Source organism: Microtus pennsylvanicus, chromosome 2, assembly GCF_037038515.1.
Source record: "Microtus pennsylvanicus isolate mMicPen1 chromosome 2, mMicPen1.hap1, whole genome shotgun sequence".
Lineage (NCBI taxonomy): Eukaryota > Metazoa > Chordata > Mammalia > Rodentia > Cricetidae > Microtus > Microtus pennsylvanicus.
In genome coordinates, this window is record NC_134580.1 from 67,138,240 (window position 1) to 67,210,328 (window position 72,089).

The window sequence follows — 72,089 nt, forward strand, 5'->3', positions numbered from 1 at the left end:
GTCTTTGATCATGGCTAAATGCAGGCCATCCACAGGAAAAAAAAACCCAAATGCGATCTGTATAGAGGTTTAGCAATGGTTCAGTGGCAACTAGCACTTGCTACTCTTGTGAAAAGATCCAGGTTCCATCACAGCACCCACGCTATCTGTAACTCCAGTTGCAGGGGATCTGATGTCCTCGTCTGACCTCTGGGGTTATGTAGTGCATATACATACATGTAAGCAAAAACATTCACACAAAAGATGCATGAACAATTACATAATACCATTCAAAAGTCAGGCATGGTGGCTCATGCCTATAATTCCAGCACTCAAGAGGCTGAGACAGGAGGACTGCCACAAGTTCAAGGTAAAACTGGGCTACATTGTGAGACCTTCCTTCAAAAACAACAACAAAAATCACGAGGAATAAGGAGCAGAAAAATATGCTGAAAAACACTGTAACTTATTTCATCGTTAAACATGTTTAAGAAAAATGAAGAGGACATGAAGGAACGATAGAGTTAGAAAAGTTTGGAAAATTAATAAAATTCATGAAGTTGATGAAAAAGAAAACTCGTTTCAGAAGAAAAAGCCCAACACAAAACAGAATGCCTTGAGTTAAATAAGAAAAATAATAAATCAAAAAAATATTAATCAAAATTGGGAAAAAAAATACACAACCAAAAATAAAGGTCAAGAGGAACTTGCAAGGAAAAAAATGAAAGCATCGGAGCTGACCGAATGCTATGCATCATGTAATTCAAGAGTTTCTGAAAACACACGGTCCATACAGGAAAAATACACTGAATATGTGCAAATATCAAGACCGTCACACACACACATGCAAACTCTAATAAATGAGTAGACCAGGAAGCAAGTGGGGGGGGCAGGCAGGGAGGGACAGACTGACAGGAGAGCACTAATGGTCTGGCTCTGGCTTCAGAATGACCATGAAGAAGAACGCTGCATACTAGAGTCATTAGCAATGAGCCCCATACCCCCTCCACTTCTTTAGTCTATGTTCAGTAAGTGGCTTTAAGGCTAAGATATATCTTCCTAACAAGATTTTAATCAGAAAAGAATGGAGGCAATGATTTGATTTCTTTTGTTGTATCTATCCGTTTCCTTTGAGTTCCGCCATGAGCCCGTTCCTGAGATACAGAATCTCTGTGTGCGTTTAAATTGGAGTATCTTGACTCAAGGAATAAAAACAGTCATCATAAAGCTATGGCAAGTTCACCAACCTAAGGCATTTTTGAGGGGTTCTGATGTTTCCTACTAAGATATGAACCACTTACCATACTTGTGGCTTCTTCTGCCACACCCTCCTAGGCTTGGCTTTAATATCCTAGCTACTATACTTTCATCTACCAAGCTTTTCAAGTGACTGCCGGGATTGACTTGCCACCTGCACCATTCTGGACCCCATGGATTCTATCCTAATGGAGGCGCCATCATCCTACCTGTGCAGCTTGCTCTTCCTGTTTCTGCCTGAGCTGAGTCTGCAAAGTACTAACGACTTCTTCCTTTTCTTGAAGCTGCTGCTTCATCCAGACAATCTCCTCCATCGCAGTCGATTTCTTATTCAACGGAAGGGGATAATATTTAGTTAAGCAATGGGATTGGCAACTTTTAGTTCTTTTGACTTTCTCATTTGCCTTGAATACCTACCCTATTTTTTTCTAATTTCCACTTTAATAATGCAAAAAGAATTTTACTTGCTAATTTATAAAGTATCATTGAATTGCCAAAACTTTTCAGAAGAAGACAGAAGCAACAGCAATACGCTTTTCAATTTCTTTGAAAGCTAACATAGCAAAGAGACAGACCAAATAGACAGTGAGCAGAAAAACATGGAAAACAGTAACAATATGTAAAATCTATCCTAAAAACCTTGCACTAAACAAGTTAAGGGCAAACAATAAAAATTGGGATTTTCTTGGCATTAGAGACTATAAAATAATAATGATAAAAAAAAAAGACAGCAATAGAGCTACATCTGATGTTCCTGTGGAATAGGGAAAAATCCAAGGTAACCAAGAAGAATTTGTAGGAATAGGTGGCAGCTAGTATTAGAAGAGATGCAACACTTCCCGGTCTTTGTTCATGGCTAAATGCAGGCCATCCACAGGAAAAAAAAAACCCAAATGCGATCTGTATAGAGGTTTAGCAATGGTTCAGTGGCAACTAGCACTTGCTACTCTTGTGAAAAGATCCAGGTTCCATCACAGCACCCACGCTATCTGTAACTCCAGTTGCAGGGGATCTGATGTCCTCGTCTGAACTCTGGGGTTATGTAGTGCATATACATACATGTAAGCAAAAACATTCACACAAAAGATGCATGAACAATTACATAATACCATTCAAAAGTCAGGCATGGTGGCTCATGCCTATAATTCCAGCACTCAAGAGGCTGAGACAGGAGGACTGCCACAAGTTCAAGGTAAAACTGGGCTACATTGTGAGACCTTCCTTCAAAAACAACAACAAAAATCACGAGGAATAAGGAGCAGAAAAATATGCTGAAAAACACTGTAACTTATTTCATCGTTAAACATGTTTAAGAAAAATGAAGAGGACATGAAGGAACGATAGAGTTAGAAAAGTTTGGAAAATTAATAAAATTCATGAAGTTGATGAAAAAGAAAACTCGTTTCAGAAGAAAAAGCCCAACACAAAACAGAATGCCTTGAGTTAAATAAGAAAAATAATAAATCAAAAAAATATTAATCAAAATTGGGAAAAAAAATACACAACCAAAAATAAAGGTCAAGAGGAACTTGCAAGGAAAAAAATGAAAGCATCGGAGCTGACCGAATGCTATGCATCATGTAATTCAAGAGTTTCTGAAAACACACGGTCCATACAGGAAAAATACACTGAATATGTGCAAATATCAAGACCGTCACACACACACATGCAAACTCTAATAAATGAGTAGACCAGGAAGCAAGTGGGGGGGGGGGCAGGCAGGGAGGGACAGACTGACAGGAGAGCACTAATGGTCTGGCTCTGGCTTCAGAATGACCATGAAGAAGAACGCTGCATACTAGAGTCATTAGCAATGAGCCTCATACCCTCTCCACTTCTTTAGTCTATGTTCAGTAAGTGGCTTTAAGGCTAAGATATATCTTCCTAACAAGATTTTAATCAGAAAAGAATGGAGGCAATGATTTGATTTCTTTTGTTGTATCTATCCGTTTCCTTTGAGTTCCGCCATGAGCCCGTTCCTGAGATACAGAATCTCTGTGTGCGTTTAAATTGGAGTATCTTGACTCAAGGAATAAAAACAGTCATCATAAAGCTATGGCAAGTTCACCAACCTAAGGCATTTTTGAGGGGTTCTGATGTTTCCTACTAAGATATGAACCACTTACCATACTTGTGGCTTCTTCTGCCACACCCTCCTAGGCTTGGCTTTAATATCCTAGCTACTATACTTTCATCTACCAAGCTTTTCAAGTGACTGCCGGGATTGACTTGCCACCTGCACCATTCTGGACCCCATGGATTCTATCCTAATGGAGGCGCCATCATCCTACCTGTGCAGCTTGCTCTTCCTGTTTCTGCCTGAGCTCAGTCTGCAAAGTACTAACGACTTCTTCCTTTTCTTGAAGCTGCTGCTTCATCAAGACAATCTCCTCCATCGCAGTCGATTTCTTATTCAACGGAAGGGGATAATATTTAGTTAAGCAATGGGATTGGCAACTTTTAGTTCTTTTGACTTTCTCATTTGCCTTGAATACCTACCCTATTTTTTTCTAATTTCCACTTTAATAATGCAAAAAGAATTTTACTTGCTAATTTATAAAGTATCATTGAATTGCCAAAACTTTTCAGAAGAAGACAGAAGCAACAGCAATACGCTTTTCAATTTCTTTGAAAGCTAACATAGCAAAGAGACAGACCAAATAGACAGTGAGCAGAAAAACATGGAAAACAGTAACAATATGTAAAATCTATCCTAAAAACCTTGCACTAAACAAGTTAAGGGCAAACAATAAAAATTGGGATTTTCTTGGCATTAGAGACTATAAAATAATAATGATAAAAAAAAAGACAGCAATAGAGCTACATCTGATGTTCCTGTGGAATAGGGAAAAATCCAAGGTAACCAAGAAGAATTTGTAGGAATAGGTGGCAGCTAGTATTAGAAGAGATGCAACACTTCCCGGTCTTTGTTCATGGCTAAATGCAGGCCATCCACAGGAAAAAAAAACCCAAATGCGATCTGTATAGAGGTTTAGCAATGGTTCAGTGGCAACTAGCACTTGCTACTCTTGTGAAAAGATCCAGATTCCATCACAGCACCCACGCTATCTGTAACTCCAGTTGCAGGGGATCTGATGTCCTCGTCTGAACTCTGGGGTTATGTAGTGCATATACATACATGTAAGCAAAAACATTCACACAAAAGATGCATGAACAATTACATAATACCATTCAAAAGTCAGGCATGGTGGCTCATGCCTATAATTCCAGCACTCAAGAGGCTGAGACAGGAGGACTGCCACAAGTTCAAGGTAAAACTGGGCTACATTGTGAGACCTTCCTTCAAAAACAACAACAAAAATCACGAGGAATAAGGAGCAGAAAAATATGCTGAAAAACACTGTAACTTATTTCATCGTTAAACATGTTTAAGAAAAATGAAGAGGACATGAAGGAACGATAGAGTTAGAAAAGTTTGGAAAATTAATAAAATTCATGAAGTTGATGAAAAAGAAAACTCGTTTCAGAAGAAAAAGCCCAACACAAAACAGAATGCCTTGAGTTAAATAAGAAAAATAATAAATCAAAAAAATATTAATCAAAATTGGGAAAAAAAATACACAACCAAAAATAAAGGTCAAGAGAAACTTGCAAGGAAAAAAATGAAAGCATCGGAGCTGACCGAATGCTATGCATCATGTAATTCAAGAGTTTCTGAAAACACACGCTCCATACAGGAAAAATACACTGAATATGTGCAAATATCAAGACCATCACACACACACATGCAAACTCTAATAAATGAGTAGACCAGGAAGCGAGTGGGGGGGGGCAGGCAGGGAGGGACAGACTGACAGGAGAGCACTAATGGTCTGGCTCTGGCTTCAGAATGACCATGAAGAAGAACGCTGCATACTAGAGTCATTAGCAATGAGCCTCATACCCTCTCAACTTCTTTAGTCCATGTTCAGTAAGTGGCTTTAAGGCTAAGATATATCTTCCTAACAAGATTTTAATCAGAAAAGAATGGAGGCAATGATTTGATTTCTTTTGTTGTATCTATCCGTTTCCTTTGAGTTCCGCCATGAGCCCGTTCCTGAGATACAGAATCTCTGTGTGCGTTTAAATTGGAGTATCTTGACTCAAGGAATAAAAACAGTCATCATAAAGCTATGGCATGTTCACCAACCTAAGGCATTTTTGAGGGGTTCTGATGTTTCCTACTAAGATATGAACCACTTACCATACTTGTGGCTTCTTCTGCCACACCCTCCTAGGCTTGGCTTTAATATCCTAGCTACTATACTTTCATCTACCAAGCTTTTCAAGTGACTGCCGGGATTGACTTGCCACCTGCACCATTCTGGACCCCATGGATTCTATCCTAATGGAGGCGCCATCATCCTACCTGTGCAGCTTGCTCTTCCTGTTTCTGCCTGAGCTCAGTCTGCAAAGTACTAACGACTTCTTCCTTTTCTTGAAGCTGCTGCTTCATCAAGACAATCTCCTCCATCGCAGTCGATTTCTTATTCAACGGAAGGGGATAATATTTAGTTAAGCAATGGGATTGGCAACTTTTAGTTCTTTTGACTTTCTCATTTGCCTTGAATACCTACCCTATTTTTTTCTAATTTCCACTTTAATAATGCAAAAAGAATTTTACTTGCTAATTTATAAAGTATCATTGAATTGCCAAAACTTTTCAGAAGAAGACAGAAGCAACAGCAATACGCTTTTCAATTTCTTTGAAAGCTAACATAGCAAAGAGACAGACCAAATAGACAGTGAGCAGAAAAACATGGAAAACAGTAACAATATGTAAAATCTATCCTAAAAACCTTGCACTAAACAAGTTAAGGGCAAACAATAAAAATTGGGATTTTCTTGGCATTAGAGACTATAAAATAATAATGATAAAAAAAAAGACAGCAATAGAGCTACATCTGATGTTCCTGTGGAATAGGGAAAAATCCAAGGTAACCAAGAAGAATTTGTAGGAATAGGTGGCAGCTAGTATTAGAAGAGATGCAACACTTCCCGGTCTTTGATCATGGCTAAATGCAGGCCATCCACAGGAAAAAAAAACCCAAATGCGATCTGTATAGAGGTTTAGCAATGGTTCAGTGGCAACTAGCACTTGCTACTCTTGTGAAAAGATCCAGGTTCCATCACAGCACCCACGCTATCTGTAACTCCAGTTGCAGGGGATCTGATGTCCTCGTCTGACCTCTGGGGTTATGTAGTGCATATACATACATGTAAGCAAAAACATTCACACAAAAGATGCATGAACAATTACATAATACCATTCAAAAGTCAGGCATGGTGGCTCATGCCTATAATTCCAGCACTCAAGAGGCTGAGACAGGAGGACTGCCACAAGTTCAAGGTAAAACTGGGCTACATTGTGAGACCTTCCTTCAAAAACAACAACAAAAATCACGAGGAATAAGGAGCAGAAAAATATGCTGAAAAACACTGTAACTTATTTCATCGTTAAACATGTTTAAGAAAAATGAAGAGGACATGAAGGAACGATAGAGTTAGAAAAGTTTGGAAAATTAATAAAATTCATGAAGTTGATGAAAAAGAAAACTCGTTTCAGAAGAAAAAGCCCAACACAAAACAGAATGCCTTGAGTTAAATAAGAAAAATAATAAATCAAAAAAATATTAATCAAAATTGGGAAAAAAAATACACAACCAAAAATAAAGGTCAAGAGGAACTTGCAAGGAAAAAAATGAAAGCATCGGAGCTGACCGAATGCTATGCATCATGTAATTCAAGAGTTTCTGAAAACACACGGTCCATACAGGAAAAATACACTGAATATGTGCAAATATCAAGACCGTCACACACACACATGCAAACTCTAATAAATGAGTAGACCAGGAAGCAAGTGGGGGGGGCAGGCAGGGAGGGACAGACTGACAGGAGAGCACTAATGGTCTGGCTCTGGCTTCAGAATGACCATGAAGAAGAACGCTGCATACTAGAGTCATTAGCAATGAGCCCCATACCCTCTCCACTTCTTTAGTCTATGTTCAGTAAGTGGCTTTAAGGCTAAGATATATCTTCCTAACAAGATTTTAATCAGAAAAGAATGGAGGCAATGATTTGATTTCTTTTGTTGTATCTATCCGTTTCCTTTGAGTTCCGCCATGAGCCCGTTCCTGAGATACAGAATCTCTGTGTGCGTTTAAATTGGAGTATCTTGACTCAAGGAATAAAAACAGTCATCATAAAGCTATGGCAAGTTCACCAACCTAAGGCATTTTTGAGGGGTTCTGATGTTTCCTACTAAGATATGAACCACTTACCATACTTGTGGCTTCTTCTGCCACACCCTCCTAGGCTTGGCTTTAATATCCTAGCTACTATACTTTCATCTACCAAGCTTTTCAAGTGACTGCCGGGATTGACTTGCCACCTGCACCATTCTGGACCCCATTAATTCTATCCTAATGGAGGCGCCATCATCCTACCTGTGCAGCTTGCTCTTCCTGTTTCTGCCTGAGCTCAGTCTGCAAAGTACTAACGACTTCTTCCTTTTCTTGAAGCTGCTGCTTCATCAAGACAATCTCCTCCATCGCAGTCGATTTCTTATTCAACGGAAGGGGATAATATTTAGTTAAGCAATGGGATTGGCAACTTTTAGTTCTTTTGACTTTCTCATTTGCCTTGAATACCTACCCTATTTTTTTCTAATTTCCACTTTAATAATGCAAAAAGAATTTTACTTGCTAATTTATAAAGTATCATTGAATTGCCAAAACTTTTCAGAAGAAGACAGAAGCAATAGCAATACGCTTTTCAATTTCTTTGAAAGCTAACATAGCAAAGAGACAGACCAAATAGACAGTGAGCAGAAAAACATGGAAAACAGTAACAATATGTAAAATCTATCCTAAAAACCTTGCACTAAACAAGTTAAGGGCAAACAATAAAAATTGGGATTTTCTTGGCATTAGAGACTATAAAATAATAATGATAAAAAAAAAGACAGCAATAGAGCTACATCTGATGTTCCTGTGGAATAGGGAAAAATCCAAGGTAACCAAGAAGAATTTGTAGGAATAGGTGGCAGCTAGTATTAGAAGAGATGCAACACTTCCCGGTCTTTGATCATGGCTAAATGCAGGCCATCCACAGGAAAAAAAAACCCAAATGCGATCTGTATAGAGGTTTAGCAATGGTTCAGTGGCAACTAGCACTTGCTACTCTTGTGAAAAGATGCAGGTTCCATCACAGCACCCACGCTATCTGTAACTCCAGTTGCAGGGGATCTGATGTCCTCGTCTGACCTCTGGGGTTATGTAGTGCATATACATACATGTAAGCAAAAACATTCACACAAAAGATGCATGAACAATTACATAATACCATTCAAAAGTCAGGCATGGTGGCTCATGCCTATAATTCCAGCACTCAAGAGGCTGAGACAGGAGGACTGCCACAAGTTCAAGGTAAAACTGGGCTACATTGTGAGACCTTCCTTCAAAAACAACAACAAAAATCACGAGGAATAAGGAGCAGAAAAATATGCTGAAAAACACTGTAACTTATTTCATCGTTAAACATGTTTAAGAAAAATGAAGAGGACATGAAGGAACGATAGAGTTAGAAAAGTTTGGAAAATTAATAAAATTCATGAAGTTGATGAAAAAGAAAACTCGTTTCAGAAGAAAAAGCCCAACACAAAACAGAATGCCTTGAGTTAAATAAGAAAAATAATAAATCAAAAAAATATTAATCAAAATTGGGAAAAAAAATACACAACCAAAAATAAAGGTCAAGAGAAACTTGCAGGGAAAAAAATGAAAGCATCGGAGCTAACCGAATGCTATGCATCATGTAATTCAAGAGTTTCTGAAAACACACGGTCCATACAGGAAAAATACACTGAATATGTGCAAATATCAAGACCGTCACACACACACATGAAAACTCTAATAAATGAGTAGACCAGGAAGCAAGTGGGGGGGGCAGGAAGGGAGGGACAGACTGACAGGAGAGCACTAATGGTCTGGCTCTGGCTTCAGAATGACCATGAAGAAGAACGCTGCATACTAGAGTCATTAGCAATGAGCCTCATACCCTCTCACTTCTTTAGTCTATGTTCAGTAAGTGGCTTTAAGGCTAAGATATATCTTCCTAACAAGATTTTAATCAGAAAAGAATGGAGGCAATGATTTGATTTCTTTTGTTGTATCTATCCGTTTCCTTTGAGTTCCGCCATGAGCCCGTTCCTGAGATACAGAATCTCTGTGTGCGTTTAAATTGGAGTATCTTGACTCAAGGAATAAAAACAGTCATCATAAAGCTATGGCATGTTCACCAACCTAAGGCATTTTTGAGGGGTTCTGATGTTTCCTACTAAGATATGAACCACTTACCATACTTGTGGCTTCTTCTGCCACACCCTCCTAGGCTTGGCTTTAATATCCTAGGTACCATACTTTCATCTACCAAGCTTTTCAAGTGACTGCCGGGATTGACTTGCCACCTGCACCATTCTGGACCCCATGGATTCTATCCTAATGGAGGCGCCATCATCCTACCTGTGCAGCTTGCTCTTCCTGTTTCTGCCTGAGCTCAGTCTGCAAAGTACTAACGACTTCTTCCTTTTCTTGAAGCTGCTGCTTCATCAAGACAATCTCCTCCATCGCAGTCGATTTCTTATTCAACGGAAGGGGAAAATATTTAGTTAAGCAATGGGATTGGCAACTTTTAGTTCTTTTGACTTTCTCATTTGCCTTGAATACCTACCCTATTTTTTTCTAATTTCCACTTTAATAATGCAAAAAGAATTTTACTTGCTAATTTATAAAGTATCATTGACTCGCCAAAACTTTTCAGAAGAAGACAGAAGCAACAGCAATACGCTTTTCAATTTCTTTGAAAGCTAACATAGCAAAGAGACAGACCAAATAGACAGTGAGCAGAAAAACATGGAAAACAGTAACAATATGTAAAATCTATCCTAAAAACCTTGCACTAAACAAGTTAAGGGCAAACAATAAAAATTGGGATTTTCTTGGCATTAGAGACTATAAAATAATAATGATAAAAAAAAAGACAGCAATAGAGCTACATCTGATGTTCCTGTGGAATAGGGAAAAATCCAAGGTAACCAAGAAGAATTTGTAGGAATAGGTGGCAGCTAGTATTAGAAGAGATGCAACACTTCCCGGTCTTTGATCATGGCTAAATGCAGGCCATCCACAGGAAAAAAAAACCCAAATGCGATCTGTATAGAGGTTTAGCAATGGTTCAGTGGCAACTAGCACTTGCTACTCTTGTGAAAAGATCCAGGTTCCATCACAGCACCCACGCTATCTGTAACTCCAGTTGCAGGGGATCTGATGTCCTTGTCTGACCTCTGGGGTTATGTAGTGCATATACATACATGTAAGCAAAAACATTCACACAAAAGATGCATGAACAATTACATAATACCATTCAAAAGTCAGGCATGGTGGCTCATGCCTATAATTCCAGCACTCAAGAGGCTGAGACAGGAGGACTGCCACAAGTTCAAGGTAAAACTGGGCTACATTGTGAGACCTTCCTTCAAAAACAACAACAAAAATCACGAGGAATAAGGAGCAGAAAAATATGCTGAAAAACACTGTAACTTATTTCATCGTTAAACATGTTTAAGAAAAATGAAGAGGACATGAAGGAACGATAGAGTTAGAAAAGTTTGGAAAATTAATAAAATTCATGAAGTTGATGAAAAAGAAAACTCGTTTCAGAAGAAAAAGCCCAACACAAAACAGAATGCCTTGAGTTAAATAAGAAAAATAAAAAATCAAAAAAAATATTAATCAAAATTGGGAAAAAAATTACACAACCTAAAATAAAGGTTAACAGAAACCTGCAAGGAAAAAAATGAAAGCATCGGAGCTGACCGAATGCTATGCATCATGTAATTCAAGAGTTTCTGAAAACACACGCTCCATACATGAAGAATACACTGAGTATGAGCAAATAACAACCTAGAATGCCACACACACACACACCCAGACACACACACACACACACATGCAGACTCTAATAAATGAGTAGACCAGGAAGCAAATGAGTGGGGGGGCAGGCAGGGAGGGACAGACTGACAGGAGAGCACTAATGGTCTGGCTCTGGCTTCAGAATGACCATGAACAATAACGCTGCATACTAGAGTCATTAGCAATGAGCCTCATACCCTCTCCACTTCTTTAGTCTATGTTCAGTAAGTGGCTTTAAGGCTAAGATATATCTTCCTAACAAGATTTTAATCAGAAAAGAATGGAGGCAATGATTTGATTTCTTTTGTTGTATATATCCTTTTCCTTTGAGTTCCGCCATGAGCCCGTTCCTGAGATACAGAATCTCTGTGCGTTTAAATTGGAGTATCTTGACTCAAGGAATAAAAACAGTCATCATAAAGCTATGGCAAGTTCACCAACCTAAGGCATTTTTGAGGGGTTCTGATGTTTCCTACTAAGATATGAACCACTTACCATACTTGTGGCTTCTTCTGCCACACCCTCCTAGGCTTGGCTTTAATATCCTAGCTACCATACTATCATCTACCAAGCTTTTCAAGTGTCTGCCGGGATTGACTTGCCACCTGCAACATTCTGGACCCCATGGATACTGTCCTAATGGAGGCGCCATCATCGTACCTGCGCAGCTTGCTCTTCCTGTTTCCTCCTGAGCTCAGTCAGCAAAATACTAATGAGTTCTTTATTTTCTTGAAGCTGCTGCTTCATCAAGACACACTCCTCCATCGCAGCCGATTTCTCCTGCAACTGAAGGGGAAAAATATTTACTTAAGCAATGTGATTGGCAACTTTTAGTTCTTTTGACTTTCTCATTTGCCTTGAATACCTACCCTATTATTTCTAATTTCCACTTTAATAATGCAAAAAGAATTTTATTTGCTAATTTATAAAGTATCATTGACTCGCCAAAACTTTTCAGAAGAAGACAGAAGCAATAGCAATACGCTTTTCAATTTCTTTGAAAGCTAACATAGCAAAGAGACAGACCAAATAGACAGTGAGCAGAAAAACATGGAAAACAGTAACAATATGTAAAAACTATCCTAAAAACCTTGCACTAAACAAGTTAAGGGCAAACAATAAAAATTGGGATTTTCTTGGCATTAGAGACTATAAAATAATAATGATAAAAAAAAAAGACAGCAATAGAGCTACATCTGATGTTCCTGTGAAATAGGGAAAAATCCAAGGTAACCAAGAAGTATTTGCAGGAATAGGTGGCAACTAGTATTAGAAGAGATGCAACACTTCCCGTTCTTTGATCATGGGTAAATGCAGGCCATCCACAGGAAAAAACCCCAAATGCAATCTGTATAGAGGCTTAGCAATGGTTCAGTGGCAACTAGCACTTGCTACTCTTGTGAAAAGATCCAGGTTCCATCACAGCACCCACACTATCTGTAACTCCAGTTCCAGGGGATCTGATGTCCTCGTCTCACCTCTTGGGGTATGTAGTGCATATACATACATGTAAGCAAAAACATTCACACAAAAGATGCATGAACAATTACATAATAGCATTCAAAAGTCAGGCATGGTGGCTCATGCCTATAATTCCAGCACAAAGAGGCTGAGACAGGAGGACTGCCACAAGTTCAAGGTAAAACTGGGCTACATTGTGAGACCTTCCTTCAAAAACAACAACAAAAATCACGAAGAATACAAAGCAGAACAATATGCTGATAGACACTGTAACTTATTTCATAGTTAACCATGATTAACAAAAATGACGAGGACATGAAAGGAACATAAGCATTAGAATAGTTTTAAAAAGTAATAAAATTCATGAGGTTGATAGAAAAGAAAACTCGTTTCAGAAGAGGAAGCCAAACACAAAACAGAATGCCTTGAGTTAAATAAGAAAACGGATAAATCAAAAAAATATTAATCAAAATTGGGAAAAAAATTACACAACCAAAAATAAAGGTCAAGAGAAACTTGCAAGGAAAAATATGAAAGCATCGGAGCTGACCGAATGCTATGCATCATGTAATTCAAGAGTTTCTGAAAACACACGATCCATACACGAAAAATACACTGAATATGTGCAAATATCAAGACCGTCACACACACACATACAAACTCTAATAAATGAGTAACCAGTAAGCAAGGGAGAGCGGGAGGGGCAGGCAGGGTGGGACAGACTGAAAAGAGCACTACTGATCTGGCTCTGGCTTCAGAATGACCATGAAGAAGAAGGCTGCATACTAGAGTCATTAGCAATGAGCCTCATACCCTCCAATTCTTTAGCCTATGTTCAGTAAGTAGCTTTAAGGCTAAGATATATCTTCCTAACAAGATTTTAATCAGAAAAGAATGGAGGCAATGATTTGATTTCTTTTGTTGTATCTATCCATTTCCTTTGAGTTCCGCCATGAGCCCTTTCCTGAGCTACAGAATCTCTGTGTGCTATTAAAATGGAGTATCTTGACCTAAGGAATTAAAACAGCCACCATAAAGCTATGGCAAGTTCACCAACCTTAATGGCATTTTTGAGGGGTTCTGATGTTTCATACTAAGATACGAACCACTTACCATACTTGTGGCTTCTTCTGCCACACCCTCCTAGGCTTGGCTTTAATATCCTAGCTACCATACTTTCATCTCCCAAGCTTTTCAAGGGACTGCCGGGATTGACTTGCCACCTGCACCATTCTTGACCCCATGTATACTATCCTAATGGAGGCGACATCATCCTACCTGCGCAGCTTGCTCTTCCTGTTTCCTCCTGAGCTCAGTCAGCAAAATACTAATGAGTTCTTTATTTTCTTGAAGCTGCTGCTTCATCAAGACAAACTCATCCATCGTAGCCGATTTCTCATGCAACTGAAGGGGAAAAATATTTAGTTAAGCAATGTGATTGGCAACTTTTAGTTTTTTTGACTTTCTCATTTGCCTTGAATACCTACCCTATTTTTTTCTAATTTCCACTTTAATAATGCAAAAAGAATTTTACTTGCTAATTTATAAAGTATCATTGAATTGCCAAAACTTTTCAGAAGAAGACAGAAGCAATAGCAATACGCTTTTCAATTTCTTTGAAAGCTAACATAGCAAAGAGACAGACCAAATAGACAGTGAGCAGAAAAACATGGAAAACAGTAACAATATGTAAAATCTATCCTAAAAACCGTGCACTAAACAAGTTAAGGGCAAACAATAAAAATTGGGATTTTCTTGGCATTAGAGACTATAAAATAATAATGATGAAAAAAAGACAGCAATAGAGCTACATCTGATGTTCCTGTGGAATAGGGAAAAATCCAAGGTAACCAAGAAGAATTTGCAGGAATAGGTGGCAACTAGTATTAGAAGAGATGCAACACTTCCCGGTCTTTGATCATGGCTAAATGCAGGCCATCCACAGGAAAAAAAAAACCCAAATACGATTTGTATAGAGGTTTAGCAATGGTTCAGTGGCAACTAGCACTTGCTACTCTTGTGAAAAGATCCAGGTTCCATCACAGCACCCACGCTATCTGTAACTCCAGTTGCAGGGGATCTGATGTCCTCGTCTGACCTCTGGGGTTATGTAGTGCATATACATACATGTAAGCAAAAACATTCACACAAAAGATGCATGAACAATTACATAATACCATTCAAAAGTCAGGCATGGTGGCTCATGCCTATAATTCCAGCACGCAAGAGGCTGAGACAGGAGGACTGCCACAAGTTCAAGGTAAAACTGGGCTACCTTGTGAGACCTTCCTTCAAAAACAACAACAAAAATCACGAAGAATACAAAGCAGAACAATATGCTGAAAGACACTGTAACTTATTTCATAGTTAACCATGATTAACAAAAATGAAGAGGACATGAAAGGAACATAAGCATTAGAATAGTTTTAAAAAGTAATAAAATTCATGAGGTTGATAGAAAAGAAAACTCCTTTCAGAAGAGGAAGCCAAAAACAAAACAGAATGCCTTGAGTTAAATAAGAAAACGGATAAATCAAAAAAATATTAATCAAAATAGGGAAAAAAAATACACAACCAAACATAAAGGTTATCAGAAACCTGCAAGGAAAAAAATGAAAGCATCGGAGCTGACCGATCATGTAATTCAAGAGTTTCTGAAAACACACGACCCATACAGGAAAAATACATTGAATATGTGCAAATATCAAGACCGTCACACACACACATGCAAACTCTAATAAATGAGTAGACCAGGAAGCAAGGGAGAGCGGGATGGGCAGGCAGGGAGTGACAGACTGACAGGAGAGCACTAATGGTCTGGCTCTGGCTTCAGAATGACCATGAAGAAGAAAGCTGCATACTAGAGTCATTAGCAATGAGCCTCATACCCTCCACTTCTTTAGTCTATGTTCAGTAAGTAGCTTTAAGGCTAAGATATATCTTCCTAACAAGATTTTAATCAGAAAAGAATGGAGGTAATGATTTGATTTCTTTTGTTGTATCTATCCGTTTCCTTTGAGTTCCGCCACGAGCCCGTTCCTGAGATACAGAATCTCTGTGTGCTATTAAAATGGAGTATCTTGACCTAAGGAATAAAAGCAGCCACCATAAAGCTATGGCAAGTTCACCAACCTTAATGGCATTTTTGAGGGGTTCTGGTGTTTCCTACTGACATATGAACCACTTACCATACTTGTAGCTTCTTCTGCCACACCCTCCTAAGCTTGGCTTTAATATCCTAGGTACCATACTTTCATCTACCATGCTTTTCAAGTGACTGCCGGGAATGACTTGCCACCTGAACATTGTGGGCCTCATGGATTCTATCCTAATGGAGGCGCCATCATCCTACCTGTGCAGCTTGCTCTTCCTGTTTCTGCCTGAGCTCAGTCCGCAAAGTGCAAATGAGTTCTTTATTTTCTTGAAGCTGCTGCTTCATCAAGACAAACTCCTCCATTACAGCTGATTTCTCATCCAACTGAAGGAGAAAATATTTAGTTAAGCAATGGGATTGGCAACTTTTAGTTGTTTTGACTTTCTCATTTACCTTGAATATCTACCCTATTTTTTTCTAATTTCCACTTTAATAATGCAACAAGAATTTTACTTGCTAATTTATAAAGTATCATTGAATCGCCAAAACTTTTCAGAAGAAGACAGAAGCAATAGCAATACGCTTTTCAATTTCTTTGAAAGCTAACATAGCAAAGAGACAGACCAAATAGACAGTGAGCAGAAAAACATGGAAAACAGTAACAATATGTAAAAACTATCCTAAAAACCTTGCACTAAACAAGTAAAGGGCAAACAATAAAAATTGGGATTTTCTTGGCATTAGAGACTATAAAATAATAATGATGAAAAAAAGACAGCAACAGAGCTACATCTGATGTTCCTTTGGAATAGGGAAAAATCCAAGGTAACCAAGAAGAATTTGCAGGAATAGGTGGCAACTAGTATTAGAAGAGATGCAACACTTCCCGTTCTTTGATCATGGCTAAATGCAGGCCATCCACAGGAAAAAAAAACCCAAATGCGATCTGTATAGAGGTTTAGCAATGGTTCAGTGGCAACTAGCACTTGCTGCTCTTGTGAAAAGATCCAGGTTCCATCACAGCACCCACGCTATCTGTAACTCCAGTTGCAGGGGATCTGATGTCCTCGTCTGACCTCTTGGGGTTACGTAGTGCATATACATACATGTAAGCAAAAACATTCACACAAAAGATGCATAAACAATTACATAATACCATTCAAAAGTCAGGCATGGTGGCTCATGCCTATAATTCCAGCACTCAAGAGGCTGAGACAGGAGGACTGCCACAAGTTCAAGGTAAAACTGGGCTACATTGTGAGACCTTCCTTCAAAAACAACAACAAAAATCACGAAGAATAAAAAGCAGAACAATATGCTGAAAGACACTGTAACTTATTTCATAGTTAACCATGATTAACAAAAATGAAGAGGACATGAAAGGAACATAAGAATTAGAATAGTTTTAAAAAGTAATAAAATTTAATGAGGTTGATATAAAAGAAAACTCGTTTCAGAAGAGGAAGCCAAACACAAAACAGAATGCCTTGAGTTAAATAAGAAAACGGATAAATCAAAAAAATATTAATCAAAATTGGGAAAAAAAATTACACAACGAAAAATAAAGGTTAACAGAAACCTGCAAGGAAAAAAAATGAAAGCATCGGAGCTGACCGAATGCTATGCATCATGTAATTCAAGAGTTTCTGAAAACACACGGTCCATACAGGAAAAATACACTGAATATGTGCAAATATCAAGACTGTCACAAACACACATGCAAACTCTAATAAATGAGTAGACCAGGAAGCAAAGGAGAGCGGGAGGGGCAGGCAGGGAAGGACAGACTGACAGGAGAGCACTACTGCTCTGGCTCTGGCTTCAGAATGACCATGAAGAAGAATGCTGCATACTAGAGTCATTAGCAATGAGCCTCATACCCTCCACTTCTTTAGTCTATGTTCAGTAAGTAGCTTTAAGCCTATGATATATCTTCCTAACAAGATTTTAATCAGAAAAGAATGGAGGTAATGATTTGATTTTTTTTGTTGTATCTATCCATTTCCTTTGAGTTCAGCCATGAGCCCTTTCCTGAGATACAGAATCTCTGTGCTATTAAAATGGAGTATCTTGACCTAAGGAATAAAAACAGCCACCATAAAGCTATGGCAAGTTCACCAACCTTAATGGCATTTTTGAGGGGTTCTGGTGTTTCCTACTGAAATATGAACCACTTACCATACTTGTAGCTTCTTCTGCCACACCCGCCTAAGCTTGGCTTTAATATCCTAGGTACCATACTTTCATCTACCATGCTTTTCAAGTGACTGCCGGGATTGACTTGCCCCTTGCACCATTGAGGGCCTCATGGATTCTATCCTAATGGAGGCGCCATCATCCTACCTGTGCAGCTTGCTCTTCCTCTTTCTGCCTGAGCTCAGTCCGCAAAGTGCAAATGAGTTCTTTATTTTCTTGAAGCTGCTGCTTCATCAATACAAACTCCTCCATCGCAGCCGATTCCTCATCCAACTGAAGGAGAAAATATTTACTTAAGCAATGGGATTGGCAACTTTTAGTTCTTTTGACTTTCTCATTTGCCTTGAATACCTACCCTATTTTTTTGTAATTTCAACTTTAATGGACAACGAATTTTATTTGCTAATTTATAAAATATCATTCAATTGCCAAAACTTTTCAGAAGAAGACAGAAGCAATAGCAATACGCTTTTCAATTTCTTTGAAAGCTAACGCAGCAAAGAGGCAGACCATTCAGATACTGAGCAGAAAAACATGGACAACAGTAACAATATGTAGGTATCTATTCTACAAACCGTGGACTAAAGAAGCTAAGGGCAAACCATGAAAATTGGGATTTTCTTGGCATTAGAGACTGTAAAGTAATGATAAAAAAGACAGCAATAGAGCTACATCTGATGTTCCTTTGGAATAGGGAAAAAATCCAAGGTAACCAAGAGGTATTTGCAGGAATAGGTGGCAGCTAGTATTAGAAGAGATGCAACCCTTCCTGTTCTTTGATCAAGGGTAAATGCAGGCCATCCACAGGAAAAAAATCCCATATGCGATCTGTATAGATAGAGGCTTAGCAATGTTTCAGTCGCTACTAGCACTTGCTGCTCACATGAAAAGATCCAGGTTCCGTACCAGCACCCACGCTATCTGTAACTCCAATTCCAGGGGATCTGATGTCTTCGTCTGACCTCTGGGGGTATGTAGTGCATATACATACATGTAAGCAAAAATCTTCACACAAAAGATGCATGAACAATTACATAATATCATTCAAAAGTCAGGCATGGTGGCTCATGCCTATAATTCCAGCACTCAAAATGCTGAGACAGGAGGACTGCCACAAGTTCAAGGTAAAACTGGGCTACATTGTGAGACCTTCCTTCAAAATCAACAACAAAAATCACAAAGAATAAGGAGCAGAACAATATGCTGAAAGACAATGTAAGAAGAGGACATGAAAGGAAAATTAGAGTTAGAAAATTTGAAAAATTAATAAAATTCATGAAGTTGATATAAAAGAAAGCTCGTTTCAGAAGAGAAAGCCAAACACAAAACAGAATGCCTTGAGTTAAATGAGAGAAAGGAGAAATCTAAAAAATATTAATCAAAATTGGTTAAAAAAAATACTCAACCAAAAATAAAGGTTAACAGAAACCTGCAAGGAGAAAATGAAAGCATCGGAGCTGACCGAATGCTATGAATCATGTAATTCACGAGTTTCTCAGAACACACGATCCATATATGAAGAATACACTGAATATGTGCAAATACCAACCGAGAATGCCATACACGTTTGCACACTCTAATAAATTAGTAGATGTGGAAGTAAGCGAGAGATTGAGGTCAGGCAGGAAGCTACCATCTGATACAAGATTGCTACTGATTGTCTTACAAGAGGCATTTGTTGTGGATATCCGTTGGCTGGTAATGATTTGTTAAGATAATAATACCGAGGTGACTCACTCCTACCTTCACGGCTTGTTCTGACTGTGCCTGGTGAAGCTGGGCTTGCAAATGTGTAATCAATTCCTCCTTCTCCTTGACTTGTTTTAGTTCTTTCAGCTCCTTTGAGTTCTTATAATGCTGAAAATTGCAACAGATTGAAGTCACTTACTTAAGAGTTACAATCAATATATATTTTATCTTTTTTACACTGTTTGCCTTTTAGAGACATTGAATTACAGCTTCATTAAAGTGATAGAAGCACTCAGGAGCGAGAAGCAGGAAGATCTCTCTTAGAAGCCATCCTGGTTTAGAGTCCCAGAACAGTCAGAAAGACCCTGTATCAAACAAACAAACAAAAACCAATAAAACCAACCAACCAACCACCACAACAAAATCAAACAGCAACGACAGAATCAAGAAAAAAAATTAACACAAAGGGATAAATTTTGGGCTGGGAAGATAGCTGAGTTTAAGAAAGCTTGTCCTACAACAATGGTGACTAGGGTTTGTATCCTAGAAGCCACAAATACCTGTTATTCCATCTTCAAAAGATCTGACACACCCTCATCTTGTCTCTGATACTCTTTTCTGTTACTGTCCTCCATGTCCCCAGGCACACACATGCACACATGCACGCTGCACTAAGCACACCATGGCACACCGTGGTTACAGGGCTGCTGTGACTGACAGCTGGAGCGGACTGGGACGGCTGGACACCATTTATTGAACACGGAAAGGAAATGATGATATAAGATGCTGGCATGTTTAAGGCCTGAGGGCAAAGTAGTAAGCCTGAGTGAAATGCAGAGTATAAAATGGAAAAAATAAAAAAATCTAACAATATGACTCATGGAAAGTCTGAAAGCTTCAACATGAAAAGGAAAAGGTTAGTGCCTGCCACCATAGCCAGGGGAAGAGAGTTGCCATAGGAACCATAGAGGATGAAAAGAATTCAAACAAAGAAATTACTTGCCTTTAAAACCAACTTTGAGATGTTAAACAACCCTATTAGATTCCCCTCCTTTTCGTGGCCCTGCTGTAGGAGGGGCTAAACCTAGGGCCTTATCCACACTGCATAGGTGCTCTTCTCCTGAGCCACATCCCCAGTGCAGTCAAGGGACAGCAATGTCCCTGAAAGGCAAGGCTAAGCAGGGCACTGGGAGGTAACAAGTGCCCTCAAGGGCTGTGGCTCAGAACTTGAAAAACTCCTCTCAGAAGGAACACTTCTGACAATATAATACAGGGGGCAGGGGGAGTCGAGGCTGACTTACAACCACTGTGAGCCACAGGGGCACAGCAACATCAGGGTAAACTGCACACGCCCCCAATACCTGACGGTTCCTGTTCGTTCTCTACAGCGATACCCAACACTCAGAAGGCAGAGGCTGAGAGATCAGGACTCCAAGGTCATTCTTTGGCTAGCTACAGAGCAAGTTGGAGACCAGCCTGGAATACACGAGACCCTGTCTCAAACAAATTAAATTAAATTAAAATAATTTATCAAAAATTACTTAAACAAAACAAAAGCCCTCAACTCTTTGGCTTGCCACTTGTCTTTGAAAAAGTTCATGGACATCTTTTGAATCCTCAAGGGTTGGAAAATACAATGCAAACTATAAGAAAGGCAGACAAATTTACAGAAATAAACAGAGGTTTATAAACAAATACAGTGCTCCAGTCCAATTTACTCTTTACACTTTTCTTGTGGAACAAGAGTTATGTCCCTAAGGAGGAGGAAAGGGGGGATAGGGAGGAGGAAGGGGAGGATAGGGAGGAGGAAGGGGAGAAGGAAGATGTTAACAATAACTTTTTTGTATCTCCCCCCCCCCCCTCTCTCTCTCTTTTTTTTTTCTTTTTTTTTTGGATTTTCGAGACAAGGTTTCCTCCATAGCTTTTGGCTCCTGTCCTGGAACTAGCTCTAGTAGACCAGGCCGGCCTCGAACTCACAGAGATCCACTTGCCTCTGCCTTTCGAGTGCTGAGTTTAAAGGCGTGCGCCACAACCGCTGGTTAACAATAACTTCTTAAGACAGTTTGATACTAAACTGTCTAAGTAGATAGCAGAGTAGATAGCTCATCTACACTTGGTTTCTTTCCCCACAGCTCTCGGACTAACAGGATCATTTACAGAGTGGCAGTGGTTTTCTTAAACATCACTTCTACTGCACGAGGGAGGCTGCTCACATCCCTCTAGCTTAAGTTATTCTCCTCAGAAGAACACACAACGGAGGTCTTGTTAATCTGGATCTGGACAAAGTTACTCACAGCTTCCAAACGATCTTTCATCTCTTGCTCGGCATTATAGCCCGACAATTCATGTAAAACTGCATTTCCTATGCCATAAAATAGCCTCAGCATCTCTGCAAGAGAAATAGAAAGAAAGCGCAACAATCAGTAAAAACAGATAGAGGCTGCTGGGGAGTAAGTAAAGCAGATGGGTGCAGCTAGACATTAGTACCCATATCATCTGTGTGAGAGAAGGGACTGTCACTGGATTCTGGGTGCAGCCAGCTGTGTGCCACACCCTGTCCTGCTCAGGTGCCTTATTGCACGCACCATCACTAGGATCAGTTTGAATAATAAAATGCAAGAACACAATCTTTAAATGCAAGGACATCATTGTCAAGGATGTCTTAAGGGCTGCCTTTTAATACCCTATGTTTTTTCATTGATAAACAAAAATCTTAAGTTTTCCTTCTCCCACATTGATCCTTTTCTGATTTTCGATAAAACCCCAAGACTCATCAAAATTTCCCTTCTCATGTGTTCCCGAAGCCCGTTCTTTCATGTAGTTTCCCTGACAAACCATGTGGTGTCAGTGGAGAGTCACTATTCAATGTGGAGTATAGACATTTACAGTAGTAAATGACTGAAATCAGTATCCGCTTGTTCTGAGCAGAATTAGAAAACAAAAGGCAACACAAGCAGAGAGCAGGAGACAAAGTCCAGAGCAGAAATCAGTGAACAGAAAATTAAACCCATAAAGAAAAGGCTGTGCTCAGAAAAGCTACACCCCCAAAGCCCCTATGCTGAGGATTCAGGGCCTGCGCATGCTGTGTAGACACTCAATCGCTAATCCACACCCCAACCATTGAAGATTAATTTTAATAAAGGAAATGAACACCATCAGTAATCTTTCATAGAGATCTGTATAAATCTTCTAAAGAAATTCATACTAGAATATAACTTATCAGATGATTATTCTGTCTTTAAATTTTACATGCCGCTCTTGGGAATAAGCAAACAACCAACTGATGGACTCAGAAGATGGCAATAGGCAGGGAAGAAGGAACATGTGTGTGCTTCTTAGATCCCCAGATAAGAGCAAAGCAAGTAGAGGAACAGCAAAGACCTGTGGGCAACCTGAGCAGAACAAACAGCGCCCCCCAACAACAGAAAAGTCCCTGCACAATCAAGTTTCCTGTCAACCCCCAGGTTAACGTAGCACAACAGTCAAAATCAACGACCACCACCAAATCTGGCTTCAGCAGTGTCCGTTCAAGAGGAAACAGATGGTAGCCACGGGTGTGCAACAAACCAAGCAAAGGGCAGAGCCAATTGGCGTTTGTTAACTAATCAGTGTGTCGAGCACACTGATGAGGGAATGGCTCACAGACTGCCAGGTCTGGCAGCACACTTGGAATCCTAGAACCAAAAATGTGAAGGCAAGACCTCGAGACTCCCTGGACAGCCATCCTCACTTATCTGACCAGCACAGGTCCCAGGGAGACCCTGTCTCAAAAGGGCAAGGGTGGAGGACTCCTAAGGGCACCCAGGGGTGACCTCTAGCCTGCACGCACACACGCACGCACATACACACACACACACAAACATGAACGCACACACAAGTGTGCACTATCTTCCCATGAAATTATTCAGAAAAAAAAAACAACTATTCTAACATTTTCAGGCCCTGATCAAGGTATCTAGATACCGATCAGTCAATAGCTGATAAAGTAAAGTCCAGACATTATGAACTTCCCAAAGAAAGAAGATAACCACCTTCTAGAGTCTTGTCAAAGCATGGAAACTCAGGCCACCCATCCTGCTACATCTGCAGGAAACGCAGAGGACAGAGGAACACACTGAACCACATAAGCCATGTGCACTCCTGCGGAGTGTCCAACTCCACAGCCGCAGGACCCATGTCTCTCTACACACCGTTGTAAGCAAAAGATGGAAGACGTAGCAAGTGAAAAGGGCAAGATTCCCAAAAGGATAATAAAACTAAAAGGAAAGCATAAAGAAGGGCTTCTAGAATGGACAACCAAGTTATATCTGTTACAGTAACTATATGTTTTATAGTGTGCCTTTCTATATCTGTGTTTTATCAATGAGAAGTGGTTTTCTAAAGAAAAATGAACAGAAACTGTTAAATAATTATGTTTAGAGACACCCATAGGAAACTTAAGTTCTTATTTTTATTGACACATATCTGTACATTCCATAAGGTATATGATGTTGAGATTCAGGCATATAGTGTGTGGTTTTCCACTGAGGGTGATTAGCATATTTATAAAGGAGTCTCTAGACTTAAAGCCAGGCTTTGTCACACACCCCACCTAGAAACACGCAGGACTGGCCGGCTCGCCCACCTCTGAGCCTCTCCCAAGGAGAAAGGACCCTGCTGGCCACCAGGGTGTCTAAATGCTCCTGGGCCTCATAGGGCTGCAGCAACTGGGCTGCCACCTAGGATGGGCAGGTGACAGAGGCGGAGCTGCGAGGGGCGGGGCGGCCGGCTGAGCTCCAGTGTCCCCTGGCCAGCGGTGCACTGTGGGCCTATGCGGGGCTCCCAGCGAGGCCTGCCCACCAGACTCACCTGCAGGTGGGTGGCACCGGCAAAGCCGGGCTCCCCCCCGCTCGACCTAAGCCAAGTCAACTCAGGAATACCGCTCGACCTAAGCCACGTCAACTCTGGAATCCCAAACTCAGCGCCTCCGCCTCCACGTCCCTGAAACACGACCACTCTCCCTGGGTCGGAAGACGAGACTGAGGCTTCTGCCTTTGGAACTGTGAAAGCGCCATTACCCTGGCGACCAGGCAGGCCTTGTTTGTTACCTATCGCATCACAATGACAGACACCAATTGATGCCCTACAACCTTCCACTTCCACAAAGACACAACCAAGGGGTTCTAAGGGGGAGAGGCATGGCAGATGATTATGTGTTGGGGTGTGACCCAGGAGAAGATCCAAGAAGGCGGGGCTATGGAGAGAGGATGGGTATTCTGAAAACATCAGGTGTTTGCTGCATAGTTTGGGAGTTCAGGTTTACCCTAATTTCTTACCTACTGCTGTTTGTGCTAGAGACTATGGGCCAGGCTTTTGAGGAGATTTTGGACTAGGGGCACCAGCTGCTAGTATTGGGTTCTGTGTGAGAACCCACCCGGAGTAGAGCCTGAAACTTGGTTTAGTATGGCTTTTTAACTTTGCGATGAAAAAAGGAGAACCAGAGACGAGGCTAGTAAAAGACAACAGCAATTTAGCAAGGGTCGGACTACAACCTGACCTCACAAGGCATCCTTTGTTGGGATCGCTCAGGATGTGATCTAAGAGACAGTCAAGAGTTGGAAAGTGGTGCTTCAGCTGGGATAAGCAGACAGAGATCAAAGGGCTCAGGCTCTGGGAAGAGTCAGTGAGGAGCTCCAACAAGAGACAGAGAGCACTCATCAAGTGCTCCTTCTCCCCAAAAGGCCGGCTGGCAGAGGGTGCAGAAATCTAGCCAACTCCTAATGATTTCAGACATTCTTCGTAAGAATGTTACTATGAATTTATGGAATCTCGTTGTACACCAAGCACTCAGCTAGCCCACTGTATTTGCAGTCTCATCCTAGTGACCACACAATCCCGAGGCTCAAATAGTAGCTCAGTGAGGCATCTCTCAGCTGCTTATTTAAAGTTGTGTATTTACTATATCTATTTTGCCACCTAACGTAACTATCTTATTGCCTTATCACACTTTATTATAAGAAGTCTCTTTTGATCTCAGTTGTATGTCCACGTCCCTTGAAGCAGTATTATGTGTAATATCTTTAATTTAAATGCAATATAATAAACTTAAATTATTTAGCTTATAAAATAGGTTTATAAAAAATAAAACCCCGAAGGTGCAAATTAGGAAAGACTGTTGGCAGACTCTTAATGACTTCCAAAGATTGCTAGGGGACATTTTCCTTCTATGGCACACTATTGGAATAAAACCTGACGACCTGATTAATTTAAACAAAACCTTAGCTGGTGACAATGACTTAAACAGACCCAGGGTATTGTCAACTGGAAGAGAGAATTGGCTTTGATTAAGAGAAATTACAGAAGGCACATGTGGATCATGTAGATCTGAGTCTTGCCTGCATTTTGGTCATGTTATCCCCCTAACATTCCACTACAGGAATTTTAATGTAGAGAGAAGATATTATCTCAGAATGAATCTTTTACCACATAAACTGAGTATAAAATCAAAAATTTATGTGAAAAGGGTCTCAGTTATGTGGAAGGACACTTAAAAGAAATCCCACACTAGCTCAGAACTAACAAATAGACGGTTATTTATTTAGGGGTCACACAAAATCAGAATCCTCTGCTGGAACAGACATCTTCCTTACCTTTAGGACTCCACAGATTTCAGTGCTGTTCGCAATAGGGACCCTCCAGTTGCCTCGGTCCTAGTGTCCTCTTGCAGCAATTGAAAAGTAACTGAGACAGTGAGCAGAACAGCCTTACTGGAAGAAGTGTGTCACTGGGGCAGGCTTCGAGATTAAAATCCTCCTGACAGTCCCCACTAGTTCTCTCAGCTTCATGATTATGGTTTAAGATTTGAGCTCTCAGCTTCCTGTTCCTGCTTTTTGTCACCTTGCTGTACCCACCATTATATATCCTAACCTTGTGGAACCCTAAGTCCAAATAAACTCTTTCTTCTATCAGTCGCTTTGGTCTTGGTGTTTTATCATAGCAACAAGAAAGGAACTAAGATAGCATTTTTTTTAGTTAATTTTTTAAAACTTAATTAACATTTTTTCCATTTATTTTACATATCAATTACAGTTTTCCCTCCCTCCTCTCCTTCTGTCCTGTGCATCAAGTCCCTTCCTCCTCCCATCCCCCCTTCCCCATCCACTCCTCCTCTGCCTCCATTCAGAAAAGTGCAGGCCCCCATGGGCTTGAACAAAGCAGGGCACATCAAGTTGAGGCAGGACTGAGCTCCTCCATCTGCATCATGGCTGGTTGAAGAAATCCAGCATGGGAAACAGATTCCCAAAAGCCATCTAAGCATCAAGGACAGGTCCTGGTCTCACTGCTAGGAGCTTTACAAACAGACCAAGGAACTAGGACATTTAGGGGTCTGGAGCTTGAGTTCTTACCTTACTTTTATGCTGCGGGAAAAAGGCAGTGAGGCACAGCCATCTTCCCTGATGAAGAGAGCCTGCACAAAATCAGAGGGTCAGATTTCCCTGAAGGGAGCTGACATAGGGAACTTACTCTGAAAGTACATCATCAGAGAGAGTCTATACCTCACATATCCGTGGGGTCAGCCCAACAGAAGCCTGGATGACAGAAAAAGAAAAACATTACTGTTCACTCTGGGCAATGCCCCTGCCCTCCTCTTACCCCCAAACACCCGGGATCCTGGACCCCCCCAAACACAGAGGAGGGGTGTGTGGGCTTAGTGCTAGCTAGCCACTATAGAAGGACGTATAAAACTTGAGGCTGGCACTATCAAGAGACACAGATGAGAGGCAGATTATTACCATAAATAGATAGGAGAAGCTGGCAAACTTAGACATGTGCTTTCCTGCAATGAACTTTATCATTTTCCACCACTAATGTGGTCTCTTCTAGATCCCTACTGTGTCTAGATCCCTAGATACAGAAGCACACACAAACACCCTCTGCAAAACTGCAAAAATCCAAAGAAGTAGGTATTTCCTCTATCTCATAACCAGAGGCTTAAGGTTTTATCCCTTTTGACCTAGTAGGATTTTTTTTTCTTAATTTCAAATGTCTGAAACCACACTAACCACAGACAAAGGGAACAGTGAGCTGTACCCAGAGAAGTGGGCTATTTTTTCAGATTGTTTCTATACAATGTTATTTGTCAACAAGTGCTCAGGTCATCTCACTAGCATACTTCTATATCTTCTAGGTTTGTTTGTTTGTTTTGTTTTGTTTTTTCGAGACAGGGTTTCTGGAGCCTGTCCTGGAACTAGCTCTTGTAAACCAGGCTAGCCTCAAATTCACAGAGATCCACTTGTCTCCACCTTCAGAGTGCTGGGATTAAAGGCTTGCACCACCACTGCCTGGCTAGAAAGGGTATTCTTTTTTTTTTTTTTAGTTGTTGCAAAAAAAAAAAAATCCCATTTCCCTCCCCCTCCTCGCACACATTACCCCTTCCCCCACTCCCCTCCCCCTCTCCCCACTCCTCTTTCCCTCCCAACACTCCATTTCCCCCTCCCTCTTGAGAATGAAGAGCAGTCTAGATTCCCTGCCCTGCTGGAAGTTCAAGGTCCTCCCACTTCTATCCAGGACCAGGAAGGTGAGCATCCAAACAGGCTAGGCTCCCACAAAGCCACTTCACATATTAGGATCGAAACCTAGTGCCCTCGTCCTTGGCTTCTCATCAGCCTTCATTGTCCGCCACGTTCTGAAAATCCGGTTTCATCCCATGCTTATTCAGTCCCAGTCTAGCTGGCCTTGGTGAGCTCCCAATAGATCAGTTCCACTGTCACAGTGGGTGGGTGCACCCCCCGTGGTCCTGACTAAGGGTATTCTTAAGGAATGCTATCCCCTTAATTTTATTTTTATTGCTGTTGTCTGTTTTGAGACAGAGTCTCAGTGTGTATCCCTGGATGGCCTGGAATCAAAGATTTGCCTTGCCTCTACTACCTTCAAAGATTAAAGGGATTAAAGGCATGTGCCACCATACCTGGCATTATCCCCTCAATTTTCTGTGATTAAAAACAACTTGCATTATACTCTACATTTTTAAAAGCCCCCAGCAAAGCTACATCTCTTGCTTTCTTCTAATACACATAGCTTTGAAAGCTGAACACGGCATTCTTATCCCTGTATAGCACTAAAATGCAGTCCAGGTTTAACCCCAGTCAAATTGTGAAGCTTTATGTGATGAACCTGGAAGTAATACATATATCCAGTGGGATCAACAAGGACTCATTGTCAAAGGGAATCATGAAAGTCTAGTTTTTCAAAGTTTCACAAAGAGAGACTAATTATACAAACTTTACTGTTCAGGTAAACTAGTAAAATGCCATTGTTAAGTATAGGAGAGGGTCACACGCATGCCTTTAATCCCTTTAATATTGATTATGGAGGTCATGCTCCATATCACAGTGGTAAGGACAATGTAAGATACAGGTTTGTTGTGACATTAGGAAGATAGTTCATTCCAGTGCTAACACTTACTGGAGTCCCCAGCATGGTATATGTCTTCCCAGAGCCCGTCTGCCCATAGGCAAAGAGGCATATGTTGTAACCTTGGGCAGCTCCAGACAGTACTTCAGTACCCAAGTCCTGGAACACCTGTAACAACAAAAGTAGAAAGCTTATTGATCCATCTTCCCACAGCACATTGAAAAAATACATTAAACCTAAAAAAAAAATAAAATTAAAATATTGGGGCTAGAGAGATAGTTCAGCAGTTAAGAACACTGGACCTCAGGTTCAATTTCCAGTACCCACATGGCAGCTCACACCTGAACTGGTCATTTGTAAGAATCACTTCAGCTTCACAAGAAAAGATTTTAAGGGAAAATTCAAATTGCTCAAATATTCTTAGGTACCTACTGAGTACTAGCCTCATTTTTTGTTTGTTTTAAAATACGTTTCCTAGTCCTTTTTCTTTTCTTTTTTTCCCCAAGACAGGGTTTCACTGTGTAGCTCTGGCTGTCTTGGAACTTGATTTGTAGACCACTGCCCAGGGCTAGTCCTTTTAAAAAGGATTTATTTTCATCATCTGCATGTAGGTGCATGTAGTATGTGGAGTATGTGCACACGTGTGTGAGTGCCTGGTGAAACCAGAAGAGAGCATCAGAGTCCATGGAACATAAGCTACAGGCAGTTATGACTACTTGGTACAGGCACTAGAAACCAAACTTAGGTCATCTAAAAGAGCAGTAAGTATCTCAAATGGCTGAGCAGTATCTCAGCCCCAGTGTTCTGTAGTCTAACACAAAAGAGCCTAAGGCAGGACAAAGATAAAAAGGCAAAAACCTGCTCCTCCTGATACACAGAGAAATGTTCACTAAGGCTAATGAGGTGGTTACAGTGAAACACTGCTCAAGAAGGTGACTCATGGTCTGAAGACCCCACAGGACCAGCTAGAAGTTAGAGAGAGCTGTCCCTGACAGTCGCTCCTCTGACTGCTCCTGATAGCTGGTAGGTTCTGCTGGACAATCGCTTCATCTGTGGTCAGATTTTGTGACTAATTCAGAAACCACCAGTAATCCTCATGTGGCAACTGCACTTTAAGTTTCTAGGTTTCCTGAAATTTCAACTGAACTCTGCCAGGCAGCATCCTAACACTCTTGACCACCGATGCTGGTCTTGGTGGGAAGCAGAACCCAGTTTTCCACCTCGGAGCCCTTTCACTTGCTGGCAGCTGGAACAATGACACACACAAGGAGGCTGCCAAGCAGGTAGACAGTCCCATTTGACTTCCCGAAGAAAGACACAAAAGCAGAACAGCAGATGACAAGTTCTCCAGGAGTGCCCAGCACAGCGGCGGAAGTGTCAACTATGGCGCTCGTGCCAGCCTACTCTGTGTGGCACTGCCTGCGATTCCTGCTGCCGCGGGGGCCCCAGTGCTTTCCTGATTATTTTATTGACTTCCCTTTCAATTCTGTGAAACATCTAGTATGGTTCCAGATTGTGGTGTGCACCTAGTCTTGTGCTTCAAAGTTGGTGATCCTAGGCAAGTTCCTTGCATTTTGTAAACTCCAGTTTCTCCAGCTGTAAGATGTCTATCACACAGACTGCTGTCACAGGCGAAACTGGGGGCAACCAGGTAAAGACAGGAGCTAAGTCAAGACTACATCGTCTCGTATTCCAGCAGCTCCACTTAGGCTTCTTGGCCGTTATTACTTCTGTTTGCTTTTTAATGTGTCCATGGTCTAGGCAAAAGGCCAAAAGAACTCAGGGTGCTGTGAAGACTTGAGCTCTGTTCAAGAGAGATCCTTCCCATGGTCTCTCTTGTAGCTCTCTCTAGTCACACAAACTATGTTAACAAAGTTAAAAATTGGGAGAGGTCTTGCTTGCCTCCTAAAGTCTGGCCAGGTGACATTCCTTGAGTCTGAAGAAGCAATATATTTTGCTGCATTAGATTAGATGAATTGACTACCATTCATTCACTATTTGAAATATCCTCCACACACTCCAGCTTCCTGGGGCAGGAGGTGAGAACAGAGGTGGAAACAGCGAAGGGCCACACCTAAATCTAAACTTTATTTCTGCCCTGTTGCAGAATTGTTCATACTACCACTCTGCTGTGGCAATAAGGTTTACCTTGTATTCGAGGCCAGAGCTAGCTAATAGCTGACCAAAATTAGCCATAGAGGTTTTGGAGGACTGAGGATATATAGAGAGACATGGGAAGTAGTAGAGAGATGCTTAGAAAGATGTGTGTTCTTTGGATTAAGGAAGGAGACAGAAAGGAGGTCACTAGTTACTTCTCTGCCCCTGATCAATCTGGTTCTAACCCCATATCTGACTCGGGAGTTTTTATTAATAATAGAATAATTTAGGTAATCGTTACTACCCACAGTTTATGCTCAGCTGAGCAGAGTAAAGAGAGAGAAAAAAACCAAAGATTGTTACTTCGTTCATGTCCTTATCCAAATGCCTATGTGTTCTCTGAAAGTATCACTGAAGAAAGCACTATAGCTGATGATAGAAGAATATCAACAGGATCAGGGCTCCAGTCAAGAATGATGGAGACTAAGACACAGTACCACAGCTGGGCGGTGTTGGCACACACCTTTAATCCCAGCACTTGGGAGAGAGAGGTAGGCAGATCCCTGTGAGTTCAAAGCCAGCCTGGTCTACAAGCGCTAGTTCCAGGACAGGCTCCAAAGCTACAGAGAAACCCTATCTAGAAAAACCAACAAAAAGATACAGTACCCACTCCTCAAGAGCTGGTAGGCTTAGCTCATCAGAAGATCCTGGAAAAGCCACAACCTTAGAAAGAGGAAAACAGGGAGATAAGACATGTTCCACTCCACCCATGTTAACACAATGAGACATAAGCCATGTCAGGGGAGCAGCGGGTGACAATTGGGGTTCGAGGTGTCAGCCCATCAGTAGGAGACTCTCTGGTGGGTGAGGCAAGGCCCTGAGACTACAGACTCCAGGATGTCTTTTGATTCTCTTGTGCCTTTACATGTTGCTGTTGCTATCTTTCTCTGGTGTGAATCGGGTGTGGGGAGATGCCCTACTGCCTGTAATGTAATGTGTTTATCTCATGGAAACATCCTGCTCACTGGACATTTTTTACCTGTAGACTATAATAAAAAATGACTTCTCTCTAACAGATACTGTTTAATTGATAATAATAATGTTACATTATACAATATATTATATAATAATATTAAAAATACAGAGTTGTGATAAATAAAAGTAACTACAAGGAAACGTCACACAACAGGGGTCTATGTAAGGGGTCACTTAAGGAGCTGCCTAGATCATAGCTCAAGTTAATGATTAAGAGAAACAGTTGAGTCCCAGGAACCAGGCTGGCTCAAAATCCTTTAATCTTAGAGCTGAAAGACTCTAATGCCAAAAGACATAGTCACGGGTCTCGGTGTGCATCATTAGCTGAAACAAAGCGTTTTTACCTGTACTCTGTAAGAAATTTAACACAGTCACTGTATGGGGTAGATATATTGGATTGAACAGCCGTATTTCAGAAGTACCTTCATCTTGAAGAATCCTTGTAGAAAACAGTGAATGTTTTGCCAAAGGGTCCTGTGGCCATCCTATGACTTTGGTCACAAGACACCTCAGGTACACTTGAGGCTCTTGTATTATTGTGTATTGCACACAATGCATAGTGAATGACTAGAATCATGGAGGCATGTGATGGTCTTCAGTAAGATGTGCAAATTTAGATTAGGGACCTTGGTATGAGGAAATACTGTATAACAATCAATAAATACGTCTTTGTATGGCTGTTTGGGGTCCAGTCCAAGCCCAGTCCATTCCAGTTCAGTCTATCAGAAGAGGCTGGACCTTTCTGCTGCTACATGGGCCTTAAAAAATACAGAAGAATAAAGAAGGAAAGCATCAAGAGATTGAGTGAGTGTCTTTTTCCTTAACACCCTCAGACAGAAAAGTCTAATGTTGTGAATTGCCCTTTGAACCCTGTGCTGCTTGGAGGCTGGTCCCCCAGGCAGCAATACTATAGTGGCATTTCATTTGTATTTTAATAAATAAATGTTTGCCAGAAGATTAGAGAGTAAAACAGCCTCACTGTTCAGCCTTACACACACCTTTAATCTCAGTAGCCACACTAGTTGCAATAGAAACTGGGTGGTGCATGTCTTTAATCCCAGTGGTGCATGCTCTTAATCCCGGCCCTAGGGAGGATTATAAAGTGGGAGGAGACAGCTCTCAGACACAGTCTCATTCTGAGATTCCTGGAGGCAGGATCGCCATTTTTGGATGGAGGTCAAAGTAAGAGCCAGTAGCTGGCTGTTTTGCTTTTTGGGTCTTCAGGTTGAACCCCAATTTCTCTGAGTTTTTATTAATTGTGCCTCACAATATGACATCATAGTCTAAGAGTTAAGATAAATCACTGAACTACAGTCTGCCGCAGACACTAATTAAGAATAGATAGGTGACTTCCTTTATTTATTTTTTAAGAATTCAAGTAATGGAACATATATAATGCACAGCACTATAGACCTTGTTCTTTTTTCCTCTCCCTCTCTCTCCCTCCCTCTCTCTCTCCCTTCCTCCCTCCCCCGCTCCCCCCCTCTTTCTTTCTTTCTTTCTTTCTTTCTTTCTTTCTTTCTTTCTTTCTTTCTTCCTTTCTTCCTTTCTTTCTTCCTTTCTTCCTTTCTCTCTTTCCTTTTTATTTTGTTGTTCTAAATAGGGTTTCTCTGTGTAACAGTCCTGGCTGTCCTGGAACTCACTCTGTAGATCAGGCTGGTCTCAAACTCAGAGAACCTGCCTGCCTCTGCCTTCAGAGTGCTGGGACTAAAGGTGTGTGTCACCAGGCCCGGCTCAGACATCCCTTTCTCAAATCCAACCAGAATCAACAACACTGCTGACAATTTCCTAACAATGGTTCATCCAAGCATAGGGGCGGCCTACATATTCCTAGAGGGATTTGTCACTGATAAGTTGCTTTGGTTTGTATGGGTTTTTATTCTGTTAGCTATTATGTTCTCTAACCAAGTGGACTCATAGCAAAAGTAATTGTAAAAAGTGCATATGGACCCAGCAGTGTTAGTGCACGTCTTTAATCCCAGCACTCAGGCAGATCTCGGCGAGGTTGAGGCCAGTCTGGACAGCAAAGGCTGTTACACAGAGAAAGCCTATCCTAAAAACAAAAACAACAACAAAAAAAACCATATAGTTCCTGGATAGCTTTGTGTCATCTTAACACAAGCTGGAGTCATTTGAAAAGAGGGACTCTCAACTGAAAACAGTGCCTCCATAAGAGCTGCCTGCAGGCAAGTCTATAGTGTATTTTCTAAACTATTAATTGGCATGGGTGGTGGCATCCTTGGGCTGGTGATCTTGGGTGCTACAAGAATGCAAACTGGGCAAGCCATGAGGAGCAATCCAGTAAGCAGCCAGCAAGCAGCCAGCACTCCTCCATGACCTGCATCAGCTCCTGACTCCAGGTTTCTGCCTTGCTTGAGTTCCTGCCCTGACTTCTCTCAGTGATGAACTGTTATTTGTATTTTAATAAATAAAGCTTGCCCGAAGGTCAGTGAAAAGCAGCCACACTAGTCAGCCATACAGACCAGGCAGTGGTGGCACACACCTTTAATCCAGCAGTTACACTAGTCAGCCATACAGACCAGGCAGTGGTGGCACACACCTTTAATCTAGCAGCCACACTAGTCAGCCATACAGACCAGGCAGTGGTGGCACACACCTTTAATCCAGCAGTTACACTAGTCAGCCATACAGACCAGGCAGTGGTGGCACACACCTTTAATCCAGCAGCCACACTAGTCAGCCATACAGACCAGGCAGTGGTGGCACACACCTTTAATCCAGCAGTTACACTAGTCAGCCATAGAGGCTGCATAGTGGTGGTGCACGTCTTTAATCCCAGCACTAGAGAGGAATATAAGGCAGACGAGGACTGGTTCTCTTTCAGTCTGAAGATTTCAAAGAGGTAAGAGCTCTCTAGTGGCTTGGCTGCTTTTGCTTTTCTAGTCTTCAGGTGGAACCCCAATATCTGTCTCTTGGTATTTATTATTCATGCTGCAGAAAATGACTCAGGAAAAACCAGAATGGAGCCTTGAAAATCAGGTAGGTTGTGTAACAGAAAAGATGTCTAAACTGTATAAACAACTGTGTTACACTGTGAGGGATTAACTTAATGGAATTTGGAAAATCAAATACATGAAGAAAAAGGACTCAAATGTTAGTGCAAGGTAAACACGCTTATTTTCTTCCACTAAGCGCGCTGCATTCTTTAGATGACAAGGCAATCACGTTCAGCCAGAAAACTATCAATAATATAAGACAATTAGACAGTACAGAAATGAAGAAATCACCGATAACCCTTCAATCACAAAAAAATAAAAACTGAAATTGTGGATGACCCAAAATGCAATAAAGATAATAACCTATTGGTAAAATACAGCAAACATGGACCACAGTAAATTATGGCTTCATCTAATTACAGAGAAAGGTCTAAATGTATTTTAACCTATAGTCTTCCTACAAATTAGGGGAAATGGGGTGGGAGGTGAGTAGAACTTAATTAATAGACAAACCATTAACTCCACACAAGGAAATTTTTTTTTACACAAGGAAACTTTTTAGAAACAAAGAAAATTTTGTTATGTGTAACAACATGGATGAAAAAAGAAAAAAGGTATTTTTCTCCACTTACTATTCAAGGTTCATCTATGTTGTTGCACAGATCAAACTTTATAAAACACCATTTCTCAGCACGTATCTCAACCACCCAGACAATATTAAAAGTATGTTGGTAACATAGAGGAAGAGGGAGAAAGGAGAGATAGGTAATGCTAAGAATGTCTGAAAAGGCCACATATTATTTTGCGAGTGCATCTTAAAATACTAAAGTAACATGTGTATGTGTGTGTGCGTGCACATATATATACATATACATATACATATATATATATATATATTAAATGGAGTTACAGCACACCAGGTGATAATGTTCCTTTTGACCACACAGTTATCTTCTGAAGAAACATGTTCATAATATTGAGTTGAGCCAGATGAGAGTTGTGAGCAAAGGCCAGGGTGACAGAGAGAGTCTGAGTCATAGTCTTAGTGCTTCCAAAACTTTCCCCAACACAGTATTTATTTAGGCATAATAACATCACAGCTGGGGAGAAAGGAAAAACAAAACCAAGCCAAATAAGCATTGCCTTCCTAGCCTTTAGACTCTTTGTCCCTTCTTTCCTTTGTTCTCAAATGGAACTGTCCCTCCACCACTGCTCTCATGAGGATAGCATGTAAAACAGTGGTCCTGGGAGTTGGATCCCTGGCTATAGAGATTCTCTGGGTTCACCATCACGAGAAAACCCTAGGCAAGCCCCTGAAGTACTAGACAGAGGATGCTCATTTAAGGCTGAGGCTCCGACATGGCATCCACAAGCAACACAGTGCACATAAATGAATGTATAACAATGGACTGAATCCGGTATGCTCACAAAATATATGCAGAATAAAATTACATTATGGTTGTTCAGTAGTTTTCCTTTAAATCCTGAATTCCTTTCCACATGTTTGATGCTCGTTAGAGTCTTGCATACAGCACTGTTTCCAGTGTACTCAAAAGAGCTCCTCAGCATTGTTTTCAATGGGTTTGGTCCAGCAGCACCAAGACATAGTCAAGTAGGACCAAGCTGTTTCATATCGTTTGAGCTGCAAATACTTGTATAGAAGGAAGCTGGAAATATGGCTGAGTGGTATTCACCAGACAAGGCCAATGTGAAAACTAGAGTTTGGGTTCTCAGAACAAAAAAAGCTGGGTGGGTGTGGTAGACCACCTGTAATGCTAGCACGTAGAAAGGGAAGAAAGGGAATCCTCAGCTAGACTAGGCAAAAAGTTGAATCCAAGTTCAGTGGGAGAGACTGCCTCAGTATGTAAGGCAGAGAGTGACTAAGGAAAACACTGGAAATCAACCCTGGGCCAGTGTGCACACACAGAAAGAGACACCACAACCACACACACATGACCGTGAACCTCCATACATGTCTGCACACCACACATACACATACACCGGGGAAGGAAAACAAGCCTAGATGATTGCGTCTATGTGGAAAAAGTTTTCTGCCAATTATGCTGCTAGGAGCATATTTTCCTGTTTTTAATCTTGTTTAGTCTAAAGGGTCTCACGAGGCCAATGTTAGCACTGGAGACACAAGCGAACTGGTTTTATACTTTAGCAAGGCCAGTTGAAGCTCATCTCATTTTTAGGTTTGGTTTAAGAGATTAATTGTTGTGATGACCTGTGGGGTATCTGCCTCAGATATCCCACTTACAGTACAACTTCCTGACTAAAGCCATAGTCCCCTCCCCCAGCCTTAAAGCCTTTGCAGAAGGAGCGGCTGCACGCTAGTCACAATTCCTCAACACGCTGGCCTCAAGTCACTTCTTCCGCTTCAGCTCTCAGACTTCAAGTCCATCCCAAACTATACAAAACTAACTCTAGTTTAACACCTATTTATGGAACAAATGGAGGCTGAGGTGGGGAGATCTCAGTAAGAGGCCAGCCTAGGCCACACAGGAGAATTCTGTCTCCAAACCAAAACAAAAGCATCATATATATTAAAAGTCTTCTGGATTCATTCTGGAGGACTTGCGTTCGTTCCCCCTCTGATTTGAAACTGGACACCCTAGGGTACAAGACAGATGAAAGAGAACCTACTTGGAAAGACAAGAGCCAGGAGTGCTGGGTTATACTAGGAAGAAAGCACAATGAGCTAGTGCAGGCCTGGAATCTCAGCACCCGGGAGGCTGAGACAGGAAGATAGCAAGCTGAAGGTTTATCAGGGTTATATAATGAGTTCCAGACCAGCCTTGGCCACACACTCAGACCCTGTCGCAAAACTCAAAGAAAGAAAAGAAAGTAGCACAATGACTACATTGTGACACAGATCCTAGTCGCCTGTGGGAGCATTCCAGCTACACTTCAACACCTAGCCCCTGGGTCACAAAGGAGTAAGTAGCATTCTCATTCACTGTTATAAAGTACAAACTATTTGTCTCTATATCACAGAATACTCAAGTCCACTGAAGTACTCAGGTAATTTAGGATAAAACATCCTGATTGCATCCATAGACAAACACTTGCTCTGGTTACAGAACTAAAATCAGGTGGTGTTCTCCACTTCTCAGAAAGAGAGGAGTCACTAAGCAGGCCTGAAAATAACATGTCCTTCATTCATGACCGTTGGTTCTTTCTACACTACTGTAAGACTTAACAGTCCAGTATCTTCTAAATGTCAGATACTTCATTTCACACTTCAAATATCAGAGGGCATCATAGAGTGAGGAGATGGGGCAAGTTCATACAGCACTTAGGAGAATCTAGTATAAAAGTCAAGACTTTGAGGCAGCAGACCTGGGTTTAAATCTAGGTTCCACACTTTCCAGGACTGCCATGGAGAAGAAATGATATAACAGAACTTAAAATACCCAGTCTACCTAGAACAGGGTGGCCCTCAATCGGTTTGTAATCCTAGCATGAGGGTGGCAGGGGCAGGAACAAGTTTGAGGCCAGCCTGGTCTACACAGTGAGAGACTATCTCAAAACAACAACAGCATTTTAAGAACCCAGGCAAGATGGTACAAGCCTATAATCCTAGCACTTGAAAGGTAGGGGCAGAAGGCTTGTCCACACAGCAAGTTTAAGGCCAGTGTGAGCTACATGGGACTCTGTCTCTACAAAACAAAAGTCCTATTTTCTCCCTATAGAAGAAAGTTGGTTATGAAAACATTTCCAGAATTAACTCTGACTTTTCCAAACCCTGAAACCGAATCACTAAACTTCATGGAATGTTTCCAGATCCTTGAAGAGAAGGAAGAAGTTGTTTACTTTCTTAAAATGGATGTGGACAGAAGGAAAAATCATACCAGCCTGAAACCATGACATGTCTGTGTTTAACATCACCACAAACAAGATGACCAATTTAACATGAGAGGAATAATAGAGAGTAATTAAGGGTTTCTATTCTTGTCAAATTCCATCTCAACAGAGTCGCTGCTTCTCCCAGCTACATAGAAGCTGTATTAATCTTCCTCCTGTGTAAACTCAGTGAGTATCCCTAAGAAGCACCTGTCTTATACCTAAATGCTGAGCTTCAGAAATAAGAGCTGAACAATGAAATGAGAGACAAAGGAATAATCTACTATTTCTAAGAAATGTGTAAGGCAAATGAGCACATTTTTCTGCTTGCTTCTTCCATCCCTGAGGGACAGTTACTTAGGAGACCGTGTATAAACTAAGATAATTTTAGGGCTCAATTCCACATCTGCCTGAACTCCCCAGTGTAGCCTGAGGCATCTTGTTCATTTCCCGGTCAGCCAGGCCTGAAATGATCACACAGAAATTGTATTATTACAACACTGCTTGGCCAATAGCTCAAGCGTATTTCTAGCAAGCTCTTACATCTTAAATTAATCCATTTTTATTAATCCATGCATTACCACGAGGTCATGGCCTAGTGGCAAGGTTCTGGCGGGTTCCCACAGGCATCTTTCTCCTTGGGTGGCTACATGGCATCTTCCTGATTTGTCTGCTCTCCTCCACTATCTGCTTAGAATTCCCACCTTGCCCTATTCTGCGCTGCAATAGATCTAAAGAAGCTTCTTTATTAACCAATGATATTCACAACATACAGAGGGGAATCTCACATCACCCCAGGGTTCTGCCTTTTACAGCTTGAAAATCCATGGGTGCAGTGGCCCATGTCTTTAATCCCAGCTCTGGGGAAGCAGAGGCAAGTGTATATCAGTGAGTTCAAGAGCAGGCTAGTCTAACATATCCAGAGTTCCAGACTAGCAAGGGCTATATAGTGAGACCCTGTTCAAAAATGAAATAAAATAAAAATCCAGACTATGAGTGATGCCTGGACAAACTGTCACTATTGGAATTCAGGCTTTTATTGCATTCAGTCTTTGAGGGAGAGGAAATATAAATACCCCATACTCTCTGCTTCATAGTTGAAAAATACTATCTGTCTTCTATGTCTTTCTGCAGAAACAAGAGAGATTTCTATTGACATTTAGACAACTGAACCAAGGGTCCCCCATGAATCTCGTACATGATATACTGAGGCCAGCCTTAGCCAGATGATTCATACACCTTGGACTAGATGGAATACATTGAATACTTCTTGACATTGTTGGCACAATACTGACATCTACAAAGTTTACATACTAAACTGTGCAATTGACTTACAAAAAAAACCAGTCAAACAGTCGCACACTCACACACACACACACACACACACACACACACACCTCACACATTTGAATTAAGTTGACAAGTTTGCATCGGACTGCACTCATAGCTATTATAGGCATCTACATGGCCTACAGACTCCTGGCTGAAGGACAGAATGAAACCCAAGAGGGAACTCCCAAGTTAAATTAGTGACTCACATGATGCTCTGAGAAATCAGATCCTCTTGAAATCCAAAGAGCTGAGGTTAAATGTGTGTATGTGTGTGTGTGTGTTACTTTCAAATCTTAGGAAAGAATGTCTCTCTCATTTTTTGGAAGAGAATCTACAGACTTAGGTTCTATCTTATTACAAACTAAGCAATCATATTGTTAATCAGATTTTAAAATGTTTTCATTAGCATATATTACCTATATATAATTTGTTTCATTATGAAATTTTCATATGGGTACATAATATATTCCAATTACATTCTCCCCTGTTTATCTTTCTTGCCTTTTTCCTCTCACCCTAACTCCCTTATACTCCCTCTTCCTAACTAGCTCCCCTTCTAATTTCATGTGTCTGTCCCTTTTTTGCTTATTTTCAATGATTTAGTGGACCGACCGTGCAGTTTATCAGTGGCGATACCACTGAAGACAGTGTCTCTCCCTCCCTAACCACTGATAACTGCTTATAAATTCTCAAGTAAGCATGGGGGCCCCGTGAGTCCCTCCCACAACACAATTCTGGCAGGCTCAATGTAGTCCAGCTCTTGTGTAAGTAATCACACCTGCTATGAGATTAAGAGTACAACAGCCCTGTCACGCCTGGATGCCAGTGTCCCACACCCTTCAGCTCCTTTCTCCAGCTCCTACACTCCTTCTGCCCCATCTTCTATAATATGAACAAAAATTTTTATACTTTCTTCCCATCATTGAGAATAACAATTTACCCACCCCTCTCTTTGTTTTTTGTTTTGTTTTGAGATAGGCTCTAGCTGTCCTGGAAACGACTATGTAGACCAGGCTGACTTTAAACTCACAAGAGATCCATCCACCTCTGCCTTCCAAATGCTGGGATTAATATGGGTACATAATATTACATTCGCTACCACACCTGGTATATATCTCCCTTGAAATTTCATGAAAAGCTTGGGTAAAATGTGTGTTATTTTCCACATTGTTGGACTGAGGAAAACTGCTCAATGGACAGAGTGATGGCCATGCAAGTGTGAGGACCACAATCTGTACCCCCAGCACCTCTAACTAAAAAAAAAAGTGGGAGCCAGTGGTGGTAATGCACACCTTTAATTTCAGCACTTAGGAGACAGAGGCAGGCAGATCTCTGAGTTTGAGGCCAGCCTGGTCTACCGAACAAGTACCAATACAGCCATGGCTACAAAGAGAAACCCTGTCTCAAAAAAACCACACATACACACACTAAAAAAAAAAAAGAAGAAAGAAAGAAAGAGAAGAGGAGGGGGAGGAGGAGGAAGAAGAAGATGATGAAAAAGAAGAAGGAAGAGAGAAGAAGGGAGAAGAAAGAAGGAGGAGGAGGAGGAGGAGGAAAAAGAAGGAAGAAGAAAAAGAGAGAAGAAAGGCTGGGAGAGTGTAGTTACCCCTTGTAATCCCAGCATCTGGGAAGCAGAAGTGGGAGAGTCCCTACAATAAACTAGGTGTAGATTAGCTAGACTTGGTGAATCCTGGGTTCAGAGAGACCTTACCTCAATAAAACAGTGGAGAACAGCTGAGGAAGGTCAACTTCAGGCCTACATATACTTCCAACACACATACAGACACACACGCCAGCAAATAAGCATACCTTCCTGTGCACACAAACATGCACACATATATGCATACAGACATGTACATCACACACAATGCACAAGTAAAAAAGCATAGTACTTACCACACTGTGATTATCTGTCTCCTCTAAAATAGACACATCAAATGTGATGCTGATTTAAGGGGAAATGTTTGAGAAAGGAGGACCAATCAAGCAAGAGCAAACAAAACCAAGATGAAAACAAATTCTTTCTCCTGTCATCTCTGTAGATATGCTTGCAATTCTAAAAAGGCAATTTTTACTAAAAGTTGAGATTATTTAAATGTATATAAACTGAAAAACAGTTAGACCACTGCATTATAAGTACCGTTCCTGACTTCAAATGTGTGTGAGCAGAGAACTCCTGCCCCAACAGCTGCTCATCACCAGGAGGAAGTTAGGTGAGTTTCCCAAGCAGAACATGCTGGTCCCAGGAGAAATACACAGCTTCAAAGAAGGGTTAGAAAAAGTGTGCACTAATGGATGGATCTAGATAACACCATATTGAGTGAGGTAACCCAGACCCAGAAAGACAAATATAGCATGTACTCACTCATAAGTGGCTTTTAGACATAAAGCAAAGAAAAACCAGCCTACAGGACACAGACCCAGAGAAACTAGACAACAAAGAGAACCCTAAATAGAGAACATACATGGATCTACTACATAGGAAGGTGAAAAAAACAAGATCTCCTGAGTAAGCTGGGAGTTTGGGGCTCACAGGAGAGAGTAGAAGGGGAGAGGAAAGGAAGAGAGGGGAGAAAAATGTATAGCTCAATAAAAATAAAGAAAGGAAAAAGAAAAAGCACGTATTTGCTTCTCATGTGCTGTAAGAGAATGGTTGCTCACTGTGCCAGGATCTGAGCGAAAGCACATAAAAACTCACATATCAACTTACTAGGTGGGCAATGAACATAAGTACTTTAACAAATAATTCATCATATGGTAATTCTGAGATATTCACTACCACAATGGTAATAATACACACACATAACTAATAAGAATAGGCCATAGAGATTTTAAGTAGCTTGTTCAAAGTAAGACAGTAAATTAGTATCTGTGCCTATTTCAAATGTGGGTCTAATTTCAGAGTATAAACAGATTAGCATTAGTGCAGATTCACACCAGGGAGAACAGATCAATTTTGATGAAAAGTTTTGGCTGAACATCCAAATATTTTTAATAGGGTATAAATACAATTTTTATCAACGAAGATCTTCCTTAAGAATGGAAAGTTAGGGCTGTGGAGTTGGCTCAGTAGGAAATGTCTTTTGCCACCAAGCCTAAAGACCTGAGTTTGATCCCTGGGGCCACAAGGTGAAAGGAGAGTAAAGACTCCTAAAAATTGTTCTCTGGCCTCCTTATATGTGTGTGGCATAATTTACTTATTTAGTTTTTAGAGATGGGGTTTCTCTGTAGCCTTGGAGCCTGTCCTGGAGCTGGCTTTGTAGACTAGACTGGTCTCAAACTCAAAGAGATTCTCCTGTCTCTGTCTCCCGAGTACTGGGCTTAAAGGTGTACTCCACCACTGCCTAGCAAATAAGTGTAATTTTAAAAAATTACAAATAATAGGAAGCTAGTAACACCAGGGTTATAGGATAAAGGATCATGGAATAAAGACAGATGTGTTCTTTCTCTCTTCTTTGAGACAGGGTCACTTATAGCCCTCGCTGCCCTGGAACTCTCCATGCAGACCATGCTGGCCTCAAACTCATAGATCCTTGGCTTTGCCTCCTGAATGCTGGGATGAAAGGTGTGCACTACCATCCCCAGATCCCGCTCTTACTTTTCTTGTTGCTATGATTAAATACCTTAATAAAAACAACAGAATGGGGGAAAGTTTATTTGGCTCACAGTTCAGGGTACAATCTATCATGGCAGGGAATGAAAGATGGCAGATGCTGAAAGTGGCTGGTCACACAGCATCCAGTCTGGAGGTGGGACACTATGAACACTGGTGCTCACCTTACCTTCTCTCCTATAGAGCCCAGGATTCCTGCCCACAGAATGGTACCATTCTCAGGGACAGGCTCTTCCTACCTGACCGTTATCCAAGATAATCCCTACAGGCCTGCCAACGCCAGTCTGCCAGGTGATTCTACAGCTCATCAATCTGACAACTGAAATTAGTCATCATCACACATTTACCTGTGAATTACTAACATTAACATCTGTTTTGTTTGTTTGTTTTTTGAGACAGGGTCTCAACTGAGTAAGTGGCCTGGAACTTGCTATATAAGCCATACTGGGCTCCAATTCAGAGATCTGACTACCTCTGCCTCCCAAGTGCCAGCACTTGGGATTAAAAGTGTACGCCAACACTGCTCAGGTCCTAGGTGACATTCTTGTTTACATCCACCAATAAACAGTGACATCTTGTTAACATCTGTCTATGAATGGTGACACCTTGTTCACAGGTATCTCTGAATGCTAAAATCTTACTAACCATTATCTATTAATAGTGATACTTTACAGTCTATAGATAGTGACATCTTGCTAACAGCTATCTATGAATGGTGACACTTTGTTAACATCTAAGTCATATATACACAGACACAAGTATGCCATGTTTGAGGTGAGCCTTACTAACTGTGGTGGTTTGAAAGAACATGGCCCCAAAAGGCAGTAGCACTATTAGAAGTGTGTCACTATGTGGGCCAGCTTTGAAGTCTTTTCCTCAAGCTTCACTCAGTGTGACAGTCAGTCAACTTCCTGTTGCCTCTAAGTCTAGATGTAGAACTCTCAGCTCCAGCATCACATCTATCTGCCTGCATGTCACCATGCTCTCCATCCTGGTAATGAACTGAACCTTTGAAACTGTAAGCAAGCCACCTCAATTACGTGTCTTTATTTTAGGAGTTGTCATGGTCATGGTATCTCTTTACAGCAATAAAAACCCCTAAGACACTGACCTATTCCAATAGTAGAAGACTACCTGCACTAAGCCCCACTCCTAGTCACTCTGAGGCCCAGATTTGAAACGGACACTAGTCAAGTTCCCACACCTTCACCAAGCAGTCTTTTTCCACCTCTTTGCCACATTAAAAAAGAAGAAAGAAAGAAAGAAAGAAAAGAAACTGATGCCACGTATTACCATTTCTCAGATTAAAACATTAGTTTCTAACCAGCATATCATAAAATACACTCATCACCCAGATTCCATGCTAATTTACCTAAGTATCCAGTTATAAAAACTAATGCTATCATTAAAATAACTTTAAACATTCCACAATGTATTTGAGGGTTTTCCTCTCGAAAACCACTTTTCATTTGAGAGTTTTCAAAGTTAAAAGTAGCAGTTAGAGTACTTTAAGTTTGCAACTGTCACAATGACCTTGAAAAGTAAATTTACAGCAAACATTTGTAAAAAGGAGAATAGAGGGAAAATGACATTACCACTTCCTGAGATGCATATTGAGGGTCCTCCGGGTTGACTGACCAATAGCAGTAATCAAAACCAAACGCTACAACCTTCTCCCGGGTGTCTCCAGACCTCTCTGGTCGACTGTTCACCTAAAATTAAACACAGCATCCAGTGTCTTTCCTGTCATATCATTGGAATCTGGACAGTGGCCCTTAATTATGCTCTCTGATGATTACAGAGACCTGGACTATCACTATAATGTTTACGACAGTCACAAAAGAAGAGAGGTAACATCTATCTCCATCTCACTAGGAACAAAGAAAGACCCAGGAACTAAATATGACCATGACACAAGCCTGTGTCTGCGCACAAACACATGAACTACAGGACAGTGCAGGAGAAACAGGCTCTTTTAAAGGACATCTTCATCACTCGCTCTTCCCGAGGCATTTCTATAGAGGAGACTGACAGCATGAGTAGCACAGCCTCTGGGTGCTGCAGATTTCATCACCTTGGAGCTTTCGCTGGGATCCTTCAGGAATCTACCTTCAGTGACTTGGAAATAGTATTAAATGGAATAACCAGGAATAATATAGCTGCTGAACACAGGGTAGGGCCAAAACGTGGAACTATGCTGAGCCCTGGGTACTGGGTAGAATGGCTGGCATTCTTCACAGACATGCCTAGTCTTGGTATTTAAACTGTGGCACTCAGGAGTTAATGATCTTCCTATGATAAAATGCCTTTTGCATTTTCATCCTCTCCAGAGACAAGAAACTGAAGAATGGACACCTGGTGCACACCCTGAGTTCCTAGTTCGCTGGTATAAAATGGCCAGGATGCTACAAAATCACCAGTCGGTAAGCACGCACAGCTTTGCGTGCTGGCTGCTCCACTGTCTTCTGTCAGCTCCAAGTGGGAAAGCATGGCCACAGAGGGTGCTCCTTGAGGAGGAAGCAGCACTAAGAGTGCCCATATCAAGGTTAAGGGGAAAATATACCCAAAACACATTTTAGACAAGAAGAAAGTTAGAAAAGGGGAAGGTAGCTCTGACATTAGCCATTCAAAATCTACAGAAGAACATGGATGTCATAATGAATAGCTTGTTCATAAACAACTGACCTTAGGGAAGCCAACAGCTAAGGAAGTGTGTAGAGGGCAAACTGGAATCTGTCCTTGGGTGCTTGAGAGGTGGCTCGGAGGTTAAGAGCACTGGCAGCCCATCCAGAGGACCTGGGCTTGATTCCCAGCACCCACATGGTGGGTCTTAACCATCTGTATCTCCAGGCCTGGGGGATCTGATACCCTCTTCTGGCCGCTTAGGCCACTAGGTACCTATGTGGTACATAGACATATATGCAGGCACAACACCCATACACATAAAATAATATTTTTTAAGTTTGCTTTTAAATTTTCCTCTTGGACATACTTTATTCTCTAGACCCAAGAGTGTGAGATCTTACAACAAACTAGCAAGGGCAGTAAGAGAGAAGGCAAGGGATGGAAGGCCCTTTGTTCTCCAGGAGCTCCTGCTTAAACTTTCACAGGACCCCTCCTTTAACAGGAGCTGCTGACAAGAGGAAACAAATCACAGCAGGGAAGTAAGGGGGGGGGGGGTGACCAGAGCTCTGAGGGCTGGGATTTAGATGACCTTCACTCTGCCTCAGCTTCCTCAGCTCTTGGAAAGGCTGGCATTGCATCACAAGCTAACTACAGCATCGATCACGTGATCACCTCCCTGGTTTCTTTCCACTGCTCAAGGACCACAAAAGAAGAACCAGCTCATCTTCTGCATCAGGAAGGATGGAGGAAGTTGACTCTGGAGGGCAGGGTGAGGAGCAGGGAAGGACGTTCCCCGTGTCTGCCCAGTTGAGCTCCAAATTTAAGCAGGGTTGTGGAAAAAGAAATCTGAACAAGACTCGGGCTAGTGACCAACTCCCTTCTGGGATCTGCAGGCTGATGTCTGACACCTGGACCATATTATGGCCAACACAAACCCTGCATTATCAGACAAATACTAAAATTCCCAATAATGACCTGGATAAAGTATTATCAGTTGAGGGGCTCAGGATAAAGTTTAATTGGTGGCCAGGTGAGTTACATAGGCATACAAATTGCCCCCAGCATGAGTTACATAGTCTGGATTTGGTTTCAAAGCAGCTCTTATCAGTTTCCAAAACAGCTGCACTATTCTATTTAACAGCATGGACTACAACGCCACATTTTCTGGACTCTAAGCATAATTCTTTTGTTGTTTATTTACTTTATGATTGGTCTAAGCTTTCCCCACAATCCTTACATCTCCTGCTCTCTAATATATTAAACATATTCACCCCAGAGTCACCTTTAATCATAGATTCGTACCTAAGAAAACAAACACAATTTCAGACTTACCTTCAAATTCCTGATTTTTACCACTTTGTCCTCAACTTCCACAATAATTCTTCCCCCTTCTTTGGCCTCGCTAAGAAATGAGAACAGAATTCCAATGAGAAGAAATACTTTTTGTTTTCTTTTCTGAGACAGAATCTTAGGTAGCCCAGGCTGCTTAAATCTACTCTCTAGCCAAAAATGACTGAGCTTCTGATCCTCCTGTCTCTTCTTCCTAAATGCTAGAATTACAAACATCTGCTGCCCACTTTACACACACACACACACACACACACACACACACACACACACACACACACACACACACACACCAGAAACAAAAACAGAAAAGACAAAAAGAAATTAGTTTTCTCACTCCTGTCCCTGTTCCAGGAAGTGCAATGCCTGTCTCCATAAATAGCCAAAAGCACGTGAAGACTCCCTTGAGGGCACACTTTCCTGATCAGACACTTTGAGTCCGGAAGCACTAACTGTCACCACCATTTATTTCGGTGATAATGTATAAAGCACCATATTGTGTATGGACACTGTAATTTCCCTACCCAGCCTACTCTCCTGATACCACTTCATAGCATGTCTTCATTCTGACAGAATTTTAAAGCCTAGAGAAATTGCATAACTCATCCAAGGCCACCCAGCCAGGACCAGTAACTGAGATTTAAGTCCAGATCTGTCTGATCCTTAACTATAGCTTTAAAATAAGGCTTGGAAAATATCTTTGGTCCAGTGCAAGACACAATTTCTCACCGTCTCTGAACCACTGTACAAAGTACTGATGAGAACACTGCAGTCCTCTCTGCTGAAATGTTGGGCGTACTTCTGAAGTTGGAGAAAGCCAAGGTACTAAGAAATCCTCCTACCCTGTCCGTACGTGGTAACACTGCTAGCAACTAGCCCACCTTTACATTCACTATAAACTTCTTCTTGCAGTGCTGGGGATTTAAACTTACTCATTTTAATAGGCTTTTTTAATGGCTTATTATGGTGATCCATGCATCTGAAGCCCACTCTTTTCATAACAAAAACCTCTGGCTAGGACAAGATGGCTCATCAACTGAAGGCACTTGGTGTATCTGGAATAAAGTCCTAGATAAAACTTAACTCTAGCTGGGCAGTGGTGACACATGCTTTAATCCCGGCACTTCAGAGGCAGAAGCAGGTGGATCTCTGTGAGTTGAGGGCCAGCCTGGGCTACAGAGGTAATTCCAGGACAGCCAGGGCAATACAGAGAAACCCTGTCTTGAAAAAACAAAAAACAAGACAAAACAAACAAAAAGTAACTAGCTAAGTAGCATCTTTGTTAGTTGAACTTAAGTTTCTGTTGTTTCTTTCCCCTTAAGGCTTTACTGTACTTTCTTGTCCACTATACAGAAGACAGTACACGAGAGAGGTATTCTTTTGTGGTGGAGGCGATCAAGCCCATTGTCTTATACATCTAGGCAAGTGCTTTATCACCCAGTCACACACCCCCATGTACAGAGATATTCCCAACTCCCAGGATCATCAGTCCACAAGTAGGTGAAATTTTCCTACCTCCTCTGCTCACCTACAGACATGTTGGCATTAAATTTTAAGAGGGCAGAAAGGACATCAATCTCAAGGAAGAAGCTCGCTTCAGCTGGGTGGCACACACCTTTAATCCTAGCACTCAGGAGGCAGAGGCAGGTAGATTTCTGAGTTCAAGACCAGCCAGAGAGTGTTCCAGGACAGACAGGGCTACACAGAGAAACTCTGTCTCAGAAAACAAACAAAAATCAAAAACAACAACAACAACAAAAAGAAGCTGGCTTCAAACGGTTCAAACCAGTCCTACTAAGGAAAAGCCCTAAGCAAGGCAAAGCAGTCACTATTACTAGCTGCCAGAGCCCATCAGCAGAATCCATCTTTAGCATCAAAGACTTTGAATAGAAGTAAGTCTACAGGCTGCCTACATCAGAATTAAGAAGAATACAAGAAGGCTGAGTTAATTCAAATGTTTAGAGGAGTAGAGCAGATGATAACCAGCTTCTGGGGGGCAGGGATTTTATGTGTGCTGTAATTTGAAAACCACTGTTCTAGAGGGGAATTTAACCAAGCTACACATTTGTATTTATTTCTTTTTTTAAAACTCAAAAAAGGAACAAACGAAAAGAGGCCAGAAGAACAAAAACGATCACTAGAAATATGATTAACACCTGATTAGACATGAAATGGTAACAGGTGATATGATCAAAGTTCATTATCTACATATGTGCAAATGTCATAATAAAGCCCATTATTTTGTACAACTAAGACATGCTAATAAAATGTATTATAAAAAGATTGACATGGAGACAGGTGGTGTGGGATACACTTTTAACCGCAGCACTCAGGGAGCAGAGGTAGGCAGATCTTTGTGAGTTTGCCACCAGCCTGGTCTACAAAGGGAGTTCCAGGACAGCCAGGGCTACAAAGAAAAACCCTGCCTCAGAAAAAAAAGAGAAAAGAAGATTGACATGATTATCATTTTAGTCTATTTTATAGATCAAAAACAAAAACCAAAAAGTGAAACAAATTAAGGTACCAAGTGAAAGTAGAGGGCAGTGGGGCAGAGCTCAGTGGGGCAGGTGTTTTCTCCAGTGGCGAATGACTCTGGACAGGCAATGGCAGCATCTCTAACCAACAAACAGAATTTCTGATTATGGGAAACATATGGGTCAAGGGGAGGACTCCAAAATCACTTCTGTGTTATTTCATCCAGCATTTTCTCAAGTCCTATAGAACACAGGAACAATTTTGAGCATCTTGGGAAGGAGCAGTGTGGTTGGTTTAGTGAATCAAATCCTGCTTCTAGAACTTAAGCAAGACCATGTTCTCATTTGGAGAAAAATAATGTAAGCTTGGGCTAGATGGTTCCTTCTCAAGCACAGTTGTCAGTCCTGATAACTTACCTGTAAGTTGGGACAGACGACACAGTCAGCAGACTCTCCGTATGCAAAACAGCGTCAATAAGCAGTGGGTAACACCACCATCTCTGCAGAATTCTGTGGGAATTGGAGAATGGTCTAGTCTAAACGTCTTAGCTGAGATCACACTAATTGTTTACAAAACTACTCCTGAATCAGTGACTGTGGATCTGCAGCCTGCTAAAAATCAGCTCACACCTGGAGACCAGGAGGCTTGATGATCTAATCTACCACTTACTCTCAAGCCTCTTCACTGGAGCTGAAAGTAAATAAGTTCCCTGATTGTTTTTCATTTTTGTTGGATGAGATGTGTTATTCTCGGCAACGACTGCAAGTAACAAAGGGTTTCAACATCCTTTTCTTAATCTAATCCATGCTATTTGAAACTCCTGGTTTCCAAGGAACTAAAAAGTTAAGAGTGGTCAATACTGCTATCCTAAGAACCCTAAAAATTAGTTTAGAAAGAATGAAATCTACCAGCAGTTACCTCCTCCTGGATAGCTGCTCCCTGGAAGCCTCCAACCCTGAGTCACCGCGTGTAGTCATGCAAACCCAGATGTTTAAAAACCAATTGTCCTGGCTGTCCTGGAACTTAGGCTGATAGACCGAGCTGGCCTTCAACACAGAGTGGTTCACCTGCCTCTGCCTCCTGAGTGCTGGAATTAAAGGCATTTGCCAACAACACTGGCATGGGTATATCTTCTTATGTCTTCCTCCTATCTCATGGTTCTCATTCTGTCAAAACTTTTCAAAGCAAATGACCTCTACAAGGACAAAACTAACACCCCATGATACTATTTCTGTCATAGGAGACAAAGCCTTTCTTGACCTCTGTGTACTGGACATTGAAGATTTTTTTCTACAATAAATCTCAAGATATGTCATCTGGTATAGAACCACACTCTGCCAATTTTCTCGCCCATCACACCCTGCGTCTGTCTATCCACGCACGTGTCCAAGGCTCCCATCTACACCCTAACAGCCTAAATTTACTTTCTCTTCCTGCTCTTACTTTAGAGAGCTCTGCACTTTCCCCTCCTGTCAGAAAACTCAAAGATCTTTCAGAACAGTTCAGACATCAACCCTTGTGCAAAGCCTTCTTTGACTTCCCGAGTGGGAAAGGATGAAATGTTCAGTTCCACAATGGTTGCCTCAAGGGCTGAGAGGTGTGGAATGAGGCGCAGGCACAAGGAACTGGCACTAAGGAGCAACTTCCCCTTCCCATGTCACAGTTCTGTTCTTAAATCACGTCAGCTGTTGAGCACAGATTGAAATCACATTCTCTCTCTGGGCCTCAATTTCCCTCCCATATCCCGACAATCCTTTTTCCTAAGTCCCCACAGAGGAATCCCATGTATATATGTATATGAACACACCTTTCAGTCCTCTCGGGTCCTCCTGGGTCACCATGAGGAGTGGAGACTGCCCACCTCTTTGCACCTCCTCACGTCATGATGCACGAGAAAGGCCCTACTAAGTGCACCAAGACCGGAGCCAGGGTCCCAAGAAACTCTTGTTGGCAAGATGCCAGGGACGTGTAGACAGGGCAGCGACCTCTGGAGGGAGGCACACAGGAACCGCTATCTACTAGCTTGACGGGAAAGCTCGACTTGAAGCCCTGTCCCTCCAGGCCTTCATGGCTTCTGGACCCTGAGCCCTCAGGGCACTGTGAGTCTGATTTTTCTCCAGGCCAGTCCACCTAGAGAAAGGCGCCTTCTCGCTCTCCTCTCAGTTCACTTGACGCCTCAGGCGCCCCCCCCCCCCTGCCAGACTCACCGCTTGCTGAGAGGCCGGACCCTTATGGCCACCTGCACATTCGCCACCCCTCCACCACAGTCCAAGACCCACACAGCGGGTATAAGCAGTGCATAAATTACACACCAATTAGTTCTTCTAGCTACTGATCAACGGGAGCATCTTTATACTTATCTCTTTGGTGAGGGTGTATAAAATATATACTTGAAGATTCTTTTCTAAGTGTGTGTGTGTGTGTGTGTGTGTGTGTGTGTGTGTGTGTGTGTGTGTTGCGTGTGTGTAATAGAGAAGGGGAGAGAATGGGTGCATACTTGTAGAGGAAGTCTGTAGGGTGGGGTCCCCCCGAGGATATTTTTTACTTATAAAGATTGCGGGCGCACTCCCGGCCGCCCCTTCTGCTTTCCTGTTCTCCGCTGGAACCTCTGGTTCTGTAAGTCTATTTATCAATTAAAGCTGTATGTATTATTACAATTTCTGTCTGCATTCATTTTCGCCGATACAGAAGTCAGTTTCCGCCTTCCACCTTGTCGAGGCAGTCTCCAGTTTCTGCTTCTGTGCTGTGTATCCCAGGCTGGCTGTGTCCCTCCACAAGAGCTGAGAGTGCTTACTTGCCCTGACTTCTCACTTGTTCATCAGGCTTTAGCAGCTATCACTTTACCTGCTCTCTCCCTAACCTGTTTCCTATTATTCTGACTTTTGCTGCTTGCTCTTCAAATAGCATTAAACTTTTACCAATAATATGTACTGACACGTTCAATTTTGTTAATCTGCCTGATCATTTCTGGGTCTTTTTCATATACCATTATCCAAACTAATAATGACAATAAAACTCATTTTTTCTCTTATGACTTGTATCTTTTGTGATTGACTCAAAAATCTCAAATCATACATATAACTATTGCCCCGAATTACCTTCTAAATGTTTTATAGTTTCACCTTCAATATGTAAATCTTTTATTAAGCTGTACATGACTATTTCCAGCTACATAAATTAGAACTGCGTCCCATGAACAGCGAGCTCCTATTTGCTGATGCGCACACATACAGACAGCTGCAATTTTAAGGTGTGAAAGTGGAACAAGCGAACCTGAGAAGGAGCTTGACACCTGGAGCCCTGCTTCTGACTGCTGTACTTCCCAGGGCTCTGCTCAGCTACCCTGACAGCTCCCAGAATGCCCTGCCCTCTTTTAGGGTACCCTGTGCCCTGCAATGGCCTTCCTCCCTCCTCCTGGGCTCTGCCGCACATTACGAAGTGTCTGATAACAAGACTATACACTGCCTGGGGGCAAAGTGCCTACAATCAGACATCTAAGGACTGAACCATGGGACAAGTATTGGCTAAAGTGTCATGAAGTCAGTGGACTGGCCTATGACTCAAAGAGTGGCTATACAGTCACACCGCCTTGGCTAGAAACTAGCTCCACCATTTAAGAACTGCACAGAGCTGCACAAACTGCGTGCCTACCCTAAACTGAATGCACCATAGTGGATAAAATGTAGGACACGGCTTCAGAGAATGTGCTGGGGACTAAATGAGATTATGAAAAGTTTACACCAACTAAGAGCTCAAAACATTATTGTTATTTTCATGGAATTCTGTTTATTACCTTTATTACTCCTTAGTACCAAGTCCTTAGTATTTCAGACACTTCCAATTTTCTGGGGTAAACACTATCCCTCCCAAAAATTGCAATGACAGAGGCCAGGTAGTGGTGGCGCGCGCCTTTAATCCCAGCACTCGGGAGGCAGAGGCAGGTGGATCTCTGTGAGTTCAAGGCCAGCCTGGTTTACAAGAGCTACTGCCAGGACAGGAACCAAATAAACTATGGAGAAACCCTGTCTCGAAAATCAAAAGAAAAAAGAAAAAAAAAAAAGAAAAAAGAGAGAAAGAAAAGAAATTGCAATGACAGTTGCTGCTAAGAGCAGAGGCATTTAGATTCCCTGCACTCTCACAAAGACTACACTGTGTCGAGAGAGCTAAGGGTCCTGCTACCTAGGACTACACGGGACCTGCAACAATAACAAGTAGCACCTCCAATTGCCTTCACTCAAAATGTTCAGATGCTCAAGTATACACCAAAGTGGTAAGCACCAGCCAGCACTTGAAATGCCACTTCTCCTTGCTTAGCCAGTTTTTGAGGGTAAATTAACAGGAGTCCAACAAGCTGACTGGTAATAGTCACATTAAACCTTTTTGCTCTTGAAGTTACCTTCATATTTTAAAAGAATCCAGGGCTGTTTATGAGATGCTGTGACACAGAAAATACACTGTCTCCCCTCCCTAGGAACTAGGTGGTCTGGCCAATCTTATGTCCTACCACTTAGAACTTTAAAGGACGCAATGATGGAGACGCAGAGGGGACTCAAGAGTGCATCACAAAGGTGGTAGTTTCTCCAGTCAGTAGCAAAATTCTAAGCAGACTACTTACAGGATGTGGCCAAGCTACGACCTCAGTCAGACCCCCAGTCTCTCTCCTGGAACACATTTCTCCAGCCTGCTATGACTCTTCCAGTACATGCCCCTCTGCTTACATCAGTCAAAGCCCATTCCTAGCTGACACCCAAGAACCATGAGCAGCAGTGCAATGCCTCGCCCTCAGAGAACACAGGATCAACACGAGACTGTACTGCCACGGCCAGTTACTACCTGGTACTCTGCTATCCCAACCATCAGTTTACTTGCTACAATGACTGGGACAAAGCAGGCAGACAAGAAATGCTTCCTGTATGAACTCCACAACTAGGGAGAATGTTAGGCCACCGTGCAGAAACACCCACTAGCACTCACTTATTGCCAAGAGGGTCCAATTGCCAGGTGGATCTGCACAGCTTAACTCATTCGGGAATTTACAAACTAGGATTCTTTTCACCACCTAATTAGCAAACCTACCTCCCCCGCCCCCCATGTGTATGTATATGTGTGTGGTGCGTTTATTTTTAAGAGAGAAATAAAAAAATTAGCATTCTATTTTACTAGCATTCTCTTCCAGTAAGAAAAGCCTAATTTGGGCCGTGCAGTGGAGGCGCACACCTTTAATCCCAGCACTCGGGAGACAGAGATAGGTGGATCTCTGTGAGTTTGAGGCCAGCCTGGTCTACAAGAGCTAGTTCTAGGACAGGCTCCAAAGCTACAGAGAAACCCTGTCTCCAAAGACAAAAACAAACAAACAAAAACCCTTTTAAGCGTTTTTCAGGTTTGTAGAAAAGTTGTAGTGGAGCACAACCAGTGGGTATGGTCCCAAAGCAATGTCTCCACTTCCTGTTTGTGCCGGCCATTATTCTAGATTCTGGAAAGCTAACACTTGGCTATTTTAATAAATGTACCTTGTAAGTGCTAAAACAGACCTGCAAATGTAGTGGAAGTTACCTGGTGGGGTTTTTTAATGTAACCAGTTCTCATCTGCTGTAGCACAGAGCCTGGCTTGTGCCAACAGGAATACTCCTATCTGGAACAAGTACCAAACATTTGACTGTGAACATTGATTTTGCTCAAGTTATTTTATGGATGTTAGTGAATTTGGAGTAACTTCTATACAAAGTTGTCCTGCTTTATGAGTTATAGCGTATGTTCAACAGACAGGAGATCTTCGAATACTTTCTAATCAGTATTTTGTTTCAAGATGGACTAAGATCCCACCAATTAGGTACATACTGTGTGTGACCAGCCCTGTCAAACATAGGCTAAAAAGTCACCATTGGACTTTTACATCCCATTACATAATAAAAAAAAAATCGGAGAGAGGGGGGAGGAGGAGAGGAAGAGGGATACAGAGAAAAAGAGGGGGTGTGAGTGTGGAGCAGTGTCTTCACAGAGGCCAACTCCGCCAAGAGGTCCTGTTCCAGAACTCTTCAATATAAACGCTCCACTCAAAACCCAACGCTACCAACAGGGGTCAGCAGCCTCTGCTCCCATCGCCCAGCAGACTGAACTGAAGACAGAAGGCAAGCACAGCCGGCGGTGGTCCCGAGGGTGCCGAGTTTAAGTGGGACGAGGCGCACTGCCCACTGCCAAGCTGACCGGGGTCGACCGCCGCAAGGGCCCGAGTCCCCCGGCAGTCGCGCAGAGCAGGAACCTACCTTTCCGTCGTGGGCTCCCGGTCACCGGCATGGCGTAACGGAAGAAGCGCGAGTGGCAGCGGCGGCAGAGGCTGCAGAGGCGGCAGCGGCTTCGGCAAGGCACCCGGGTGCACGGGAGCGGGCTGCGCGGAGCCTCTGCGGGGAAGCCCGTCCCTCGGAGCAGACGCTGGGCAGCCGGGGAAGCGTGTTCCTCCGGGACGGACCGGGGAACGGCCAATCCCGGAGCCGAGGGCGGCGCGGCGGACTCCGAGCACGGCTGTCAGCGCTCCAGCCGAGGGGACACCCGCGCCCAAGGAGCCCGAGAGGGCGCGAGGCCGCCGCGGCCCCGACAGCTGCAGCACCGGCCGGAGGTCGCCGGGCAGCGGGACGAGCGCCGCCGACGGGCGAGGGCCTGAGTCCCGGCGTGCGGCGGGGAGGCGTCGGCCCCGGCGGGGAGGGGCGGAGGCGGGGGAGGGGGCGGGGGCGCGGCCGGCCCGCGGACACCCGACGCCGCGCCGCCCGCTCGGGCCCGCAGGCCGCTGCTCCCGCACCCCCGCCGACGCCAAACCATCCCCGCCGCCAGACCCCCCGCCATGTCGGAGAATAACTCACCTGTTTGTCGGGGAAATCGCTCCTGCTCGGCCCTCTGACTGACTCCTCCGGCTCACCGTCTTCCCTCTGGGAGGAAGAGGCGGGACTTCCTGTTTCTCCGTTGAGCTACTTCCGGCGGTTCCCAGGGCGTCTGTTCTGGATGGCGCGCAGAGCACCATAACCGAAAAACAGAGATTTTACAACTGCATGGGCAAAGGCCCAAGTTCGCGTCCTTTTTTTTCCTTGAATAGCCGTCAGCTCGGCGTGTCGAGTTGTTTTCGGCCCTGCAGTAGTTTCCGGAAGTCCCTAAGACAGAAAACAGGAAGTTCCACCCTTCCTGCTGGAAGGGAAACGGAAAGCCTAGAGAGTCAATCCGTAGGGCAGAAGCTGCGAGGGCTCCGTACTGCTGGGTCTCACCGGGAGGACCGTCTCTTCCCGAGGATGCTCAGCGGGCCGAGCCCAGACAGCACCCCGCGACCGGTCTCCATCCCTGGAACCCGAGGGCGGTGCCGGGAAGGTTACTGACATATATATTTGGATGCTTGAAATTAGTAATTTGATATGATCTGAGACAGTTTTTCTAAGAATAAGCAAGCTGATACTTATTGTATAAATCTATTTTTATACATAACTTAATTGTATATTGATTCTTCAGGAATTTTATATCATGCGCCCCAATCTTATTCACCTCTCAATCTCCCCATGCCTATCTATAATCCCTGCAGCATAACCTCCCAAAAATCCCCCCAAATTAATTAAAATAAAATAAAACAAACAAAACCCCACCTTTCTCCCTCATCTTTCCCATATCTAACACCTCTTCGTTCCTCCTAGTGCATTGGGAGTTCTGGTGTGACACACGATATACTGTTTTGTTCAATTTGCCCTACCTTCAAATATTCATTGCTAATGAGTCATAGGTCTGGTTCAAGGTCTCTGGCCTCTAGCACACCATCATTAATGGACTCCTACCAAAACTCCTCTCAGAGTTTCTGCTGTTGTCAGGAGTCATGGGGATTCTGTGGCTAGTATTCCATAGGACCAGTCCCTTCAAATGCTCCAGCAGATCCTAGGTAGTGTAGATGTTAGGGTGGGCCAACCCAAGGTCCAGAATGTGGGTCTGAGTGGCAACGGTGCTGGTCATTCCAGTCCACTGGAACCAGCAGTCACCCAGGCAAGCGGCAGAGCCAGCTCTCCTAGTCCCATGCAATCAGGTCCTCTTTATTGCGAGGAGGGGGCAGCTCTCCCATGAGGGGTAGAACCAGCTCTCCTGTTTCAGTGTCCAGTGAGGGGCATAGGCCTCTATCCCAGGTCCAGTGAAAGGTGAAACTAGCATGGCTCTTACAGCCTCCTGTAGGAACTTTGGACATGATCATCAATACAGATCCCAGCTGTAATGGGACCAGGGATCCAGACATGGCAGCAGCTTTATCCCCAACATCATCATGGCCACAGTGGCAACATGGTCATCCAGATCAGTATGTCCCCAGCAGTAGTATGACCCTTGGACATCAACATGGTCTCTGGTGACTGACCAGATGCCAGGTTTTCATACAGTTTGGGTGGAGCTGCTGCCTAGGCCATGTCTGGGGCCATGGTCCTGCAGCAGTCAGGGTCTGAATTTATGTCCATGGCTCCTCTTACCACAGACATCACTTCTTATATTTTATTTACATATCTATATGGAGTTGCCTCAAGACTGAATTCCAATCACTAGTGACCTGCTGCTTAGCCTTTTACATTTGGGTAACAACAGATCTCCAAACACCTATTCAACTAAGGAGGGACCAAGCTATCCACACCAAGGAACACTGTCAATGACCTATGTCTAGATTCTTTGGTCATATCACAAAGACAGAACATGAATAACTAAGACAACATGCCTCCTACAAAAATGCAGACATGACTATTCTAACATCTGATGAAAAAGATTTCAAGTCAAAACCAGTCAGAGAGATAAGAAGGACCAATTCATATGCATTAAAGGAAAAATCCAAGAAGCTAATACAATTCTAAACATATACACATTGAACACAAGAAAACCTGATTTCATAAAAGAAATACTATTATTCTTAAAACCACAGATTAACCACCAAATAGTGATAGTGGATGACTTAAATATCCCAATAAGTAAGTCTATAGGACAAAAACTGAACAGAGAAAACCTGAAGTTAAATGACATAAAACAAATAGACTAAAGAAACATCTACAGAACATTCTACACCAATAATAAACAACACATCTACTTCTCAGCAGTCCATGAAACTTTCCACAAACCCGATTGTATATTAGGATGCAAAACTTTACTCAAAATAGAAAAACTGAAATGACGTTTTGTCTTTTATATTACCCCAATGGGATAAGGTTGAATATCAATACCAGTAGATTCTACAAAAAGCATACCAGCTCATAGAGACCAATCAAAATACTACCGAATGATAATTGACTCAAGGAAGAAATGGAAAAGGAAGTTTAAAAATTCTATAATTGAATGTAAGTGAAAACACAGTATCTAAAAATTTATGGAACATAAATAAGGTAGTCAAAACTGGCAAATTTTAGAGCACTATGTCCCTACTCAAAACTTGGAGAGATGTCAAGTGAAAAACTCAATTAAGTGCTTGAAGGCCTTTGAATATCGACAACAATCAACTCACCCAAACAGTAGATGGGAAGAGATAATCAAACACTAGCTGAAATGAACAAAATAGAAAAAAAAGATTTACAAAAAAATCAATGACAAACAGAGCCTGCATAATACTTGTATATATATATTATAGGACAGGCTGTTTGTATTGGATAGCCAATTAGTGTGCTCTTTCATGGGGAAGATTATTTCTCCCAAAGTCAGCATTCCTGAGCTATCTGTAGTTCTCTGTGTAGCAATGAGCCTCTCGGGCATTGCTCACCCATTTTACCATGGATTTTGGCCTTGTTCACATCATGTTTAGACAATCATGCTGAAATTTTATGATTACAACTTCTGACATAACTAGAGGTCACAATCTCATAGCAAACTCCCTTTCCTCTGACTCTTACAATCTTTCTGACCTCTTCTACAATTACTCCTGAACCTGAGGTGTGGGAGTTGTTTTGTTTAAATAATGGTCTCCATCCATTCCAAAGAGGAGCTTCCTTGATGAGGGGTGAGGATGACACCTCTCTTTGTTTATAACGACAAATATTTATAGTGCAGTTTGAGATAACGCTGGTTTAATAAAGTGACAGTTGTTGGTTTTCCTCCATGATCCATGAATCTCCTAGCCCAAACTAGCTGGCAAGGTTTCCATTCGTATGCATAATTACCCTCTTCTTACACAGTTGTTTTATTTGTTTATTTATTTAGTGTTTTTTTTGACACTGGTTTTTCAGTGTAGCCTTGGCTGTCCTGTAACTCACTTTAGACCAGGTTGGTCTTAAACTCACAGAGATCTACCTGCCTCTGCTTTCTGTGTGTTGAGATTAAAGGTGTGTGTTACTGCATCCCAGTTTGAACAAGTTTTAAGAAATTATGTATTTTTTTCCTTTTTTAATTTTTTTTAAATTTTATTTTATATTCCATCCACATTCTCAACCCCAACTGAAATAATCACACAGAAACTGTATTATTTAAATCACTGCTTGTTCCATTAACTCTAGATTCTTATTAGCTAACTCTTACAACTTAATTTAACCCATTTCTATTAATCTGTGTATCACCACATGGCTGTGGACTACCAGCGTGGTTCTGGCATGTCTGTTCCTGGTGGGGCTACATAGTGTCTCTGAGATGCCTCATTCTTTCTCCCAGCATTCAGTTTAGTGTTCCCTGTCTATCTTTGTTCTGTCCTGTTATAGGCTCAAGCCAGCTTTCTTTATTAGTTAATGTTAATCACAGCATACAGAGGGGAATTCCACATCACAGGATGAAGGCTTAATGATCATAGTTGGAGTATTCAGCCATCTGATTATAGGGGAAGACCACTTAGGGTTCTCTCTCCACTATTGCTAGGAGTCTTAGTTGTGGTCATCCTTGCGGATTCTTGGGAATTTCCTGGCACTAGGTTTCTCCCCAACCTCATAGTGGCTCTCTCTATCTAGATCTCTCCATTTCATTCCCACAATGTCCCTCTTCCTCCTCAACCAGTCTATTTCCTCAAGTTGTCATCTCCCATTCCCTCTTCTTTACAACCCCATTTCCCCTGTTTACCCAGGGAGAGTTCATCTGCTTCTCCTTCCCTGAGCCATCCATGTGTCACTCTTAGGGTCTTCTTTGTTACCTGCCTCCTCAGGATCTGTGGATTGTAGTTTGAATATCCTTTGCTTTATATCTAATATCCATTTATTGTTGAGTACAAACCGTGTTTATCTTTTTAAGTCTGGGGTACCTCATTTGGGATAGTTCTTTCTAGTTCCATCAATTTTCCTGTAAATTTCAAGATGTCATTGTTCTATACAGCTGAGTAATACTTCAACATTTTCTTTATCCATTCTTTGGTTGGTAGGCATCTAGATTATTTTCAGGTTCTGAGTATTATGAATAATACTGCTATGAAATAGTTGATCAAGTGTCCTTGTGGTATGATTGAGTATCTTATAGATATATGACCAGGAGTGGTATCATTGGCTGTTGTAGGAGAGACGCTACTTGTTTTCCCGGCCACCTGGCTAGCTTACACCCAAAATAACCACACAAAATCTGTGTTCATTAAATCACTGCTTGGCCTATTAGCTCTAACATCTTATTGACTAGCTCTTATACCTTGATTTTGCCCATTTTTATTAATCTATGCGTCGCCACATGGCAGTGGCTTACCAGGAAATATTCAGCACGTCTGATTCTGGTGGCTCCATGGTGTCTCTCCCCTCTGCTTTCTTCTTCCGAGAATTCAGTTCTGTCTTCTCCACCTACCTAAGTTCTGGCCTATCAGGCCAAGGCAGTTTTTTTTATTCATTAACCAATACAAGCAACTCATAGAAAGAAGGACCTTCTACACCAATTGGCCTCAAAGTAGACTGATTTCCAGTTTTCTGAGAAAAAGTCACACTGGTTTCTAAAGTGACTATCAAGTTTGTACTCCCACAAGCAGTGGAGGAGTGATCCCCTGACTCCACATCTTCTCCAACATAAGCTGTTCTCAGTACTTTTGATCCTAGTCATTCTGAAGGTGTAAGATGGTATCTCAGAGCCATTTGATTTGCATTTCCCTGATGATTAAGGATGTTGAGCAATTCCTTAAATGTCTTTATGTCATTTGTGATTCTTCTGCTGAGAATTCTTTGTTTAGCTCTGTACCCCATATTTTTAAACTGGAACTTTTGGGTACAGTCGATTTAGTGTTCTGTAAGTTTCTTGTATTTTCATAACTGTTTCCTTTCTTAAGATTGTAAAGTTTTCTTTTATGATTTTGTTTAATATATTTTCTGTGCCTTTGAGCTGCTATTCTTCTCCTTTATCCAACCCTATTGTTCTTAGGTTTGGTCTTTTCATGGTGCCCCAGATTTCCTGGACATTTTGTGTTATGACCTATTTGCCTTTAATTTTTTATTTGCCCACAAAATCTATTTCTTCTGCTTTTTCTGGGTTGGGAGGTTCAGGTCTTTCTGTTGTTGTAGGACGACAGGGTTCTGGTGGTGCCACATTGCTCTTTAGATTGTTTAATATATTCTTGCATTAGTGTCTACCCATCTGTTAGTCCAGTTGGTGCAGGCAGTGTCTTTGCTCTTAGTTTGACTTTTGCAGTTGGTGTCTGGGTCTCATGTCTTGGACCAATCTGTGCAGTTACTGCCTGTTTTAGGGAGTGGCTCTTGGTTCACTCTGTGTACTCACAGTCTGTTTCTCAGGGAGCTGCTGCTCACTTACCTCTGGTCAGTTCTGTGCAGTCACAGTCTGTATCTCAGGGGACTGCTGAGGTCACAGAGAATGAGTAGGCTTGTAGGGACATGTAGATTGCAGTACCTGATAGGTGGTGCTTGGGCACACTGCCTATAGGACGCTTGCTCTTGTAGCTGAGGTGTGTCGGGGGTAAAGGGCCCAGGTTTTGCCTAGGGCCTACATACTGGGCTGTCCAGCTGAAAGGCTGGTCACTCACCTTTTGGTTTGTTCTATGCAGTTGTAGTCTGTGTCTCGAGGAGCGGCTGAAGTAACCTGAGATAGGTGGGTTTAGGGATGAAGTGGTACTTGTTGATGCTATGTATTTTGAGGTGGCTCTGGAGCCTGAAAATATTATGCAAATTTTGTAGAAAAAGATAAAATTGCAGTTTAGAGTGTCACAGTTTCTTTATCATGAACACACACATGCACACACACATACACACACACAAACAATTTTCGACAGGTTCTCTAGGTAATTTAAACAAGGAGATAACATCTACAAGACAATCAGGACAATTTTTCAGGAGAGACTCCTCCATACTCAGATGATTCTAATTTGTGGCAAGTTGACATTAAAACCAACCATAATGTACATTCTCTCTCTCTCTCTCTGTGTCTCTGTCTCTGTCTCTGTCTCTCTCTCTCTCTCTCTCTCTCTCTCTCTCTCTCTGTGTGTGTGTGTGTGCATACAACTTGCAGCATATTTTCCATAACCCAGAAGAAAACATAAACCTGTATTGTGAATGTATTCACATATATTGGTGGCCTAACTTGGAACTGACCATCCACTGAAAAAAATCTAATACAGAAATCTTTCACTTATATGGTTTTAACTCCATATTACAATGGGGACTGGAAACATGAGACTTAGACTTTAGGGATTGTATTTATATTCTTTTAATAATCTCTGATAAGTGGTTTACATGTGCTGTAAATAAATAATGATACATATAAAATGTGTCACATCAAGGTATATCGCCAATTAAAGTAAAACTATTTTAGTTCTTAAGTAGAGAATACAATATAGTACAAATTCTGATGGAGGATAAGATGATCGGAGGGAAACTGTGCTATTAGAAGAAATCTCATGATAACATGCAGACAGTTATCTTGCAAAGATATAATTACTCATTATATGGCCCAATGCTTTCTTAATTTGATATTATTTTCCCAACTCTGCTCATCCCTCAGATTTAAGAAAACTGAAGGTACAAGTATTTCACCCCTCCAGTTACACCCAGTTTCTGTTTCTCTCCTATTTGGGGATATATTAAGCACCCGTCCAAGCCCTTGACACAGTATGCCATTCCTAGGCGCAGCCATTTCCATTATAATTCACAGTACCTAAACTCTTACTGTGCTGTGATACTTATTGAAAAATAAATCTATTTTTGTCTACATTCATGTGTATTTACCTGTGCAACAGTTTATAAGATGTTTTTCTGCTGTCTGTTCTTTGTATAAACTGTAAGTCTTCTTATATAGTCTCAACATACTTTTTAGGGGGTTGTTACGTGTGTGGAACATAGTTTCTTTGTTATTCTTAGTTGACAGAAATTTGAGTTATTTCATTTACTTTTGAGATTTATTTACTGCACTTGATTTCTGTCCAGCTCAATCTATGCACACATCTATAATTATAGGTCACAGTTTTACAGAAAATGAAGACTTCTCGAAAATTCTTCTTTGTTTTAAACTACACTTTAATTAGTACTTTAGTTTGATTTAACTCGGTGATGATAGTTAAACATTGAGCAAATATTTATCAATTATTAAGGAATAATATCAATGGGATTTTTTTGCTTTGAACAAGATCTCACTATGTAGCTCTAAATGTTCTGAAAGTCACTATGTAAGGCTGGCTTCAAACTCACAGAGATCCAGCTGCCTCTGTCTTCTGATTGCTGAGATTAAAGGTGTGTGCCACCATGTTAACTTTCAAATTCACATAGGTTAATGTTACCATAACAATCCTGGTTTTCTTTTATTCTTCCTTTTAATATCATACTATGAGCTATAGAAATTCTTTGGTCACATAGACCAAACCAAATACTCTAGAGAAAAGAATTTTATAACCACATGATGCTTTTAAATTGCTATGTTTTTTGAGTATATCTTAGTCTGTGGCCTCTTGAGGTACATATAATTAGCTTCTTATCTCCCTAATGGAAGATTCCATGTAGTATTTTATGTTAGGGCACACAGAGAAGCCTGACTCTGCTAAGATGATGTTGTTATCATTCAGGTAAAATGCATGGCTGAAAATAAACTTAACAATGCTTGGGTGGCTAATTCCCAGATGCTGGTTTGTGCTTGGAATTACTATGGATAAGAGTCACATCCTAAAGGGCTTGAGGAAGATGAGCAAAGTAGAGAGCAGTCAGGAAAAGAAATTGAACGCACAGGAGGATAGCTGATAAACAGCAACTAAAGTATTGGCAAAGGCTAAGTAACCGACTGCCTATGAGCTAGACCCACATTGTAAATGGCCTTGAGAAGCCAAACAACCTTGTAACATTTTCTACTAAGTTTGTGTAGCAATATAATGAATCATTCTTTATTCACCAATAATTAATTGAATGCATGATACAATACACCCTACGATCTAATGAGATATTAAAGATGCTTGTAAGTAAAAAGGAAAGATTTGTAATTTTCTCCTCACTGACTTTTAAAAATAGTTTGAGTGTGAACAAGTCACCTTCTACCAAACATTATGTGATTGTTCTGTAAAACAGAAGTAAATTTGGTCAAGATTTTCATGCTTTTCAGGTTGGAAGAGTGTTACGAAAACCTGACCAGAAGTAAATTTTAACATGTGACTAAAAGCCTCAATGTTGCAAACAGATGTTGTGATAAAATGTCATTTTAATTTTAGAACAAAATGGTACTTAAAATATAAAAAGTTGAATTTATTTTCTTGCTTTCAGCTCTGGTATAAAATATAAAGTTGGAATGTTTGTATTAATTTGATTATGATCCGTGATCTGATCAGAAAGACTTTAAAGATGTTGAAGTGACTTTTACCTAATTATATTTTTGAAAAGAATACAGAATTATTTATATCTTACAAACTATTTAATAGATATAGTTATGTTTAAATTAGAAGCATCCAAATTTGGGTAGGAATCCTTAAGTTGAGGAAATGATTTGAAATAATAAGCATAGTGAAAATACAGACAGATTCAACTGAGATAAGTTCATAATTTAAATATTTATGCCTAGTTTATAGTAAGCTTCCTCATTTTTCTATTCCTAATTATATACCAACTTTTCAAATTTTATAGTCTTTCTATGTGCATTCTTCAACAAAGAAAACACAAGTTTTGGGGCACAGTACCTTTTCTAATAGTAGTCAGCACATAGCTGATTAATCAGAGATCCTGAATCAAAAGCTCAGATGTTGTCTGCTGTGCTGTTTCTTCTCTAAATAAAATGAAACCACCAAATAATAAGATAAATCTTTTCATAGAGTTATGATAAAAGGATTATTACAATATTTTTTGTGTTTATGTATGTCCATTTGTAATCCATGTGTCTATAAGTGTTCAGTGGACAGAGGTTGTTCATCATAATATTAATTTTTAGGAATAATACAAAAAATGGGAAAATATATTGACTTAATGTTTCCTTCTGGATATATACCCTTAAGGTGAGAATTTCTATATTCTTTTCTTTTTTATTTATTTTTTCTGTTTATTTATTTATTAAAGATTTCTGTCTATTCCCCGCCACCACCTCCCATTTTCTTCCCCCTCCCCCAATCAAGTTCCCCTCTTTTGTCAGCCCATAGAGCTATCAGGGTTCCCTGCCCTGTGGGAAGTCCAAGGACCACCCACCTCCATCCAGGTCTAGTAAGGTAAGCACCCAAACTGCCTAGGCACCCACAAAGCCAGTACGTGCAGTAGGATCAAAACCCATTGCCATTGTTCTTGAGTTCTCAGTAGTCCTAAGTGTCCACTATGTTCAGCGAGTCCAGTTTTATCCCAGGCTTTTTCAGATCCAGGCCAACTGGCCTTGGTGAGTTCCCGATAGAACATCCCCATTGTCTCAGTGTGTGGGTGCACCTCTCGCGGTCCTGAGTTCCATTCTCGTACTGTCTCTCTTTCTGCTTCTGATTTGGACCTTGAGATTTCTGTCCAGTGCTCCAAAGTGGGTCTCTGTCTCTGTCTCCTTTCATCGCCTGATGAAGGTTAATATTCAGGAGGATGCCTATATATTTTTCTTTGGGTTCTCCTTATTTAGCTTCTCTAGGATCACTAATTATAGGCTCAATGTCCTTTGTTTATGGCTAGAAACCAAATATGAGTGAGTACATCCCATGTTCCTCTTTTTGGGTCCGGCTTACCTCACTCAGGATAGTGTTTTCTATTTCCATCCACTTGTATGCAAAATTCAAGAAGTCCTTGTTTTTTACTGCTGAGTAGTACTCTAATATGTATACATTCCATACTTTGTTCATCCATTCTTCCATTGAAGGGCATCTAGGTTGTTTCCAGGTTCTGACTATTACAAACAATGCTGCTATGAACATAGTAGAGCATACACTTTTGTTGTATGATAAGGCCTCTCTTAGATATATTCCGAAGAGTGGTATTGCTGGGTCCAGGGGTAGGTTGATCCCGAATTTCCTGAGAAACCGCCACACTGCTTTTCAAAGTGGTTGCACAAGTTTGCATTCCCACCAGCAATGGATGAGTGTACCACTTTCTCCACAACCTCTCCAGCAAAGGCTATCATTGGTGTTTTTTATTTTAGCCATTCTGACAGGTGTAAGATGGTATCTTAAAGTTGTCTTGATTTGCATTTCCCTGATCACTAAGGAAGTAGAACATGACCTTAAGTGTCTTTTGGCCATTTGAACTTCTTCTGTTGAGAATTCTCTGTTCAACTCAGTGCCCCATTTTATAATTGTGTTGATTAGATTTTTACGGTCTAGTTTCTGGAGTTCTTTATATATTTTGGAGATCAGACCTTTGTCTGTTGCGGGGTTGGTGAAGATCTTCTCCCAGTCAGTGGGTTGCCTTTGTGTCTTAGTGACAGTGTCCTTTGCTTTACAGAAACTTCTCAGTCTCAGGAGGTCCCATTTATTCAATGAGGCCCTTAATGTCAGTGCTGCTGGGGTTATACGTAGGAAGTGGTCTCCTATGCCCATGTGTTGTAGAGTACTTCCCACTTTCTCTTCTATCAGGTTCAGTGTGTTCGGACTGATATTGAGGTCTTTAATCCATTTAGACTTGAGTTTTGTGCATGGTGATAGATATGGATCTAGTTTCATTCTTGTACAGGTTGACATCCAGTTTTGCCAGCACAATTTGTTGAAGATGCTCTCTTTTTTCCATTGTATACTTTTAGCTCCTTTATTGAAAATCAGGTGTTCATATGTTTGTGGGTTAATGTCAGGGTCTTCTATTTGATTCCATTGGTCTACTTCTCTGTTTTTATGCCAATACCAAGCTGTTTTTAATACTGTAGCTCTGTAATAGAGTTTGAAGTCAGGGATGGTAATGCCTCCAGAAGTTCCTTTATTGTATAAGATTGTTTTGGCTATCCTGGTTCTTTTTATTTTTCCATATAAAGTTGATTATTGTCTTCTCCAGCTCTGTGAAGAATTTTGATGGGAGTTTGATGGGGATTGCTTTTGGTAGAATTTCCATTTTTACTATGTTGATCCTCCCAATCCAAGAGCAGGGGAGATCCTTACATTTTCTGGTGTCCACTCAATTTCTTTCTTCAAAGACTTAAAGTTCTTGTCATATAGATCTTTCACTTCCTTGGTCAGAGTTACCCCAAGATATTTTATGTTATTTGTGGCTATTGTGAAAGGTGATGCTTCTCTGATTTCCCTCTCTGTTTCCTTATCCTTAGTGTATAGGAAGGCCACTGATTTTTTGGAGTTGATCTTGTATCCTGCCACATTACTAAAGGTGTTTATCAGCTGTAGGAGTTCTTTGGTAGAGTTTTTGGGGTCGCTTATGTATACTATCATATCATCTGCAAATAACGAAAGCTTAACTTCTTCCTTTCCAATACGAATCCCCTTGATCCCCTTATGTTGTCTTATTGCTATTGCTAGAACTTCAAGTCCTATATTGAAGAGGTATGGAGAGAGTGGAGAATTTCTATATTGTATGGTACTTCTCGTTTAATCATTTGCATCTTTTGTGTTCTTTTTTCTACCTTATTTGTCACCACACTTCTCTTTTTGTATTATACTATTACGTATAAAACCAATATAAGGATAAAATTTGTTAGACAAGCACACCTATACTGTGCTGCAAATCTAGTCTCTAGTTTTTGAAAACTTCCCATACTTTTTCCTTTATGGATGTGTTAATTTAAATTTTCATCAACAGTTTATAAAAATATTCTCTTTATAAACATTCATTTAAAAATTACATGTATGTGTCTTTGTTATTAATTTTATGATTCATGCTTGAGAAAATCTCATGAAACTAAGAGGTGTCATTAGATTCCCTGGAGCTAGAACTATAGACTATTGTAAGCTACTTGGTATGGATGCTAAGAAAAGAGCAGGGGTCTTTTGAAAGAGTAGCAACTGCTCTTAATGAATGAGACAGTTCACCTGGCCCTAGTATCCTCATTTAAAGCCCACCAAACCTTACTGTCTTTGAGTTTTTGATGAAAACTTTTGTTACAGGAGTTAAATCCTATTTCCAACTAATTTATAAATTTCAGATTATTGGTTGTGTATAGAACTTACTTGTCTCACACTACTCACTTTAAAGTTAGTTTCAATGTTGCAATAAAATAGATTTTCATTACTAGGAGATTCTTCTATTCTATTTATAAAATTATAATTTATAGTTTCTCACATTTCTTCCTTCAGGTAGCACTGCCAACAGAGCAATGGAAGGAAAGAATCAGTCTGTGGCGTCAGAGTTTGTGTTCCTGGGACTCACCAACTCTTGGGACATCCAATTATTCTTTTTTGAGTTCTCTTCCATGTTTTATGTAGCAAGTATGACAGGAAACTCCCTCATTGTGTTCACTGTCGCATCTGACGCTCACTTACATTCTCCTATGTACTTTCTGTTGGCTAACCTCTCCTTCATTGACTTGGGTGTTTCTTCTGTTGTGTCCCCCTAGATGATTTAGGATCTGTTGAGAAAGCATAAAGTCATCACTTTTAGAGGGTGCATCACCCAAATATTCTTCATTCACTTTGTTAGTGGTATAGAAATGGCGAGCCATCTCTCGAAGCCCTAATATCCCCTTTTAAAACCCATCAAACCTTATTGTCTTTTGAGTTTTGATAAAAACTTTTGCTACAGGTGTTAAGTCATAATTCAAACTAATTTATAAATTTCAGATTATTGATTGTGTATAGAACTTCCTTCTCTCACACTACTTACATTAAAGTCAGTTTCAATGCTTCAGTAACATAGATTTTCATAACGAGGAGATTCTCCTATTCTATTTATAAAATTATAATTTACAGTTTCTCCCATTTCCTACTTCAGGTAGTACTGCCAACAGAGCCAATGGAAGGAAAGAATCAGTCTGTGGTGACAGAGTTTGTGTTCCTGGGACTCACCAAATCTTGGGACATCCAATTATTCCTTTTTGTGTTCTCTTCCATGTTTTATGTCGCAAGCATGACAGGAAACTCCCTCATCGTGTTCGCTGTGGCTTCTGACACTCACTTACACTCTCCTATGTACTTTCTGTTGGCTAACCTCTCCTTCATTGACTTGGGTGTTTCTTCTGTTTTTTTCCCCCAAGATGATTTATGATCTGTTGAGAAAGCATAAAGTCATCACTTTTAGAGGGTGCATCACCCAAATATTCTTCATTCACTTCGTTAATGGTGTGGAGGTGATTTTACTCATAGCCATGGCCTTTGACAGATATGTGGCCATATGTAAACCTCTCCATTATCTGACCATTATGAGCCCAAAGATGTGCATCTTGTTTTCAGTGGCCTCCTGGGTGGCTGGCTTTATCCATTCTCTCATTCAATTGGCTTTTGTAGTAAACTTACCATTTTGTGGACCAAATGTTTTGGACAGCTTCTATTGTGACTTTCCTGGGTTCATCAAACTTGCCTGTGTAGATACATTCAGTACATACAGACTGAAATTACTGGTCTCTGTCAACACTGGATTCATGGCTGTAGGTTCCTTCTTCATACTGATCATTTCCTATATTGTCATCATATTTACTGTTCAGAAACATTCTTCAAGTGGCTCCTCTAAGGCCCTGTCTACACTTTCAGCTCATGTGACTGTGGTGGTCTTATTCTTTGGCCCTGTGATGTTCATCTACACATGGCCTTCTTCTTTCACACACTTGGATAAGTTTCTGTCCATATTTGATGCAGTTGTCACTCCCTTTCTGAACTCTGTGATCTATACATTCAGGAATCAAGAAATGAAAATGGCAATGATGAGAGTATTTAAACAGATAGTGGTTTATAGACAAATAATTAAACACGTGCACACTGATCATTCTTAACTGAGTACAAATGTTCATTGTTAATATCTGAGAAAAATATTTCCTTGCAAATTTGGTCTGTTTATTCATATAAATTAACCATGGGGGTTTGGAGGACTATAGACAGAGAGGAGACAGTAGTAGTAAGGTCCAGGGGGAGAGGATCTCTTTTTGGATGGAGTAATGGTAGAAGTATAAAGCGACTGGTGGCTGCTCCCTGCTTCTCTGGTCTTTCATATTCTAACCTGATAACTGACTCCTGATTATTTTATTTAAAGATATTAATTAGATTAATGCTTTGGAGGAGGGCAGGCTGCAATTGGGATTTATTGCATGAGAAAAAATAAATAAAAGAAGAAAAATGTTTAAAATTCTCAACATCTTTAGCAACTAGGGAACTACAAATTAGAACTAATGGGATTCTATCTCGCTCCGATTCTAATATCTAACAAAATTGATTTCAAACTAAAATCAATCAGAAGAGATGGAGAAGGACACTTTATACTCATAACAGGAACAATTCATCAATATGGCGTCTCAATCCTGAAAATCTATGCCCCTAATACAAGAGCACC

The 72,089-nt window shown here is 41.3% G+C and overlaps 2 protein-coding genes, 1 long non-coding RNA gene and 1 pseudogene across 3 annotated transcripts; 2 read left to right on the plus strand and 2 right to left on the minus strand.

Moving 5' to 3' along the window:
• Positions 1-9,732: 9,732 nt before the first annotated feature.
• Positions 9,733-20,257, minus strand: LOC142843615 (uncharacterized). The gene is made up of 7 exons (XM_075961255.1): positions 20,208-20,257; positions 19,702-19,815; positions 18,106-18,231; positions 16,021-16,146; positions 13,947-14,072; positions 11,868-11,993; positions 9,733-9,875 (listed from the first exon to the last, which is right to left on the minus strand). Exons 3-7 carry the CDS (start codon positions 18,208-18,210, stop codon positions 9,750-9,752), a joined length of 609 nt encoding a protein of 202 aa, XP_075817370.1. The 5' UTR covers positions 18,211-18,231; positions 19,702-19,815; positions 20,208-20,257; the 3' UTR covers positions 9,733-9,749.
• A 1,691-nt stretch (positions 20,258-21,948) lies between these two features.
• LOC142844236 (uncharacterized) lies at positions 21,949-57,382 on the minus strand. The gene is made up of 10 exons (XM_075962558.1): positions 57,268-57,382; positions 56,634-57,219; positions 50,787-50,879; positions 47,881-47,950; positions 45,519-45,635; positions 29,092-29,208; positions 27,183-27,215; positions 27,033-27,094; positions 26,277-26,367; positions 21,949-22,036 (listed from the first exon to the last, which is right to left on the minus strand). The coding sequence occupies exons 1-9, from the start codon at positions 57,380-57,382 to the stop codon at positions 26,337-26,339; spliced, it is 1,224 nt and encodes a 407-aa protein (XP_075818673.1). The 3' UTR covers positions 21,949-22,036; positions 26,277-26,336.
• On the plus strand, positions 46,259-47,836 carry LOC142843618 (uncharacterized). Its single transcript, XR_012909670.1, has 2 exons — positions 46,259-46,346; positions 47,154-47,836. It is a non-coding gene; the product is annotated as an uncharacterized LOC142843618 (long non-coding RNA).
• A 13,180-nt stretch (positions 57,383-70,562) lies between the features above and the next one.
• LOC142844863 (olfactory receptor 4F3/4F16/4F29-like) lies at positions 70,563-71,535 on the plus strand (annotated as a pseudogene).
• Positions 71,536-72,089: the final 554 nt, after the last annotated feature.

Bases quoted from the DNA above. Each gene is read 5' to 3' on its own strand.
- LOC142844236 (XM_075962558.1), bottom strand. From the start codon at position 57,382: ATGGTGCTCTGCGCGCCATCCAGAACAGACGCCCTGGGAACCGCCGGA. The intron at 45,636-47,880 runs GTAAGTCTGAAA...GTTTAATTTTAG, and splicing joins TAAAAATCAGGAATTTGAAG to GTGAACAGTCGACCAGAGAG. The intron at 26,368-27,032 runs GTAAGAACTCAA...TCACTGTCTCAG, and splicing joins TCCCGCAGCATAAAAGTAAG to TTACTTTTCAATTGCTGCAA.
- LOC142843615 (XM_075961255.1), bottom strand. From the start codon at position 18,210: ATGGAGGAGTTTGTATTGATGAAGCAGCAGCTTCAAGAAAATAAAGAA. The intron at 16,147-18,105 runs GTAGGATGATGG...TTTCTCCTTCAG, and splicing joins AGGAAGAGCAAGCTGCACAG to TTGGATGAGAAATCAGCTGT. The intron at 9,876-11,867 runs GTACGATGATGG...CCGTTGAATAAG, and splicing joins AGGAAGAGCAAGCTGCGCAG to AAATCGACTGCGATGGAGGA.